The 72089-nt window shown below is 33.7% G+C and overlaps 1 protein-coding gene across 1 annotated transcript; it reads left to right on the top strand.

The window, feature by feature from the left end:
• The first annotated feature begins 37102 nt into the window (after nucleotides 1-37102).
• On the top strand, nucleotides 37103-50286 carry LOC129219771 (astacin-like metalloprotease toxin 5). The gene is made up of 6 exons (XM_054854069.1): nucleotides 37103-37261; nucleotides 45373-45443; nucleotides 46558-46633; nucleotides 47837-47951; nucleotides 48964-49142; nucleotides 50005-50286. The coding sequence occupies exons 1-6, from the start codon at nucleotides 37144-37146 to the stop codon at nucleotides 50223-50225; spliced, it is 780 nt and encodes a 259-aa protein (XP_054710044.1). The 5' UTR covers nucleotides 37103-37143; the 3' UTR covers nucleotides 50226-50286.
• Nucleotides 50287-72089: the final 21803 nt, after the last annotated feature.

Genomic DNA, 72089 nt, shown 5'->3' with positions numbered 1-72089 from the left:
TTCTAAGGAATACTGTTTTTGTAATGAAAATTTAGGCAAGGGAGGAAAAATAAAACCAGAGGTACCATATTTTTGCCCAAAATTAAGAGCAACAAAGGATTTTTTCAGTTTTATTTATTTATTTATTTTTTTGATAAAATGTGTTTATTTTAAGAGATACGTTTTATTCTCCGGTACCCCTTTTGAGAATGACTAAATAACTTAGTATTAAAAAAATATTAGCTGCATTCTCTGAAAGGTGCTACAACTTCACTATTCGTTTATTTATTTTTTATGCGTATCTTTTTCATGCATGTATGATTTTTAGAAATCAGCCTATAATGTTATGTATGTTATGCATAATTTGCAATCTCCACTAATTAAGAAAATATTGATCAGGTGATAGTAAGTTGATGCTGGTATACGGGAAAGTAGGCTCCTTTAATTCTGGACGGGCCTTAATGTTTTATAGCTTTTTTCCATTGCTGTACATTCCGCGCAGAAAACGGCAAAACTGTGTATAGTCAAAGCAGTTACAATTTATTTCATTTTCCCTGTAGGCTAAACTTCATTTTAAGCTATGAATAATTTTGCCACAGGATGTGTTGCGTACAATTTTATCTGATAAAAAATTTAAATCTTCATATTTTCCTTCCTTATAGCTAAATATGCCTCTGGAAATAGTGAGTGGTACTGTAAGCAACATGTTTCTATTATTCAGTAGTTTAATTTGTAAACAAGTTTTGGAAGAGTCAATATCAAATCTCAACAAATCTGTCAGCTGTTCAAATACGTACATATCTAGAGCCTATTACAGTGTTCTCATTGATTTTCCTGAGAGTAAAGATCATTGTGTCTTTATTTAAGTATGTAAGCGCTAAAAATGATTAAATTCCTGTAGCATTTATTACGAAAATTGGTGGTAATGACACTAACCACCATGTCGCCAATGCAGTAACAGCAAATCTGACCATCCATGACCATTGTCTGTATGATAGGATGTAAACTGAAGTCTGTGTTTTTAAGATATTTGAAATCATGTGACCATCCATGACCATTGTCTGTATGATAGGATGTAAACTGAAGTTTGTGTTTTTAAGATATTTGATATCAGCGTCATAAATTACCTTAGCAACACTACAAAAGTTTCAAATTGCAAAATCTTTGTTTACTAGTGCAATTCGTTATACGGGAATGGTAGTACAATAGAAATGTCAGAAAAACGCTTAAATAGGAACGAGATTATACATAAAATTACATCACTCAAAATGTGATGAAATTTTGAAAATTTTGTTAATACTGTAGATATTTTCGGTTACTTTTGGGGAATAGGCACTCAACTACTTGATTCAGTAATTAAAATTAGTTTTTTTTTTAAACTGAAAGAAAATTAGCTTAGAAAAATTCACATTTATTTGACTTGATACTCTAAAATGTACCGAAATTCTGCAAGATTCTTTTGTTTATATTTAATTTAAAATACTATCCGCAAAATAAGAATTTAATGTGACCAATATATTAGTTGTGTCCTATGATTCTGCCATAAAATATGTAGAATATTACATTAAAAAATTCGCATTAGATAACGATAACTTTATGATGGGTAATTTTGATTGCATTAAAGCAGTTCAAAATGCAATTTTGAAGCATGCAAAGTGCAGATAGATTTAGGATCGCATTTGGGAGGAATACGCGTACGTGATAAACTTACGATAAAAGTGTTTTATGGTAATGTTAAAAGGAAGATAATTCGCAGTTTTGGGTTTAACATGATTACTTGCGAGGCAAAAGTTAGATACTATACAAAACTTGCGACGTGAGTTAAATATTTGAAACAGGTTGTAGTTTCATTTTAGTGCTTGCGATAAACAGCAGATGTTTCTGATGGATATGCACTTAAAATATTTTTAAAAGCAAACTCACGAAGATTGGGCTTTTAGTATGTATCACAGTCTTATGAATACTATTACTAAAATGCGTAAATTTAGTGAGGTTCATCAGACTTGTTTATTCCACGCACAAAAATTGTTTCACCAGATCTTTTTTTTTATAGCTTTAGATCTTTTTTTTTGCACATCAATTGATGATGTAGGATCAAGGGACAAGGACGGGTACAAGGGACAGGCAACGTGGGCAATCTCCCTACCTTTAAGTAACCTTGCACTGGAAATTTTTCCGAATTGAAGTTTCGAAAAGCAAGCGCACGCCTTTTTTGATGACGATAAGGAAAAGAATAGAGTTCGAATCTCCCTCCTTTGAATTTTCGGAATTGAAGTTTCAAAACGACAATTCTAGACTACCGTTGATTATTTTAGGGGGAGGGTGTTTTGAAACATTCCAACGGAAATAATACGAAATTGAAGTTCTAAAACGCGGTTTTAGCTTACCTCTTTCAATGGAAAATGAGAGGAATAGGTTCAGAGTCCTCCTTGGCTATGTTTTAGTTTCCTTAGATGAAAATGTTATGTCATCCTCCCTCCCCCATAAAGCATGCTTAAATAAGATACACAGTAACAGGATATGTTAAAAATTAAGCACCCTCTCCATGAAACATTTCTAGACCCATTTCTACCCTTGTGAAGAAATCAATCTTTTTACACTTCTCGTTTAACACATTTGACTGCTCATCTTTAAGGACTGATTTTTTTAAAACTGTAGTTACGGCAAACCTAACCTAGCAGCATCGCAATACTGTGATTAGGGTTTGCGCAGCCTTCACAATGCTACCAGGTCAGATTTGCCCTTTATAGATGAATACGCGATATTGGACGGGTTAATGGAAGTCGGAACATTGTAGTATAAACTCAATTGTTCTTGTTTTCCATGTATAAAGTGGCGTCGCTAAGAGGCGTAGGGGGAGGGGTCTTACTCGGGTGTCACCAGGGCCGGATTTAGACTTAACGGGGCTCTAAGCTATTTCAGGTATGGGGCCCTTTTTGTAGTTTGAGCAACGTTTCTTTCTGTGGTTAAGAGGCAGTTTTTTTTTATTCCCCCCTTACTATGTTTGTCACTTTCCTCTGACACACACAGCAATAGTTTTATTTTTTTGATCGTGTTTTCCCTGATGTCCTTTTTGGATTGGCCTTAAGATTGGGAATGGTATCAAGAGAGCGACGCAGGACTCCCTTTTAAGTGGAGTACATAATATTCTCAACTGTAGAGGATCCGGGAGGTTTCTTCTCCGGTGGAAAGTTTGAAAAATTGATATAAAAATCTGCATTTTGAAGCAATATAAAATGTAGTTGAAACTGCAAAAATATCAGGACAGAAATAGGTAAACAAAGTAGTTATATACACTTTTGCAAATTAAAATACTGCACAGTAAAAAGTGTTTCACAAATGAGAAATTCTTGACAGCAGCCAGTTCACAGAGAGAAAGAGCGCGGGATGAGAAAAAACAATGCATTGTTACTTGTTCACATTGGCTTTCGGTACAATTAGTTTTTATCCCACCAACCCACCGACAAATACAACAATGAATTAAATATAAAATGATCAACTGTAAAAAATGCATTCAAATAAATGGTGTACGGATTTAGAAAATAGGTAAAAAGAGAGTAACATACTGCCCATTTGAACAATTCATAATTTATACAATTGATAAGAATTAAAGTTGGAGCCCAACTTTGCTTCGTATTTTGAAAGGCATATATGAAGTATTTTCAAGGACTCGAGAACAATTAAAATTATTTAAGTAACTTCATTTGTACTTTCCAGTCTCTGATATTTTAGTACATGATTATAAGTTTTTACACTCCTGTACTAAATTTGCAAGAAACAGCTATTTAAATTTAAAAAACTAGATTTTTCATGACAACAACTGCTCTTCAGTTGCAAGTGGGACAGAGACAAAAAAAAAAAAAAAAAAAAAAACGAAAAGGAAAAGAGGTAGTGTATTTTTTTAGTGCTAAATAGATTGACAATATGTAGAAGAAGTAAGATAAAAGCAAGCAGCATCAAAAAAAAATCCCAAAAAATACTGCAGCCGGAATTATAAAAATAGCAAGATATGAAACATGTGAGTCACAAAAATTTGTAATATGTTTCAGAAACGTTTGAACCATGGTTTTTATATTACTGATGCAGGATAAAGCAAAGGAGCTGAATATGATGTATATTGGCATTTCTTCTTCCTACCCCTCCCATTTATAGTTTGTAGTTGTAGTCACACTTTTCCAAATTTTCGAGGTTTTTCGGCACGAGAACAAGAAATTTATTTTTTCAAGTACTTTTCTTTCTTTTTTTTTTTTTGGACCGAATCATACTAATTTCCGGGAGTTGGGGGCCCCTAGCAAAGCGGGAGCCCTAAGCTAGCCTAGAAGGGGGGGGGGGAATAACTTCCAAGGGTTAATTACAAGTTTTTGAATAATATGAAACTAAAATAAATTTTTAAGAGAACAACATTGAAAATTTTCCGTGGGAAAACCCCCGAGCCATCTTTCTCACCCCACGTCATGGAGCGAATACTATACTCAGGATTAGGTTCATATTGTCAATACTTAGACCTAGTAGTGACTTCCTCTTAAAGCAAATAACTGAACCCCATTATCTTACCCTGTGTTTGAGATACGTGTGAAAAAATTAAAGGGATATCTATTTCATTCACTCTGTTACTTTTTTGACTACTCGACTGGCTGCACATTCACGTCTAAGGTAAGTTATATAAAAAGTGTTCACAGTGTTTATTTGTCTTTTGTACATAAGCCCTTTAAAATTTCGTCATAACACAAACGTAGTTTTGCAGTAAGTTACCGTCCTAAGCCAGGGCTAAAGCGGAAATACATAAAATACACCACCAGCTCAGTTATTCCAGCCGAGGACTGCAGTTTCGTGGTTTTTAGCACTCATTAGCCCGGAATAGGAAGTTACTGAACTGGGAGCGGAAGTAATCTTGCTTGGCTTCTTTAAGATGTTTCCGCTTCCAACTCAGTTACTTCCTATTCCAGGCATATGAGTGCTAAAAAGCACGAAACTGCAGTCCTTGGTTGGTATAACTGAGCTGGCAGTGTATTTTATGTATAAACGTAGTTTTTTCGGAAAATTGTATGAATTTCACGTTTTTATACTTCCGTAGAAAATGAAACCTTTTTTCCCCCTTGCGTTTGTGTGTGTGTGTGGGGGGGAGGGGTTACACCATAAATTACCGCCTCGTGTTTCACCCGTGCTAGGTATGCGTCTGATGTATGAATATATTTTATTGTGAATTTAAACTATTTAGCGTAGCAAACACATTAGTTGCCTCAACTCTATTAGCAATCAAGCTATAAAAATATATGAAAGATAAAAACGTGAAAAACTGCTCTTTAAATACTAACTAAACTGTAGGGGAAACATTAAGCCTATTTGAAACCATTTAACACTACGCAGAATTTTTCATGCAATAAAAACAACAAACAATGCATAATATGACCAAATAGTACTTGTTCGCATGAATACAGGCAATAAATATAAATTTTAGGTTTAAAAAACAAAGAAATAGCACTATAAGAAAATAAGAATTAAAATTAAGAATATAGTACCTTAATAAAATGAAGTGCATTTCTAAAGAAATGCCCGCATTGTCTTTCAGTAATTTGAATAGCAATTCAAAATTAACAGGTATCCCTCTTTGTATCTGAAATATTAAATAAACACAATCACACATATTTTCATAAGCATTAGGAGTCAATGTCATGGTTGGAATGATAAATCTTTTGTTAAAATGTATTTCATCACTGCAAATTTCAACCAAATAACAATAGTTGAATCTAAATGAGAAAGAACATATACGTATGTCATTCATCACTTCTCCCCACCGTAAAATAAGACATGGTTGGATTAAGTTCGATTTTTATAATGGCTGTATCCCGTAAACAGAAACTGTGGCGGTGAAGCGAATCCCCATGATTTACCCCATGTCTAATCACAATAAACTCGAATTTTTTCCATCCCTTCCTGTTTCACTGACACCAGTAATCCACAGAAAGACTGAGCGGTAATTGATTATCTTGATTATTTGCAGTTGCATATTCACTTGATTGAATTAAAGACGCATTTTGTGTTCTTTATATTGTAAAAAAAAGTATTGTTTGTCGCATTCGTAGTTTTTCAGTCAAAACTTCAATAGTCTTTAGTTGCACTTGTTTTCCCTTCTTTCTGGAATTTTGTGCAGATATGCAGCTGAAACAATACATAGGTGGCAAATCAAGTGGCTAAAGTACCTCGTTTAAATTCCATTATAGGTCCAACTCTAAACTTGTATGAGTACATTTGTGTACGCTTTCCCATATATACCCTTATCATTAGTACTGTGCAAAGAAAAGTACAAATATTTTTATCAAGCCATGTTAATCTGTTAAGAGATTTCATAACAAGTGTTACTTTATCAAAAGAACAAAATGTGAAACATACATTTTTTTTTTAAATCAAGTTCAGTCTATTTCTTCAATGGATTCTAAATGCTTCTATTTTGTATTAATCTTTAACAAAAGTCACCTGGAAGATAAATTATTCTACTAGATTAAAATAAAGGCTGTAGTTGCAGAAAAAGTGCTAAGAATTTATCAAATATCATAGGAATACAATCTTGCAGTAATTTAAATCCACATATTATATTTAAGCTAAGTTATACACGTTTATCTGATAAAAACAGCATTTTAAAGTAAAACTATTGTTTAACGATTAACTGTCTTATAGGTTAAGATAAAATAGTTTTAGAAGAAGGTTGTGCGTTGAACCTAACCTATACCACTTTACCTCATCTTACTTAAGATAAATCTAAAACAGCATACAAAAGAAATTCAGAGCCAAACTGTTAATGAGGAAGTGTTCTTAAAACATTTGGAAAGCTTTCAGTACAGCCGATCTAATGAAAATTCTAATAAAAAAGTGTCAAACAAGAATTCAAAGATGAGTTCAGAGTTTGAAAAGTTTCTTAAACAAGCAAAACGTCATTTTTTAATAAATAAAATATTAAATTCATTAAAATTTTGAATTTTAAACACATTTTAAAATCCAAAAACAACACTTTTACTAGTTCTACACGTTACTTCAAGAATAAAGCCTTTTATCCGATGTATAACTTTTTTAATTCACTTGACTCTTATGTTCCATTCTACGGAAAACGGTTATTTTGTCCCGTAAGTGACGCTTCCTACATTTCATTAAAATAACTATTTAAAAGAGTAATGAACAAAGTTTTGTTGTTTAAGAAATCGCCAACGTATGTGTGATTTCTTTAGCGAAAAATTTCGTCATTAGCCTTTTAATATCATTTCTTATTTATGAAATATAGTAACCGTCACTGCGAGACAAAATGACAGTTTTTAGAGCAATGGCATATACATAATTTTTCTCAACGGTTAAAATTATTATATCTTAACAAACGAGATGTGTTTCCTTTACGTTGGAACCTTAGTTTTTAAAACCTACAATTTCTTTCGTCATTGCTGTATTAACAAAGCAAAAGTATTAAATAATGCATACAGAAAACTACAAGAGGTTGACTTTGGATATCCTCCACGTAACACATGAAATTAATTAAATTTTAAGTCACTAAGTTATCTATTATAAATGATACTATGTCAGGAGTATCTTTATATCAAATGTAAAAATTAAAGTGTGCTTATAGTCCAGTCATATTAGACATTAAAATCGCAAATTGCGATGTAGTTTTGATTTTTGAATATGTTGTTGGGATCAGTTAGGGTAGTAAAAAGCTAAGTTTGCAGTTTTCAAAAAATTATGCTCGCTGCGTAGTTTGCGAAAACCAGCGAAATTTACGGATATTTTTTAGTTTTTCCCTTAAAACTCCTAAATTGTCCAATTTTTGATACTAAATATGCTCGTTTTAAAGCACATTAAATTTTGAACAATTTAAGCTCAAGTAGCGCTATGTACGACTAATAGTTTAGGAGATATCGTTATTCAAATATTGGCCACTTTTTGCAAAATTGGAAAAAATATGCTTTAATCACATTTCAGGTCAAATATCGGTATAAATTCCTACTCTTCAAGAAAAAACTGGATATGCTGTTACAGTAAGTTTAATTGGCTTTCATTTAAGCCGAAAACGAAGTCTGCGGATTTAATACTTTTTTACAATTGCCAAATGAACAAACAATCAGAAAAAGAAGAGACAAAACACTTCTCAAGCGAATATTAAAGATCCTATTCTAAAAAAAGGGGGCGAAGAATGATTTAAGACTCTAATGTGCGTTTATGTAAGTTATGTGGTAGGAAAACACACTGACTATGAAGGAAAAAAAATAGGATAATAGTTGATAGCCCTATGTAGGTAACGCGAACATTCCTTCCCCTACGTATCTATGCCTTTCACATTGATGAATTTTTGGCCGTCTTTCGTTTCGCAACAGGAAAGTTATCTACCAAGTTTGATTTTGAATAGATAATATTTTTGAACAAAAGATTTTCAGTGTAAACTTCCCATTAGAATAAGAGAGATATGGACAGAAGAAAAAAAAAAGATTTCAAAAGGGTGAAACTATTTACATGTTAGTTTTATCATTAAAACGTATCTTAAAAAGTAATTACACTTAATGTCTTGATTGTAATCTAACTTTGATGGGTACGATCGTACTCCGCAACCAAAAAAAAAAAAAAAAAAAAGAAAGATAAATCATTTATTTTTCATTTTATTACTTTTTTTTTCATATTTGTCAATTAGAATGGCAAAGATGTTGTGGGCAGTCTTTCAAATGGCAGATCGCACAAAGCTGAGCAGCTTTAAGATCAGTTTTGCAACAATAGCATACTCCCATATATCCTTTCATGCACTAAAATGAGAAAAATCTGAAAAGGGCGAGCGAGGCTGGATCGTTTAATGTAGTGATTGGTGACGAACCAATCTTAAACTTTATGTAGGTCTTCGACCAACTCCGCTCTGGGGTATCCTTCTCCTCTGCCAACCATTTGTTTACTTGTTGGTAGGGTGACATCCCCAGTAATTGGCAGGTTACCAGTGATTGGCACTTCCAACAAAAATGTCCTGAAATGAGATTCATATCCAATCTTTTAAAAGTAGAAGGCTATATATTAACTGAATGTACATTTACTTTAAAGATTATAATTTCAATTCATGTTGCTAAATGGTAGCAGTGAATAGGAAAGATAAAAAATTATGGCTTTTGCCAAATCAGTCATTTTTGTTGCAAAAGCTTCTTCTCTGGCTTAAGGGAAGCACACGCATCAATCCATTAAAATCTGATTTAAAATATATTTTAAACTTTCGTTGACAAAGGTTTTGTTTAGTTAAAAGGTGTTACTTTGAGTGGGTAGAAATATATTTTTGTCCCTTTTTGGATTTTTGAAATAACGATGGATGCCATTTGGTGGTGCTTCAGTTTTGCTAGTCTCCAGTAATTGGCACGTGCCTATAAACAGTAATGTGTTGCGCAATATGTCACTAGTTTGGTTTCTGATCCTTTTTCAGCAACTGTATTGTATGGGTTCTACTATTGATTTGAATCCTACAGAATATACTGTTAAAATTTAAAAAAAAAAAAAAATAATAAAAAACAAATATGTTTGGCTATCAGTACGATATTGCGACAGTAGAGAACCGGTTCATTTTTTATGGTCCCTTAGAATCATCAGGTATCACCTTACTTTATGTGTAATTACCCATCTCCTTACTTTATGTGTAATTACCTATTTTAAATTAACATTAATTATGCTTCTTATGGTGATAAAAGTGAAACATAAAGTGATTTTCCAGTTCTATTAACATGTGCCCATTACTGGATCACAAGGTGTCATACACTGGTGTATCAGGTGCCAATTACTGTGGATTTCGGTAATTTTTTATAAAAATATTTTTATGAAAATATCATTTCAAATATTTTTGATTTTAGTGAACTAAATAGATGCACAGATGTGCATTCTTTAATGCAAAAATATTTGCAAGTGAAAAGTTTTTTCTAAGTATTGAAACCCCCCCCCCCCAGAGGTAAGTTTAAGGACAAACTCCTTAAGTGCTAACTACTGGGGTCGTTAACCTACTTGCGATATGAATGGAATAGAGCTACTCGTTTTATTGAAGACTACCAAAGAAGGTTCACAGTTGCATTACATGCTGCTTTGAGGAACAGGTGGAACTCAATACTGTCGCAGAATATCGGGAGATGCCTCATTTACATACAGAGCAAACAGCTCCTTCTCTACAGCTTCGGCTAAAGCTTCGGGACTCACTTCAGGAAGGAAAGCTATGGTGGACTGGTCAACCTTATACCAGTTCGTTTAAAAAACACCGCTCAGATTTGCTTTTCTTAGCCAGACATTTAAAGATGTAGTATCACATCTACTAACTGCGTGAGGAAAAAGTACGAATCTAAGAGTTATTTCATTTTTCTTCGGTTGAAAAAAAACTATGAAGCTGAATAAAAATCAACTGGACCTTGGCACGTTTTTGGAAGACAATTTCTCCAGTTGTTTTTATTTTCAATGCCCTCAAGTCCAAACCCAGGGAGCAACTCATCATTGAGGTGTCACTTATTACACGATTTTGAAAAGCGTTTACTCAAGAGCACTCTGATGTGGAGAAGCCAAATATAATCATATTGCGCTAGCGCGCAGTCGTTCTGACGTATCCGAAGACAGTAAAAACGTTTTTGAGTCATTCCAGTTCTCCAATAAAGTTTAACATGAACATAATTCATTAAGCTTATCGAAAAAGCACACAGCTGAATTGTTTAATATGTTACAACTATGAATTAGTTCTTTCATGCTCTCTTTAGTTTCATTATAACCAGTTCATTCATTGCACAATTATGCTCACAAACTAGGCGAAAATTTATTCATTCGCAAAACCCTGAAGTTTCTTCCAGTGCACATAAAAATCCTTTGAATTCATTCAGTTCTTCTCATCTCTTGTAAATAAAGGCGAGCATTTTTTGCGTAGAAATCGAGACCTGCTAAGTGAAAAAGTGTAAGCAATTTGGTTAATGTTTCTAGGTTCATCCATATTTTCCATACTTTCTGCTTGAATGATTTTTCAATTAGTATAAACATTCGACAATATTGCGCTTAAAGTGTAAAGGGGGTACATTTTTCATTCTAGGTTTTCCGCTAAAGCTTTACGTTTGATATGATGAACCTGGACAGTTTCATTTGCTTTAGCAAAAATAATGAGTGAACTTTTATTTTCATTTATTTTTTCTTTCTCTGCTCGTCCGTCTTAGGATAGTTAAATCTCATTACCAATTCGTATGTTACCAAAATTATTCTCCCTTCACAATAAAACCCAGTAGGTAACTTTTCAGTTGAAAAATTAAATACGGCCGAAAATTCATCAATGTTAAAGACATAGATACGTAGGGTTGGAGTTGCTTGTGTTACTTGCCTAGGGCTGACAATTATTGACCTATTTTAGTTTTCTACCAGTGGTACCCGCACGGCTTTGCCCGTAATAGAAAAATTAAAAGGTCTTTTGGTTCGCCTGTATACGTATTTACAAATAATGTGAGGGGAATTTTCTCGCCAATTGGCTTGTACCCATGTTACGGTTTCACGTTATGATAATTTGTATCTCGCCAATTGGCTTGTGCCCATGTTACGGTTCCACGTTATGATAATTTTGTAATTTACTCGTCCATCTTATGATAATTTTGTTCTCAGAGATCCTGACCGACAGAGACTTTCAGTTTCATTATTAGTATAGAATAGAAAAGATAACCGCCGTGTTTTGCAGCAAACATACTCATATAAATACGCATTAGAGTCTTATTATATCATTCTTTGCCCCCTTTTTTTAGAATAGGATCTTCCATATTGTCTAGAAAAGAGTTTTGTCTCATTTCTTCAAAAATCTAATTTTCCGATTATTTGTTTGTTTTGTAATTATAAGAGAACTATTGAATCTACATACTTCATTTTTGGCTTAAATGAAAGCTAATTAAATGCACTGTAAACGTATATCCAGTATTATTTAATTAGAGTGCGAATTCATATCCATATTTGGTGTGGAAAGTGATCAAAGCATAATTTACTTATTTTTCGTCAAAAACAACCAATTTTTGAAGTACGATATCTCATAAACTATTGGTTGTACAGAACGCCACTTACGCATAAATTATTGCATTACACGCAAAATTTAATGTGCTTTAAAACGGGAATTCATATTTAGTATCAAAAGTTGGATAGTTTAGGAATTAGAAAAAAAAAAAAATAAAATAAAATAAAATAAAAACCCGAAAATTTAGCAGTTTTTCGTAAATTACGTGAGCACAGGTTTTTGAAAACTGCAAACTTAGATTTACACTACCCTAACTGACCCAAACAACATATTAAAAAATCAGAACTACATCTTGTTTTGCGATTTTAGCCCTTTTTTACTTCTTTTTTACAAAAAAAGAAGCATTAAGGTATCGCACTAGTAGTGGCCACAGTTAAGCATATTTTATGTCTTTTTTAAACTGTGGGTCTACAATATTAATTCCATTTTTTTAGCTCAGTGAACGTATTATAGCCCAATTATTCCTGAATCGTCCCATTTTTTAAAAATGCCGGAATTTTACTTTTTTCAATTTTTTATCAATTTTTTCCCAAACTTCAAATTTGATTCAATAGTGGCCACTCCAAAATCTGAGATTTTCAGTAGTGGCCACATGCATGAGTCAGTAGTGGCCATGTGACGTCCTTTCCTTAGAATTCACATTACTCACTTTAAATTCAAATAATTGATGGATAAAATTGATTCAATATGATATTTACATTAAGTACCAATATATTAATCACATTTTTATTGTACATTTCTTTCTTCAAAGTACATACGTACTTAGGATAAAATAAGAAGCTTTTACTAGAAAATTTGTATTTGTATTTTTTGTACGCTAATGTAAAAAATAAAGTAAAAGAAAATGAATGTACTTATATAAGTATTCTACATATGAACTGTGGTAAGTATGACCTGAATAATTATTATCACTAAGAAATCATCTTCTTTATCTTTATCTTTCTTTACTAATAATAAAGCTGAAAGTCTGTCCGGAGGATATCTGTGACGCGCATAGCGCCTAGACCGTTCTGCCGATTTTCTTGGAATTTGGCACAAAGTTAGTTTGTAGCCTGGGAGTGTGCACCTCGAAGCGATTTTTCAAAAATTCGATGTGGTTCTTTTTCTATTCCAATTTTAAGAACAAAAATATCATAAGATGGACGAGTAAATTACGAAATTATTGTAACGTGGAACCGTAACATGGGCACAAGCCAATTGGCGAGATACGAAATTATCATAACGTGTAACCGTAACATGGGTACAAGCCAATTGGCGAGAAAATTCACCATACATTATTTGTAAATACAGGCGAACCAAAAGACCTTTTAATTTTTCTGTTTTGGGCAAAGCCGTGCGGGTACCACTGGTTACTAATAAAAAAGCTGAAAGTCTGTCTGTCTGTATATCTGGAGCTCTGTCTATCTAAATGTCTGTGATGCGCATAGCGCCTAGACCGTTCGACCGATTTTCATGAAATTTAGCACAAAGTTAGTTGTAGCATGAGGGTGTGCACCTCGAAGCGATTTTTCGAAAATTCGATTTTGTTCGTTTTCTATTCCAATTTTAAGAACATTCTCCTGAGCAAAATTATAAGATGGAAGAGTGAATTACCAAGTTATCATAACGTGGAACCGTAACATGGGCAAGCCAGTTGGCGAGAAAGTCTTCATACATTATTTGTAAATACATAGGCGAACCAAAAGAACTTTTATTTTTTCTACTACGGGCAAAGCCGTGCGGGTACCACTATTTCATAAGAATATAGTAAGTACACAATTCAATGTAATTCTAGGACAATTTGTTTCCCACAACTTACCAAGGTATATCAATGGATATAGGAAATTGGTAGCATAAGTTTTCAATACTACTAAAGGCTAGGGTGTCCATGCACCTAGAAAGTCATGGATTTCGCCTATGATCAAAAATGGTCATGGAAAATCATGATTTTCGGCAAAAAGTGCTCAAAAATCATGGAAATCGACAATTGGTCATGGATTTTGAGTTCAAGAACATGCATATTTATCGAATTCTACACATTAGCTTAAACTTACGCATCTTGGCCATTTTTTACGCTATTACGTGTTAATCACAATTTTTCACACATTTCTAATTCCGATTGCATCCGCATGTTTAATACTCGCTCATTTTTCTTTTCCTTGTGATTTTACCTTTTGGACATTTATAATTATGTATTTAGCATTATTTTTAACACTCTTTATATATCTTATTGCGTAGTTGAGGATTTTTAGACTTCTAATTTTGCCGATCGCATTCGATGCAAAAATTTTAAATCATCCGTGTTGATTCAAGAGATTCATAAAAATTATCATTAATTCTCAGATATGTCTTAATTTAATGAAGATTTTAGAAAATAAAATTGGTCTGTAGAATTAATTACGGACGTTTTGTACATCGATAAAATACAGAAATCAGGGAATTTTCGAAGGTAAAATTTTTAAAAAGTCCGTAAATGTTACATATTTTACAAATTCGGAAATTTTACAATATTTGTAATCTATCATAAAACTTTGGCGGTAAATATCTGGTATTGTCTGGTAAATTATTTTTTAAGCACTTTAATATTTTATTTTTTTCTGATTATTTATGCTATTTATCGTAAACATAATTTTAGTAACTACTAAATTATTGCTAGTTACAGATAATTTAGAAAACTACTAGTAGTACACCATGCTCCTATTTTTTATTCGGTTAGCTTTGAAGTTTTTTCCGGTAAACTGGTAATTTCCCCTTTCCTAAAAATTTGAATTTTGGACGTCCCTGACTATTGGCAGTCATAAATAAATGTGAATCAATAGATTATAAATTGCAAAACACATACTTACAGGCATGATTTAGACTACCAAAGAGAAAAAATTGTTCCATAAACAAGCGTTATAACTGGGAATTTTAAATATCATGGCTTTTTCTAATTTTACTGTGTGTGATTTACTTCTAATAAGTGTTTTACCTTAAAAAATCTGTATTTTTAAGAAATGATTGCTTAAATCTAAGAAATTTAAAAATATCTGCTTTGTTTAGAAAAGGGATAACTTCGATCAAGCATTATGCCCTTCCCCCTTCATTTTTTACCTGCTCAGCAAGCAGGTTACAATCTTTCTCTCTCAGTTCTAGTAGAATGTTTCTCCTCCTTTTGTACTAGCGTGCCAAATTCCTGTTTTTTTTTTAACCTACAAGTTATTTAAAAATCCCCCCCCCCCGTGATATGCGTCCCTAGGCCAGGGCGTATGGGCCTTGGGAATGGACTGTTGAGTAATCCGGGCCTGTCCGTGTCCATGGAAGAGGTAAACGCACTAGCAGCGGACACAGGGAAGCATATTTTTGTGGCTTTTTTGAACTGTAGGCCTACACTGTCAATCACCATATTTGAAACTCAATGAGCATATTATAGCCCTTCTATTCCTTAATCGTCCCATTTTTAAAAAATGCCAGAATGTCAATTTGTTCATTTTTTTTCAAACCTCAAATTTGATAAATCAGTGGCCATTATATAATGTACATGAGTCAGTAGTGGCCATATTGCTGTTTAGTAGTGGCCACCAGGTGGCCACTACTAGATCACACAATAATATTATGTCAGAAATGAGGCAGGTTTTTATGTAAAGAGATTACTACCTATTAAAAGGAAAATTGAGTTGATTAATGAAAAACCTTCCTGATTCAATAGTGGCCATTCGGTGGCCACTTTTGAATTTTCCAACTTTTTTGGTACCAGTAGTGGCCAGGTAAACTGTCAGCCAAAAATGCAAATATTTCGAGTTGAAAACGTTCCAAACATGATCTTTCACATTTCATAACATGGTTACAGTTCCAAAAATATTATTTTTGAGCATTGTTCTATTCATAATACAACACAATGTCTATATACCTCGTTACGGAGAAGCGTTAGAAGAATGCTGAAAAAACATCGACAATCCAGGTGACTGTATTAAGTAGTTGATAACAATTTTCCATGATGCCCTACCTACTCCTCCTTGAACTGCCCACTACACTATAGCCTGAGGTCTACCTCCTGCAAGTTTGAATCCACTGGGACCCCTAGAATCCTTATTTTTAAACCTTAAAATAAACCTTAAAGTGGCCACTACCGAAGCAGTGGCCACTACTGGTGCATTTACCTTATATTCGCGAAAAAATTTTCTTTCAAAAATCGATCTTAATTTCCATTTTATTCACCCCAGAATGAATGACGAGGTTTTTTTTTCGACTCGACTACACGTGGATAAGTGCCTAAGAACGTATAGACAAGCGAAAAATCCATTTTGATGATTCCCGAGTTAGTTACAACGAGTTTTCTCGTGACGTCTGTATGTACGTATGTATATATAAGCGTATGTGCGGTTGTGCGTATGAGCGGATGTGCGTATGAGCGGATGTGCGTATGAGCGGATGTGCGTATGTATGTCGCATAGATCAAGAACGGTATGTCCTAGAAAGTTGGAATATGGTACGTAGACTCCTAGTGGGGTCTAGTTGTGCACCTACCCTTTTGGTTGCATTCGGGTGTTTCTAAAGGGGTCTTTTGGACATTTTTGCGGACTCTTGGCGATATATCGCCAGTCTTTTGTTTGCTAGCTTGGCGGCAAATTTGGCGATTTCTTTTATATTTTATTTTTTTTTAAATCTGATTTCAATTTGGCCAACGTTGGTGATATTTTGAGAGTAAACTATTGAATCACATTAAAATTGCCAGTAATGGGGAAATGACATTAAATTGGAGTAAAAGAAAGTCACGTGATGCAACATCAGCTCGTTTTTTGTATAATATGACTGGACTATTACTCCTGTTTAGTTAAAATGTTAAGATCTATAACAAAATGTTGATGAAATTACCTACTCGAATTGTTCTGATCGTAACGGTGGAGTGGCCCTAATCATGAAGTTAATTAACTATAAAACATATTATTAAAACGTGCATATGCACAACGCCATTTCAGTAGTCACTATTACACCCGTTTAAGAAATTCGTGCTCCCGAAATGAAACAAATTGTCTATATCAGTGCAAGGCATTCAGCTCCGATCTTACTGAAGAATTCCCGGAGAAGGGCAATAAATGTGTATATGGATTTATCAAATCGCTGTAGCAACCTAGCAATACTCTGAAAGAATTCCGAAAATCATTTAAATTGATGCAATAAAAATATCAGTTTTATTTCGTATTGGAAAACATATTTCTGATTGCTGCATTTTGATTTATATTGCCACAAATCTTCCCATCTGTCAGACAACGTTCAAAGGATTTTAAAGATATTGAATTATTAGAATATTTGTGAGAAAACTCTTTCTTTTGAGAATTGATTTTTCTCGTTTTTGAATGCGCTCACGCATTCAAAATTATAGTGGTTAAGACAGAACCGTTATGGAATGTATGAAATATGTTTCAGAAGTGTTTGTGGTGAAACTAGAATATATTTCGAGTCTTTCTGGTGGTTTGAAAAAAATTCTCCCCCAAATTGCATCATTACGTTTCCTTTTGAAGCATCAGCACAATGTGAGAAACACTTAATTTTTTATCCCTTGAGCATAAATTCATTTCACTGAAAATATCGCTCATTTAAGTTACAAAAACACTTTTTTGTCAAGTATTTGCAGTTAAACATCTTGCGAGACATCTTAAATCAACACTATTTTAAGTGACTTTCACTAATGAGTGAGTTAAAGGAGAAGAAAATCAAGAACTATTAATCAAAATAAAACAGTAAAATTTTAACTTCATCTATTTTTTATTGTGCATATTTAGCCTGCAAGAATATTTGCTTAGATTTGTATCAGAAACTTAAAATCAATGGTACTGAAAAAAAAATTAAATAAAAATAAGATAAATAAAAATAAACATAAAAAACTTGATGCTCTCTAAATCAACAGTGGAAATAAAAAGAGAAGCATCTGAATCTTAAAGGGTACTTAATTGATTCAGCACATGAAATAGTACGAGGGTCGATCCAAAAATAAGGTTCCCATCAATTTTACAAAGATAAAGCACTATTCCCATTGAAATTTACATCGCTGGAAAGAAATAACATTCTCTATTTTTAAACATAATCGCCATCTTTTTCTGCTCATTATTGTCGACGGTGCCTTAACTTCTGTATCGAGTGTGACAGAGCTCCACCGCCAGGATGGGGCATGACTTTTAACAAACCACTCCGTTCTTGATTGCAGTTTGGAGCTCGAGTCTAGTGATTACCACTAGTTTCTTAAGTTCAAGGAACACTTTGATAGTCAACGTTTCCGGAGCGACGACGATGTCAAAAAGGGTGGTGAAAAGCTCCCTCAACGGGCTGGCAGTGGAATTTTGTAACACTGGAAACAAAAATTAAGGCAACGTCGACAATAATGCACAGAAAAGATGGCAATTATGTATAAAAATAGAGAAAGGTTTTCTCTTTCCAGCAATGTTAATTTCAATGAGAATAGACAGTGCTGTATAATTGTAAAAATGATGGAAATCTTACTTTTGGATCAACCCTCGTACATGCTTTGCTAATGTGACACAGAATGTCATTTGATCTGGATTACAAAATAACACTGCTGTCTGTAATAGAGCTAAAAATGTTCGTAGATGTTTTGAAGAGCATCAGAAAAAGTTTTGGGTAAAGTCTGACCGAATATGACTAAACTTCCTAAAATGGGTGGTCTTGTAGTGTTATACATGCATTCTACATCTATGGAGAATGTCGGAATTAGTTGAGTAAGGGTCGAGGATTTGTACTGTGCACAGAAACAGGGATCTGAGCTGTAATTGTGGAGGTTGTAGGTGTTAGCTTGTTATGCAGTTCCGAAAACTACAAACATTTTTATTAAGCCATTTTAATGATAATAATACAATAATCGGTTACACGGTTTATATACGTTAGTAATTATAACTGTATAAGTCATAATTTCAACTGCATTTACATCAAGAACGTGTTTTTTCAGTAGGTATTTTTTTTTATTATTAGATTTTTTCAGATCTTTTTCGATCATTTAGCCTTTAAAAATCAATCAGTCAATTGGATGTAGGTAGATGATAGCCGTTGGCTCAAAATTCTAAAATATACGTATATTTTTGCAGGTGCATAGAAGGAAGCCGAAACAACCATAAATTATTGAGTGCCATTAAAAAAGTATTTTTCTACCATTTTTGGACAATTTAACATTCATGTAAATTTTGTTCAGATAGAATTTAGTTATGATACTGAGCCTAAGTTGTAAATTGTATGAAACTTTTGCTTGTAGAAAGAGAGTTTACCTTTTTTGTGTTAAGCGGAAACAGGGTGAACTTAAGAAAGAAAACAATTAAATTAAATTTTCCACCAATCCTTCAAAGATAATTTCATATGAATATTATCACTGTACTTTGTGTCTATTACATCTAGATACCATCCATATGTGGTGCTTAGTATCAAAAACTACTCAATTCATTCTTTATATTTTTTGCAGCAGACAAAAAAAAAAAAAAAAAAAAAAAAAAAAAACTCTTTTGAAGCAACAAGACTTGACTTGGTTTTGATACTGAACGCCTGATAATGCAGATCGACCAATGAATGATCCGCTCGGTTTTTTTAAACAATTTTAAACATCTAAACACTTTGTTTAAATGCATCGGCAGTAGTAACTCCTTTCTATATATTTCCAAAAAGAAAATGACTGGAAAATGCTGTGTGTCTCTACTGGTTGAGGAGTGCTCATTCTTCGGGTACAGGCCCTTTTTTCCATTTCATCAACCCAAGAAAATTAATTCAGAACCATAAACATTCTCACATTTTTTTTAAAAATAATTACATGTACAGCTAAACTGTTTTTACTATCCGTGCCAATAGCTAGTTTTTAAGAATGCAATGAGCTTTTGAAAATGTAATTGCCTTTAAATGTTCATTCACTGGTACGTCTACCCTATAAACCTTCGAAAGATTTATCTAGTTTTGGATTTGGAATTCAAAACCACCAAGGAAAAAAAATTGGAATCTTAAATTTTGTGAATTTATTTCTTCGTTAATATTCTTTTTTTTTTTGGTTAATGATGTTTCAGCATTCAAAAGATCTGGAACTATAATGAGTCCCTAAAAGAATCTCTGCAATTAAACACAGAGAAAATACGTGAAGCAAAAGAGAAAACATAAAACAACCCGTTTGAAAGTATAAAAAATCGTGCGGTGTTTAATTTATATCTCCTTTCTACAGGAAGGAAATGCTTGTAACTTAAAATAAGTGTGTTTGAGAGAGATAATTTTTAACGATACAAATTTCCGGATGGGCATGGAATTTTATTGCATTTTGTTTGAAGCAAGTTATGATCAATGTGCACAAGTATGCAGGTTAACAGAAAAATAAAGGTCACGTTTTTTAAAGAACCAAACCCCTCTTTGAAGATCTGCGTGGAAATACGTTACGACGCTGATAAAAAGTATGAGAACTGATAATGGGTTTCCCTTCTAAGCTAATGTTAAAGTGTTATTGGTATCTGGAGAGAAGGAAACGTGAGGAAAATTTCGAAAAGTTTGTTTTATTTTCCTTTCTCATATCAAATGAAAGCCATAAATATGATTTTTGAGGTAATAAATAAAAATATTTCAGGGGAGAAATTTTTGGGGATGTCTTATCTAAGGAAATGCTTTTATTTCTTCGTAAGCAGAGTTTGATAACGTTTATTTTATGCTTTGCAGGAATTTTCTCCGCCAAGAAGATTCAATTATATGATATGATACGTAATAAAAAGGATATGATTTTATTTAAAAGATTATTTTGATAAAACTGCAGACAAAAAGCTTATTTTTATATGATTGGAAATATTTTCATGGAATAATAAGATATTCCAGAGTTTGTTTCTGTGTGGTTATATCAGTTTAAATTTTTATTATTAAAAACCAGACAAGATAAAACTGCAAAATATTTTAATATGGTTAGGAAGCAATACACGTAATGCAGTTTATACCAATATAGATTAGTGACTTCACATGTTCTTTAACCTAAAATAAAAGAAACAAGTTGATGATATTAATTTATTTTAAATGCATTTATTATCTTTGGTACAATGGCATTCTTTTAAGCTTCGAATAAAATATCTTATTCGGATCTTAACATTATTTTAAACCAACACAGACTTCTTACGGACGTTTGTTAATTTGGATGTTCATGCATAAATATAAAATATATTCCTTTAAGGAAAAAAAGTGTTGGTTTTTAATTAAATTGTACTTTTCATTTCATTCTTAATATTAATGCAACTTAAGGAATGAAACCGTATGAAATAACATATTTACGATAGTAAATAGTTTCATAAGCGTTACAACAGTTTTTTAGATATTATTTTAAAAAATACATTGTCCATTACTTTTTATGATATTCGACAGCATTGTTACTAGCGATATTAAAGAGACGTGCGTCATTTTTTAAAACCGAACATTGCATTTATTACCTTGATTTGAAGAAGAATTCCCTTAATAAAGTATTTCATTAGAAGAATAATATTTTGAAACATTCGTCAAAGTATCTGCTTACTCATTATAGATTACCAAATACCCTGAAAGTGGAAAAGAGAAATGAAAAATTGAGACATAATCTGCCGTGGGCAGGTAAAGAGCAGTAACAGCAAATTTTTCATTTTTCTTTTTTTCATTTTTTCATCTATTGTATGTTGGCTTTGATGTACAAGCTTGCTTATTGGTTTTTGCCGAAGAAAAAGGAGCGACAAAAACGTCTAATTACAATATTTCCCTATTGTTAGTATTGAATCCAACACATATTTCGTCAAACATCTCGAAAACTCATTTCTGCAGATCCTGCCGTTTATCTGCCCACGGCAGTAACGTGTTCCGTGATTTCAATTTTTGGCTGAAAGGACCCAGATTTACAAGGATTCTTGTGTTCTTTGAATCCATGTTGAATATAATGCAAAGACCATACTCTTCATACTCTTACTGAACCAACTCGAGTATGAATTTCACCTCATTTCGGTTAACCAGCGCACTTTTTACTTCCTTTTACAAAAAAGAAAGTATTATATTCGGGAAAAAATTTTCACTCAAAAATCGACTTTAATTTCCATTTTACTCACCCCCGAATGAATGTTGAGTTTTTTTTCATCTTGATCACACGTGGATAAGTGCCTAAGAATGTATAGATACGCGAAATATCTGTAATGATGATTCCCGAGTTAATTAAAATGCATTTTCTCGTGACGTCTGTATGTACGTATGTATGCATGTGCGTATGTGCGTATATATGTCGCATAACGCAAGAACGGTATGCCCTAGAAAGTTGCAATTTGGTACGTAGACTTCTAGTGGGGTCTAGCTGTGCACCTTCCCTTTTGGTTGCATTCGGGTGTTTCTAAAGGGGTATTTTGCCCCTTTTTTTGGGGGAGGGAATCATTGTTGATTTCGATGTAAACTCAAGTGGTGTTATAATTTGGCGGACACTTGGCAATATATCGCCAGTATTTTGGTCGCCAAGTTTTGTTGCAAATTTGGCGACAAATTGTGCGATTTTTTTTTAGAAATCTATTCTCAATTTGGCCACTGTTGGTGATACTTAGAGAGTAAATTATTGAATCACATTGAAAATGCCAATAATGGGGAAATGACATTCAATTGGAGTGAAAGGATGTTATGTGATACACACATCAGCTCGTTTCATTACACATTGGACAACTCAATTATTGCATTGCGCAATTATTGTCTACTGTATTTTTCATTTTAAGCACATTAATGGAAATTCGTCATTGCCAACAACAATGTTCTTTCTAAAATAAAGAAAATAAATATTTTAACTGTCAACACATTAACACTTTCAAAACCAAGAACAGTTGAATATCGTTCCTGTCATTTATAAATAATTTTGCCGGTTATATTGATTTAATTAGCTCTTTGCCAAAATTTATTTTCTAAATTGATGAATGGAGAATATGGTAACAAACATTTTCACATAAAAGAAATGATTTGATCATCGGACGAAAGCTGGTACGTAGTTTTCATTAATTGTATTTCTTTTAATACAGAAGACAAAATGTGACAAATGTTGAAGGAGTGCAGTCCAGCCCGCTTATTAGAATATCGGTTAAAAGAATATCCCGCTTAATGTAATAGTACATTTGCAATGTACCAGACCAATGCAATGTGCTATTTTGATCTCAGTTGTTGGAATATCCCGCTTATTAGAATATTTTTTCGTGGCAAAATGTTCGTTTCATTAAGCGGGTTCGACTGTACATCAATATCGTTAACAAGGGAGCCTTGTTAACCAGCCTTGTTGCTCTGCCCTTCAAGAACTCTCTTCAGGTGTTCTTGGAAATGATTCAGGTGTTCTGTGTGATCAGCCTCTATAAAAACATAGCAAATATATATGGAATATCTATGAATAAATCAACAGAATTGCTAAGTTATCCAGCAGCTAAACAATACTAATAAATCACCGCAATCAGAACGATAAACACGTATTCAGTTTCAAACACGATAAAACGCTATGACAAAAGCACATCATTTAGGCTTTTATTATGAAGCAAGAAGTCCTCTTACTCATATGTGACCGACTTAAAAATCGGCGAAGCTTCCATTTATATTATAGATGGAACAAATGCACGTAAATATTCTCGTAAATGCCGGCTGGTGGCGTGGTGGTTAAGCATTGGTTTCCTAGGAGCGAATCGCCGACCTTCGGCGTCACTTATCGCCCAGAGGAAAAGTTGATTCTTCTGCGCATGCACGCCCGAGCGAAATGGACGTCGCCAGTGGCCACGTCAGAATCATTTGACTTTGATTTAAGCGTCACGCCGAGCAGCGACGTCGAAGCTCGGTGATTTCGCTTCTAGGAAACCAGGGCTTTAGGCGCTGGTTTCTACGTCTGGGGACCCAGGTACTAACCTGGGTGGCCAGTCTGTGGATTTTCGAGATGCAGAAAATCTTCAGCGCCTATGTCGTATGATTATGCGACATGTAAAAAATCCCTTGGGTATTCGTTTGACTTAGAATATCCCTCGGCTAAGTTAAATTCCTAGTGCGATTTCGCATCAAATGCGAGCCCAGGTGCCTCCATCTGGTGGAATCTGGGCGTCGAAAACACTACTGTGTCATGCATCAGCGCCTTAATGATGACACACGAAAGACTGATGCATTGTCGGGGAGGCACTAGATCTGGTTGTGGCCCAGACGCCTCTTGCGGTGGGTCACTTATACAGCTTCATTGGAAAAAAAATCTTGTAAATTCTGGAGCTCTAACCAGGTTTGAAATGTCTCTGAACTTGACGAATTTTGATTTGTTGCAAAATTTGTTGCCAAATAGCAGAACAACTCAGCGACGCTTTTTTAATTGCTCATCAAACGTGTAGACTCTCATGTGTATTGCCAACACAGCGCAAACAGCATACAAGTAAAGTTTCAAATTTAAGGTTATTTTGAAGGAACATCCTCATATATAGATCGCGAATTCACTGATCGAGTAATGCTCTGACGTCCTCAACAATGAATTTCGCGCCATAGTATGATAATTTGATAATATTTTTTTGGTACTGTTTGACCATGGAGGGAAATGCTTTATTTTGGCAAGGCTGAACTGGATCCGGTAACTTAACTGTTTTACTGGTAAGACTGTCGTTTTAGGAGAATGAAGAAACTAGAAAGTGGTCAACAATGAACGCTACCTACTGGAGTTTAGTGTTAATCCGCTGGAGTTAGGGTGAAAATTTCAACTATCAAAATACAGTCGAGCTCGTTCAATCAAATAGCTAATTTGCCACGCAAAAATCTCTACATAGTATAAAATGAAGTGTCCAAAAAGCCTCTGTTTGTTTGAACTCGCAAAACTCGAGAACTACACGACCGATTTCGCTGAAATTTTCACAATTTGTTCTTTTAAGTCCTGAGAAGGTTTGCAGACCAGTTCGAAAAAAAATTCGATGAATAGTTCTTCTTTTATTCCAATTTAGGCCCAATTTTCACATAAATTCCCGAATATGGGGGTTAAAAATTAGTCGCGATTAGGCTTAGCTGAAATTTAGGCACTACTTTCTTCATTAAATTTATCAATAAAATGTGAATGAATTGTCCTACAGTTTTCGTTTTGACACCATTGAAAAGAGCTACCTTTTTCACTCCAGATCTAACTCGACCTATGGTCGGAAGTTTAATTCTCTATCTCCATTAGAAAAAAAAGTTACAAGCGAATTAAATGTAGTTCAAAAATCTGTTCTCTATTCAAGTTTTTAACCATTTCATTTTGCGTTTCCACGGTAACGCTTTTTGAATCCATTGTTTCTATCTTTCTCATTTTCAATTCTGAAACTTATTTTATTTTTTGTTTCCATAGTTACGCTTTTTAAATCCATCTTTCTCATTTTATTAGCCTACTTTCCCAGTAAAAGACAGAAAAAGAAGAAGAAAGCATGAAAGAAGGCGTAATACATCTTAAAAATATCGCAAAAAACAAAAAAAAAAGTCAAAAATAAATAAAATAATTGAATAAATATTGAAAAATTAAAAATTGGAAAGTAGGGTATTGAGATGGGGAAAAATGTCTGTCGGTCTGTCTGTCTGTCTGTCTGTCGGTCTGTCTGTCGGTCTGTCTGTCTGTCCCCCCTAATAACTTTTGAATGAATAGTCCGATTCGAACAAACTTTTTTTTGTTCGAAAGATCTCGGCAAGGACATCTCATTCCCATACTTCACTTTTTGATTTGAACTATTTTTTGTTCAATTTTGAACAGTTCAAAAAAACTTAACATTAGCGCCTACGGGGAAATTCAAGGCAATTCCGAAGTGTGAGGTGAATTTGCTTCAAACAAACTTTGTAGGAAAAAGCGTTTGATGAAAAACTTGTATATAAAATATCTTTTTGATTTGAACAATTTTCTGTTCAATTTTGAACAGTTCAAATCCCTTAACATTAGCGCCTATGGGGAAACTGAAAGTCAGTGTAGATTCCGTACTTGAAGGCGGATTTACTTCAAACAAATTTTGTTGGAAATAGCTCTTGACGCCAAACTCCAGACTTCGACTCCAAGAATTTAGGGGCACTTGACCCCGACTCCGACTCCTGTGCCCGACAATTAATCGGACTCCGACTCCTCCGACTTCGTAGCTTTTGAAAAAATTTATACACGGAGGACAAATGACTGACTCCGATTCTTAGATATTCGACTCCGACTCCTTTACCCCAAAATGAGATTGACTCCGACTCCGACTCCGCAGCTATGGTTTTGACTGTGAAATAATTATTGTGGATCTGACTTGTTTTTATTTTTACGCTAAAGTTTTAATTTAGGTATTCAGTTTTCGGTGAATAAACTCGAAGTCATTTTTGTTTCTACATAAAGATATGCGCAGACGATTTTTTTTTTTTTTTTGACAATAAAAAATTATTTCTTTAAGTTGACATTTTATTGTTTTTATTTATTTTGGTAAGCGCATTAATTCATTTAAAAATTGTTTTTGGCAAAAGGGGGAAAATTAACGATTTTTTTTTTTTTTGATATGATGAATTTATTTTAATGAGCTTATTAATTTTAATTATTATTTTTTCGTTTTGAAAGCTGTTAAAGATTTTTTTAATGTCAAAAAGTGTATTAGCTGCTTTGTTTAAAAGTTGCTGCTTTTTTTTATTTTTTTACGCATCTAATTTTTTTTAGATAAGTGAGGAATATTTTATTCCTAGAAATCAACTTAAATTATTTTAAAAATATATTTGAAAAAAATTTGCGATTTTAGCTATTTTTGAGAACATTGATCAGGTAATAGAAAGTAGTATGGGTATACGGGAAAGTAGGCTCGTCTAGTTCTAGACAGAACTTCTTGTTTTAATTTCTTAAAAGTATTTTAATATCTGTCGTCATTGTTTGGAGTTGAAATTTTGCATGATGATTTTTTTTTTCTTTTATTTATGTCTGATTGTTGAATATACGTCACTTGACACAATTTTTGTTTTTAAAATAGACCGGGCAAAGTCGGCCAACGCAGCTAGTATTCTAATAAGTGGGATATTCCATTATCCGGGATCAAAACAACGAATAACTATGGTTGGTACATCGGAAGCTTATCACATTAGGCGGGATATTCCTTTACCCGATATTCTAATAGGGGAAGGTTTCCATTTATGCACCCCATAACACTTTTGACCTTTTTTAGGAAGTAGTTCAGACTCAAACTTTTATATTGACGATAGAAATAATTACTCAGTATATTTCTATTTTAATAAAACTATTCGCTTTTATGTTAACTGCATTCAATAAAAAATAAAAATTAAAAATAAATATTTTAGCATGTGGTTCATTCATGGGAACCAGTTGCTATGGATGGACAATTGAGTTTCCATCGATGGACCACATTCTCAAATAAGAAAATCAAACCGCAAAATATAAATTGTTGAAACACGAGATAAACAAACACTACAAATAATAGTAAGTTATTCAAAAAGAGAAAATTGATTTTTAAAATTACTTTTCTATCGCAGAAGAAATGTAAAAACCCCTCAGGACTCACACAACACAGCTTTTGTCACCACACGTCGTTCACCACTTGATATTTTCTATCATGTGACTTAAACTCTTCTTAGATGAAACTTCATGGGGCCTCTTTTAAACAAAATCGAGTCCTGTTTCATCCATGTTCAAAAATTTTGATCCACAAAGATTTTACTTGACGACAAGGATTATGCTTTAGCACGTTACATGCTCTCAGTTATTCACTGGCTGTATTTTACTTATTTTCTATTATATTACGATTCTACATTGGACAGTTTTGAGACAAAAGAAGACATTAAACTGATTTCGTGTTTGAGAAAACTCTGGTGGGGAAAATGTCTTCGAGGTCCAGTCATGGAACCGGTTCATTGAGAGCAACCTTCCCCTAAGCGGACTTTATAGCTAGCAGGCAGGTATCTAAAAAAACGCCGAGTTTTGCTAGATTATAGCAAATCTCTTCATAAAACAAACATAAGAACCATAAACAAAATTTGTGACAAGGTAAGGCACAAATCAGCATTTTATGTTCGATGTTAAGAACATTTATACTGAACCAAAAAATGGAGATTTGCCAAAACGAAGCAAAAACATCGCATGGCATAGACAGAAGTTGGTTGGTAAACTAAAAGAACTTCAAAATGTATTATGGTAAAAAACAATATCAAATGCAGACCAAAACAAAGAGCAGTCAAGAACTACCATCAAGCAACAAAAAAAGCCGCAGTAGCCTGAACATGGGCGCCAGAAAGTAAAAATAATGAGAACAATCTATTTTGACTAAGTGAAAAATTGAATGTTTAGAGGACCTAGGTGGAAAGGGCAAAATGTGTGAACAAGCTGAGGCTGGATCTGCACTGGATACAAAGAAGATAAGCATATATTTGTCAATACAAAATCTTATCATGTATTTTCAGCAGAAAATACTCTTTAATTTAAGATTGTAGTTCACTCTATTCTGCTTTTCTACACTTTTAAGAAAGTACGTACCCTTCCTTCTACCCTTCGTTCCTTCTACCCTTCCTTATGTAATCAAACGCACAGTTGGATGCAGTGTTAAATATTTATCTACCTATGTTTTTAAAAAAATGAGACGTAAATAAAGCGTTATCAATTATTTAGATCGGAAGTTGTAATGAGCGTAGCTAGCTTGAATTCAGTTTATTCTATTTTTTGTTCTTCCTATTATGCAAATATGAAGAATGAAATCACGAAACATTAATCGTAACTTTTTCAAAGAAAATAAATGAAGCATTTGTGAATGTCAGATGGTATTTATATTAGTATCATTTTTATTTAAAGTTGTTGAAACATATGGAACGGAAAGTTAAATGATTTCGTTAATTAACAACATCAAAGTAATTATGTCCAGTAATAATTAATTTTAAACATCTGTAATGGATGCAACTGCTCGTAAAAACTACAATGAACCACTTTGGCCACATTTCAAATTGTAAAATATACTTTAAATTTACCATTTAGCTACATTTTTTTAAAACTGTAGCAGTTCAAAACATTGGTAGACTCATACGTATTCATCGGATGTTAATCGCACTTGCATGTTGTAATTTGTTACAGTTCATTTTTTTTTAAAAACATTTATACATGGTATTGATTATTTAAAGAATAATGTTGTTGTTTCTTTCAGTCAAAAGTACTACTTTTAGTCACTAAAATAGATAGAATAAGGAAAAAAAAAAACAGGGATCAAGAAGAAATTTTTATTTTTCCAACAGTTATTTTTTTATTCATTATTTTTTTAAATGTCCGATCTCGGAAATAGGAAGTGGTCTTTATGACGTCACAAGTGAGAAGTTTTGGCTTGCTACTCCATTGCCGCGCTTAATGTTTACGCTTTGCCGTCAACCGTAGTGCCAGGACATGGTAATTTGCGCTGTGCGCTAATGGCATCAGTGAATAGCATTTCATCACTTGTGATGTCATGTGCAAAAGCGTAAAACACGAATTTCAATCCGTGCACCAAATAAAATAATTGTTAAAAAATATTAAATTTTGTCAAATTATTAAAAAAAATGGTTAATCCCATGTTTTCAAGCATGCTCTTACAGAAAAAAAATACTTTTAAAATTTCGGAAACAAACCAATTGGATAATTTAAAATATTTATTTGCAAGGAACTTGGCAATAAGGACGAATAATTTAATGCTAAAATTTTCGTATGGATTTTTTACCTTTTTTGTATGTATGTGTATAACTTTTTTCCTGATTTACTGCCTGCTAAAAACTTAAATACATATATAAAGATATATACAATGACCCGCAGATTGAGACCACCGCTTTAAGCATATATAGTAATACAGTATCGGCGTTTGGATTATCCGCGGCACAGATTATCCGCTAGATTGTACGGCATGGTCTATGATTTTAATTAAAAATTCGATTACATTTAGATCAAACTTTTATGTTTCATATCATCCAAAATATTTCAATCATTCATTATATTGATCAAAATATTATTTTGTTGGATAAGGTGTTCCAGCAGCTTTCAATTAGCAATCAAGAGTATCTTAAAAAGAGTAACTTCAGAAATATTATGTTCTGCGTTACTTTATTTTGTAGAATAAAATGTAAACGCTGATTTTACAAACTTGCAAGTAGAAAGTAACATTAGGCTTTTAATAGTTGAATTTCGAAGCTAATTGTGCTAAAAGTGGTGCAAAATGAGCCAGCAGGGTTCAATGTTTACCTTTGATGACAAGCATACTTACATCATAAATTACTGAAAACCTGAGCATATACAATCACATTCAGGCACTGAGATAAAATAAAATATCCACTCTCTCAAAAGATTTGTGAAACACCATACATGAAATTACTGTGACTTAAAAATAAAATAATACTTTTTAGCAGTTTTTATGGTTTTTTACCGTTGATCACAGCCGTATTTAATGGGTAGGTTTTTAGGGTTCAAACCCCTTCCGAAATTTTTCAAAGTCATTCCTAAGATTACTTTTCATCATACTTTTTTTCTGATTTTTTTTTCGCTATTTTATTTATGTCTTATTCAGCTTCATATGAAAAAGTACATTATTATTATTAAAGAACTGTACAAACTTAATACCTTATGCGCAGTATTTATTTTTATAGCTGTTATTGCGAGTATCACTTCTCAGAAAATAATACAGCGTTTTCTTTCAGATCTTGATCGCCTGTCACGAACAAACAAACAAACAAAAAACAAAAACAGAAAAAAAACTTATATTTAAGGGTCAAACTTTATATTTAACATACTTTTTGCTTCTTATTTTAGAAGGATTACTTCGAATGCGCGTATATGAGTACACGCATCTATTCTTTTGAGTTATTAAAAGGACATCAACTATTTAACAGGGGTGAAGTTATACAGCGTGCACATCAGATTTTGGCCTTTTATGTGTACGTTATATGTTTTTGTCATATTTTACTGAAACGTCTTTCTTTTTAATGCCTCTCTCTCCCTAGCCGCCTTCCCCTCCCTCCTTAAATAACCTAGAGAAACAAAAATAAATGCAGTATAGGAATGAAATTGAATTTTATTGATTATTCAGATTTCCCAAACTATGCGTTTGTAAAACCCTCTCCGAAACAAAAACATAGTTACTGCCCTGCATCAAAACGATTAAGGTTTAGTCTAAATAATCTGTTATTCAGATTTTCACTGATAGATTACGAAATAATTGCACCAAACTAAATGCAATTACAAAGAATTACAAAAAAAAAAAAAAAAAAAAAACGCCTGCAACCGATGCGAAATTTTAGTACAAAAGTCAATATAAACGATATATATATATATTTTTAGTACCATATAAAGACGCAAAGAGCCATAAAAGTGTAGGATATTCTACGAAACCTTACAAAAGATGTTGGTTGGCTGTAGTTTGTCGTAAAACACAGGTGTGTTTAACCCATAAAAGCTCAAGAAAAGATTTCAATCTTGTAACATTCACTTACGTAGAATTTTGGGTCTGGAGAAGCAGCAGAAGCGACAGTAGCCATTTAAACTCTTGGATATCATTCGAAACAACTGACAAAGGGGTTGTAAGAGCGGAAACAGGATTGAGAGCAAGTTACGAAACATGTCACTCATATATTATTTCACTTACATTGGTCTGTAAAGAGTATTCGTTTTTATAAGTTGAGTTTGGCAGAAAAAAAAATCATCCGCTTTTAATAAATCCAACATTTGTAAGGGTTTCTCTAATACCCGATATCCAGATTCAAATTTTTATACAAACTGTACAAATTAATAAAGTATTATTTATGAGCAAAATTTTACAAATAATGTAACGCAAAGATATAAAGCATATAAAGCAACAATGGACGCATAATCCAACGCTAAAATATAAATCGTGAATGCAGAACAATATATGGCATTGTTTTGGAACTTTTACTCACACATTCAATGTAATTTTAGGTAATTCGCAACTCCAAACAACTATAGGGGGAGCTACAGTCACTGTCTAATGGCGGATGAAAAAGGTAAAACAAACGCATGCCGTAACTTATAACTTGCTCTGACGCTCAGTGAAGACAGAAATTTTTCATCGTGTTTGTGGGAAGCTTTCTTTTCTATTCTTCTGAAATTGCATTATACCACAAACTGTCTGAAGCCTGTAATTTACCCCATTGAAAACACGTGAAATGGAATGTTTTACCTTTTTCGGTAATATTGGTTATCACCGCAAGGCAGCGTATTCGAACTCTGGAGTTGCGAATGGTACACAGAATGAAAATCATTTTCGATCTTTCTAATTTCGGTAAGTTTTGAATGAGATAAAATTCTGCATATATAATAATATTTATATATCATGCATATCAAGTAATAGTAAGTTTTCAACTAAATATGTTCTTAGTGGGAAACGAATGTACTATTGGACATAAATCTATAATTTGCAGAGCGAAAGGAACGCACAGTTATTTCATTTTGATTAACCAAATGTATATTATGTAACAAAGCGGTACTCTAAATACATAATTTTTCACAGCAGCGACTTCAATGAAAATATGCGACATTACTGACATGCATAGATATCAAAAAATATCTATGTAAAACGGATTTCAAGCTTTAAGAGTGGCACATCTTAAAGTTTATCTTTTCGATAATACTTCGAGCACCTGTTCAGTTCTTCAAGTTCTGTTATTGCAGACGTTTTATCAGAATTGACACTTTGTGTTTATCGAAGACGGTTACGTAATATTAACTCTTTTATTTCCTCTGTTGTTTACGTTATATAATGTGCTAGGTAATCCAGTAGTAAAAATCTGCAAATGTAATTCTTTAACAAATGAAATTACTTATTAAAATAACCAATGACTTAAATATCTTTAACCAAGGTTTTAAGTTTTCGATTAAATAATAGTCCTACCCAAGTTAAATAGGAATAAGATCAAGTTTTTGTAGTTGTTGACTTTTGAGGTTTTTTTTTTTTTTTTTTTTTTGAGTTACTTGCTAAAAAAATACTTAAATGTTATAACGTAGCCCAAGGTTGTGGGATTCTCTTCTGCTGTTCTGCTGTGTATGGTCGTGAAATTGATGTACAGTACACCTGTAGTAGCGAAGTATTTAAGAATTTTTATTAAAAAATCGAGCTATAAGTGTCAAAATACAAATACAAGTACAAATACAAAAGTGACGACCAGCAACAGGCTCTGGGCCCAGCTAGACTGGTCTTAGTCAATTTACAATCCCCAGTGAAGATCAATGGCCCTCTTAAAACTACCCTTGCTCATTACCACCTCTTCCGGTAAGCTGTTCCAAGGTTCCACTATCCTGCTAAAATAATAATTTTTCCCTAATATGCATGTTAGCCTGAAATTTAAATAGCTTAAAACAATGGACCCTTGTCCTATTTTCAGTGCTAAACTTCAGCCCCGTAACATCTTTCATTTTTGTGAATTTAAACAATTGAACCATGTCCCCTCGGTCTCTTCTTTGCTCAAGACTGTACATTTTTAGCCTTCTAAGCCTGTAATCATAGTCTAAATGAGAAAGTCCATTTATTAGCCTTGTAGCCTACCTTTGAATCCTTTCCAATACATTAATATCTTTCTTAAGATAAGGAGACCAAAACTTAACCGCATACTCCAAATGAGGCCTTAATAAACTTCTATATAAGGGCAGAAGAACTTCTTAAGATTTGTTTGAAATAGATCTATTGATAAACTCAAGCATCTTATTGGCTTTGTTACTAGCTATGCTGCACTGTTGGTTGAACTTTAAATCCTGACATATTAAGACGCCCAGATCAGTAACTTTTTCTGCCTGACTAATGACTGAACCTTGTAAATAATAACTTGTACACTTATTTCCATGCCCTAAATGTAGCCCTTGACATTTCCCAACATTAACAGCCGTACCCCATTTATCAGCCCACTCCGTAATATGATTTAGATCCTCTTGTAGCTGATTTGCTTGTTCTTCATTTTCTACACTCCCCATAACTTTGACATCATCAGCAAAACAATTGATGCTCCCAGAAATATTTTTATGAATAAATAAAATGAAAATTATGAAAAAACAGTCGCTTTCATTTGTGTAAAAATATATGAAAAGGTGGGTGAAAGTTTTTCCATAGGGGTGAGGTAAAACGCCTATATCATCTTGTAAAATTAAGATACTATTTCATTTATTCTTTTTAGAGATAATATTTTAAGTTCAATTTTGAAAATTTAATGTTTAGTTCAATGTATTTAAATCATCTTTTCTATGCATATTGTAGATATAATGGTAATTTAGCTGCTACAAACATTTATTCTAAAATTATTATTAACTGACAACAACCACTAGTTTTAGCACTTACATGTCGAGAAACATTTGTGCATCAAATCTGTATAGAAAGGGGAGAATAAACTTTATAATACTACTTATTACGAGTTATTTTATGAGTTTGCATAATTCAGGGGTTTGGCTGGGGTTCACAAAATATTTGCATACTAATATTTGATGTCTCAATTTTAACTTTATCAGACGCCTAGTTTTGCATATTTTGCAATAAAAAATGTTTATTTGTAACCTTAAAAATAATAAAGTCACTGAAAACTGTTCTTTGTATTTTTTCCATGTCGTTTAGGAGGAGAAAATGATTTTACTTTTCTTTATGGTTTAAAAGTCACAAATATCATTTGAAAATCCAAGGGGCATAGGAGTTAATAACAGAATCGAAGCATACAATATGGAAATAGAATTTAATGAACCAAAACATAAGAAGAGGCAGAAAATCTTTAAACAATTGTTCAAATTTAGTAGGGTTCATAAAGCTGAGCCAGTTAAAGCATCAACTAACTCAATTTATTGGCCATGTGATAAAAAATTATAACTTTCATATAATGTAATATACTGGTGGAGTATTGCTAAGGACGGATGGCAATAGCAGCTTTAGCAACCACAAAAATGGAAGGCAACGAAATATGGAAATTAGCATAAGTTTGGGACACAGTAAAACGTTGTGAGCATTCAAATTTTAGATTCACGACGTTGTTAGTCACGTGATGGCGCTGATAAGCGATAAAGATGATTTGGCACGTGTTGACCATTGTTGTTCAAAAGCAAAGTTTGACGGGAAAGAATCAATTGACAAACTTACATTTTTCGGTATTTCTTCCCGACATCTCTTAAATGATTTTATGGGTGGCCGTTTGGTTGGCAACATCGAAGAAGGGCAGAAAAACTTTGATGTTGCCTGGGAGTTCGACGTCAGCTACAGGGTAGTTTCTAGAGTTGGGAAATCATGTGAAACAAATTTAATTCGTAGCAGATGTCACGAGGGAATTCGTGTACGCAATACGACGTCAGCTGAAGATTTGTACTTAGTGTAGGAACGAAAAAGAACAAGCGCAACACAGCTACTGAGGTAGCAAAGCAGTTTCCTGCTGCTACTAGCAAGCAAATATCCCGAATAACTGTACCAAGACGTTTGAATGCAGTAAGATTATACGCCTTTCAGCTTGTTTTGTGCATCCCATTGTCTACAAGTCAGTGTTTTGCTCGTTTGTAATGATGTCTTCAGCATTGCATTAAGAGAGAAGTCGACTGGGTTTGTGTACTATTCTCAGATAAAAGCAGGTTCAGTCTGTCGTCTAATTGTGGAAGACAACAAACCTGGCATGAGAGTGGTACAGCATACAAGCCGGCAAACATAAAATAAAAGGACTAGTATCCTACAAGTTGTGTCATGGTATGGGTAAAATCATGATTAATGGCCACACGTCGCTCGTGTGCTTCCAAACAAGACTATGTCGGCTAGCTTATTAGCCGATAGCTAGCTAGTCGGCATTAATGTTGTTCTACTGCCTCATGTTCACTTGTTCTGTGGTACTGTGGCAATAAATTCGTTTTCATGGATGGCAATAGAACATGTCATTAACAGTCGCCGTCCAGGAGTGTCTAGGTCACTCAAAATATTCAACCCATCGGTTAGCCAGCACGTTCTATAGATCTGAATCATGCTGAAAATTTTTGGATGCTTTGGGGAGCAGTCTTGCTGGTCGACAACGCCCTCCAATAAGCAAGGACACCCTTATCTGAAACTGAAAAAAGAATGGGATGAATTATACCAGCACACACACACACAGCTGCTGGATAACAATGTGTAAAACGTCATATGACGTGTGGAAGCTTGCATCGCTCTCCATGGTAGCCATGTCCCATACTGACATCTAACGCCGGAACGCCTGGGGGAAAATAATTAATGGGTAATGACATGGTAATTACATTTATTCACTTTTACGTAATCAGCCCAAAATGACCGTTTCGTCCTTTAAGCACTTCTCAACGCCTTCTGGATTTCAGAGCACGATAAATTATCGTCATTACAATGTTCTAGAGTTCTGGAATTAGTTTATTTCACTTGGTATCGAATTACACTTACTTATTTACGTGCTATGTAGCCCATTCAAATCCGTCCTTAGCAATTGTCCACCAGTGTATAACAATGCAAATTAAATCAATGGCTCTGATTTCTGTTCACTCTGTATGAATCCAATGAATATGTAATATGTACCAAAAGTTTCATTAAGATAAATTTTAATAGTTTGGTTTTAGAACATAGAAAAAAAAAATTGATTTACCTTCACTTTTCCCCATCTGACCCGTAAGTTTTTTAGTGAATTAATAAGGTTTCAATTTTCTAGAATCATTTATGATGTAATAATTTTGTACTATCTTCAATCTATAAAATGTACTGATTTTAATATAGTTAGTCTGCAACTCGTGAGTTCGAAAATTATACCCATTGTTAGTTAAAAAGCAATGGATGTGTATTTTTTGGAGATGAAAATTAAACAAAAGAATCGCAAACAGCAAATTACTTTTTCGTTATATCAGAGTTTCAAAGAAGCAGAATAACCAGTTAATGCTAAAAACGCTCGCAATAAGCGAGATCGTGTTAAAAAGGACAAGTTGCAATTTTCCTGTTTACATTAAAATAAAAGTTTAGTATAATTAGATAAAAGCGAGAGAAAAGACAAGGCAAAAGAAACAACATGTGGCAACTTAATCAGAAATTAAACAAACCTTCATTGTTTTTCTAAAGATAAGCAAAGAGTTCAACATCAAAAGATTATCCAGAAAAGACAACACCAACTCAAACTTGACTCGTTATTGTTAACAGCATATGGTGAGTTTTCCCGAAAGGATTATGTTTTTGAAGATGATCTGAGATAAGATGCAGACTTTTTAAGCTCGTCAGATGAGTCTAGCTACAATTCGCAGACACAGAGAGTCCTAAAGGATGTACGCTTTTGCTCTTCTTTTTTTGGTTGCCGGAGCTATCGCAGCTCCGCCTTTGCCAACAGGTCCGAACGGTGTCTTGATTAACAAGGATGCACCATTAAGTGATGCTGAAAGAGGTATGACTCGATTAACGTTCATGTAAATAATGTTCTGTGAGCTGTTTTATATCTTGTGTATGAAATCTCAATCCTGTTAAGGAGCAAAATTAGGAGGAAAAAAAGCTTTTCTTTTGACAAATTTTCCAATAAGAGAAACAAGTATTCTGCCGTGTGCAGGTAAACGGCTCTATCTGTAGAAATGAATTTTTAAGAAATTTGAAGAAATGGAAATCTTGGAATTAGGCGTTTTTTTCCTCGCGCCTTTTTTAATTTTAGCGCAAACCAAATAAGCAAGCTTTCACAATTAAGCTAAGGTACAATAGATGACAAAAAAAAAAAAAAAAAAAAAAAAAATGCAGTTAGTGCCCTTTACCTGCTCACGGCACTATTACTGTCTGTCGTTCAAGAGAAAAGCTCCCGATACAATATCAAAATTGTGCCTGCAAAAAATTTAGTGAAGTTGATACAAAATGTGCAAAAATGGTGCATTTAGTTTTCCATTCTTTTAAACGCTCCTTAGAAAGCTAGGATTCACCTCGTGGCCATAGTGGCAGACTGGCACAGATTTTTTTTTCTCGCGAACGACACACAGTAGTTTTATAAGAACAAAGTAATATAAGAAAATTATAGTTATAGTTATTTCAAAATCTTAGTACCCTTTACTTACTTAGTACTTTACTTAGTATAGTGATTAAAATGGGGGAATTATAGTGAGATACGGGTCCTCGCTGCGTGCCGGTCACAAAACTTCACTTTAAAGTCATGAACAAGTCGTAGTAACTTATGAATGTCAGTCCGTGGTAATATTGCCAAAAAGGTAAAAACCGGGCGTATTCCCGAAAGAAAACCGGAATTTTTGGGAAAGAAATTTCGAAAATTCTTGGTATTTTCAAGAAAAACACTTTGTTTACATTTTAACCTTTTTCCTACAAGATTTCAAAATTTAAATGCTTTTTGCTGATGTAAATGTTATTGTAAATTATACCAAATGGACTATTCAGCTGCATTTATCTGACTTTTTTTCTTTTATTTGTTTGTAAATTAAATATTCAACTGATTGATTGATTTGAATGTTTTATACTTTTAACAACGCTACTATCTGTAATTAAACATTTACATAATTTATTTGTGCATTTAGCACTATTTAATAATAACACTCAGTTAAGTCATATCCTTCATAATTCTGCGAAATTAAATTTCCTGGTTCATTCCCGAAGCTTAAAAACAGGGTTTTTTTTTGCACCTCTAGTCCGCGGCGATATCACTCGGTGTCATTTCACTGACGTCTTCCTAATGTTAGAAAATAACCGGATTACATACCGATATTTGCAGCGATGTCACAGTATGAAACATCTCACAACCATGTCACAACGTGACTCATGACGTCACTTTGTGACTCTGATCATTGTGACTCGGAGAGATGTCTTTGTAACTTAATCGTTTTGATTGTGCTGCCAAGGTATGAAAGTGCATCCATTCTTCAGGCATGATGGTGCGTTGGGACAAAACTAAATCAATAGGAAGTAAAACATTTCTCTTTGTGGGAAAGGAAAAAGTAGGGGAAATCAGCTTTACTAAAGCAGAATTTGCAAAAATATTGCATGTAACTTTTAAGAAATATATTTAGTTATTAACATTTTTTTTTCGTATACACTGGTCCTTTGGTTGGAAAAAAAAATTACATCCAATAAGGTTTGACATTTATAATAACCTCTAGTTTCTCAATGCATAACTAGATCATTATTTACTTATTTTTATTTTTAAGCATTCGGATCATTATTAGAATTGTTCAGATTTTAAGGATGTTATTCTATTTTAAATATTGCGAAATAAATTGCATCGTTTATAAGGAACTATTTATTTTTTTAAAGAAAAAGTACCCTTCATAAATAAGAAAGCATCTTGGTTATTCTCTCCCTATAATGTACACTTAAATATTCATAGAAAGTCAATATTCTTCATATTTTATATTTTACTACGAAATACTTAATACATCTATTTTTTACGGAAGTTTAAAGAAATAAAACGAATTTTCATTTTGCGAAAGTGAGACGAATTTCAATTAGTATTAAAAATGGATAAAGAATACGCACCCTTTATAAAACACAATTAGAAAAAAAAAAACAAGTTTCATACTAAAGTGAATAATTTGAAATTTTGAAGAATTATTGCTGGAAAATTTCATGGCAAAGTCGGCAGACATGTGAAATATGAACTGAAATTCTACTTGAATCATCACAAAAACTTTTCAGTACAACTTTGATAAAAATTTATTTAATCTAAAATCATAAAACACTAAACACTATCTCAACTTGAAGAAACTTAAAAAAAAAAAAAAAAAAAAAAACCATGCCATGCAGGCATTTTATTACAAATCGTTATTACGTGCACCTAACCGAGAGTAGCACTGGAAAAGATCGAAGGGAAGAAATAATCGCTTCAACGAGCAGAAGGAACATTACCAAGAATACAAGAATATTACTTTATTTACACTAGTATTTTACATTTAGTATTGGATTCCGTAATACACATATATTTAATTTAAAACATACATACATATACATGGTGATTATAATTAAAGTTCCACTTTTAAAACGCTGTAAAAATAAAACCACTGGTCAGAATGACGTCAAACTTCAACGGAATATTATCGAAGAAGGGGGGAACTTGATGGCAGAAGAAAATAAATAGTTAAAATTTTTAGCAACAGATGGCGCTGTAAGCATCATAATTTAATAGTGGTAGACTACAAACGACAAATAAATGATAAAATATTACCTAAGGTGTAAACTATACGTAAAAACACCGTACTACTTAGAGTGCACGAGGGTACAGGTGTGATACTGTTAGTTAAGTAAGCCCATCCAACAGGGCAAGGTCATATCACATCGGATCGGAAAAATCGGTTTTTAATTGTCATGAGGCCAAAAACCACATGAAAAGCATCAGTAAAAATTAAATCGGTCTTTATTTTCGTGAGACTGGCGCAAAAGATGTTCAGTATGATGTACCCCGTTTTCTGTTAGAAGTTAAAATCGAAAAACAGCATGTTCTACGACTGATTGAAGTGTTTCCGGGTCACGTTTAGAATGCATGCCTTCAGCTCAGCAAAGTTTGCAATCGGAGCACTGAAAACAACAGCTTTCAGATAGCCCCATATCCAGAAGTCACACGGGTTAAGATCAGGTGATCGGGACGGCCAGGTTTTTCATTGAGACAGTCATAGTGAACTTCTCAGATGTGAAATGAGGGGAAAAAACGTGTATTTGGCGTTTTTGTAACCACTTCAATGAGTCGTGCGCAGGTGTTTTAATTTACATATTCTGACACTTGCAGCGCCATCTATTGCTAAAAATTCCAACTAGTTTTTTTTTCTGCCATACGTTTTCCCCCTTCTTCGATAACATTCCGTTAAAATTTAAGGTCATTTTGACCTGTGGTTTTATTTTTACAGCGTTTTGAAAGTGGAACTTTAATTATAATCACCCTGTATATTATATTATGCTGGTAATATACTTAAATTATGTATTTTTAAATTTATTTTGGATTGCTTTGTGCTCTAAATGCATTATGTTTTAAGAGTAAAATTGCTAAATACAAAAAAAAAAAAAAAAAAAAAAACTATTCGGGTACCTTCAAAGAAATATTGCAACTGAACTTAAGTTAATTTGGAAGCAAGGAAAAGACATTAAACATATTAGTTAGTCTTTATAATTTAATTTCCGATTGAAAAATGATGAAGACAAAATATGAATTAAAACATGTTATTACCTTATGTGGATCTTCAAAGATTATTTCCAAACTAATAAATTAGAAGGAAGCTTTAAAAAGAAAAGCATAAAAATGTGACATCATACAACTTTTCCGGCCTTACTGCTACCACTAATCTAACTACTAATTTGCATTTCATATCAAAAACCTTAAAAGCAATCGTAAATATGAAATAAAACCTCGTAATATTTATTCGCACATATCAGAAGCATTCAAAAATGAATGAATTAACTGAAAGCTTTGTAAGAAACTTATCAAAAACTAATATGAATCACTCTTAGTCTATATTAACTTAATTTCCATTTGAAAAATCGGAAAGAACGTAGCAAATAGGAAATATGAAATAAAATCTCGTGTTTGCACTTTTCTATCAAACTGTGCAGACGCATTGTGCTAGTCAATATTTGCCGAAAAGACAGAACGTCGTAGCTAAGAGATTATATTTGCTCAAACTTCACAGCAGAAGAAAAATTTAATGACGAATTTTATAAACAAGACAAATTACTTTTCCTGATTTTATTCAAGCTATCTCTAATACCGAAAAAAGATTATTTTAAGCACAAGACATTTGAAGGGTTTATATTTAATGTGTTCATGCCATTATATTTCCAAAGTAATATTTTATGTGAATAAAATATCATCACGAAGAATTGCGTGAAAGTACTGATCATTTAAGCTTTCAATTGTAGGAAAAATAAATTAGAAATTGTATTTGCAGAAAAGGTTTTTCTCAAATAATCAATTTATTTGGGGATTTTTCTAGTGTATGCGGTACAGGTTATGAGCTTATTACCTATCTTCGAATGGAAATAGTCAAACGTAGACAAACAGTGGTTGAAACTTTCCAACTTCAAAACGTTTGAATGGTAGAGCACGTTTTTTCAATGTTCGATAGCTCTTCAATAGTACTGTAAAATATTTTTCGAAACGATGGGAGAAGAGATCTCTATGGTGATTGAAACCTCCGTTCAGTCAGAGGAAGGGAATCTAAGAATAATACTAATAACAGAAATAGGTGCCTTACAGAAAACCTAACTTAGCGTAAAAATAAGACATATTCGTAGCCAAATATAATGAAGTAGTCGTATGACTTGCCTATGGCCAATATTCTGAGTACATGGCGACAAAATGTCCATTGTTTCCACGTATTGTTTCATGCTTTCTTGGAAACAGGAAATGCACAGCAGTAAAACAATATATCGTCGCCTTAGAGCAACACTAAGACATCTAATCACAGGAATAACCCAAAGTTGTCCTACTGTTACTCATAGGCGACGATATATATATATTTCGGCTTTGCCGATATCGGCAAAACAAAACTATTATTGACTAAAATGAGGTGACCGATCCGTAGTTTCAACTATCGAAACGCTTAATTGGAATGACATCGTAAAATGACATTTGGGGAAATACGGATGAGAAAGACTTCCCGGTATGGTGATTTTGGCAACATTAGGAAACTGGTGCAAAGTAAAGGTAACAAGGCGAGTTAACAATAGTCTTAGCACCATGCTCAGGTAAAACGTTTTATTTAAACATTCCGTCGAGTAAAAAGGTGAGACCACAAGAAACTATTAAACGTTCCAGTAAAATTCAAAATAATTCGTCGAATAAATTAATAATAATAATAATAAAAGCACTAAACATTCCGTTTAAATGTAAAATAATCCTCCAACTCCGTTGTTAATCGCCAAGTGATTACGTTAGAAACACCCTGCCGGAAACTCATCAAGCTTTTGACACTCTTAAATAAGGGAATACAGCAGCTAGCAGATGTTCTGAGTGGTTTGGCTAGTTTATAATTTATATAATAATTTTCCTGACCCAGGCATCTGCATGTGCATGAAACTTATATTTTTGCATTATGTTTTAGTTATTCCCTTTACCAGAAAACCATTCGTTTCCTTCAGTTTCTAGCACACCTTACTATCTTTGTTAAAATATTTCATTTTGTCATTTTTTCCACGAATCTTATGCTTTAAAAAATCTCTATAATATTTAATATTAACTCACTAAATGAATTTTTAAAAAAATGTATGAACATTTTCAAAACTTTCGAAAATTGCCAAGAAATTCATACTAGTTTGTCAGTAGTATTTATCTTTTCTGTGAATAGTTCTTGACCATCCGAATAGAATTCGTATATTCCTTACGGACAGTTTAATTTTTGTGTTACTGATGCACACGGAATTATTATACATTTCTTACTGATAGTTTACCTTTTTGTGCTACTGATGCACAGGAAGTTATTACACATTCCTAATTGAAAATTTAATTATTTTATAAATTATTATTCATTTTATAATTTTCTTCTTTTTACTTTCTTCTATATCTAATATATAGAAGAAAGTATTGGATTCGTGCAAATTTTCGAATTTCGAATTTTGACGGATTCGAACGTTTTGAGGTGTGCTGAGTCCATTTCGACTATTTTTGGAAAATGTCTGTCTGTCTGTGTGTGTGTATGTATGTGTGTGTGTATGTATGTGTGTGTATGTATGTGTGTGTGTATGTATGTGTGTGTGTATGTGTGTGTGTGTCACGTCTGTGTGTGACCAGTTTTTTGTGGCCTCTCTACAGCAAAAACTACTGCATGAAATTGAACGAAATTTGGTACACATATGTGCCCCTATGTGAACTTGTGCCCATTGGTTTTTGGCGCGAATTCCTCCAAGGGGGGTGGAGCAATGGGACGTTTTTTGAGTTACGCGTGATTGCTATTCCTCAGGAAGTAACAGGCGGAATCAAACAAAATTTGGTCCATATGTTGCCAGTAACAGGAACAGGTGCTGATTCAATTTCGGTGTCAATAACTCAAACGGGGGTTGAGCTATATAACGTTTTTTGTCGTCAATTGTGACTGCTGTATCTCAAGAAAAAATGAACGGAATGAAGGAAAAATTTATCTGCAAGTAGCTCTTAGTGGGTATAAAAGCTGATTTTATTTTGGTGTCAACAGCTAAAAAGCGGGTAGCGCAATCGCCCGTTCTTTTTTTCCATTGTGAGTGCCCTATCTCAAGAAGTAATGCTACGTTCTGGTTGAAATTTGGAATATATGTGAATCCATATGTAAACAGGCTTTGGTTCAATTTTGACACCAATCGCTCCAAGGTATTTTTTTTTTTTTTTTTTTTGCGAATAAAAATAGCTTTATTAATGCAACAATAAGAAAGATAAATCTTAATAGATTATCGTCTGCGTATTTCTCGTGATTTTAATTGTATGGAAATGATCGGAAATATTATCTGAATGATTTAAAATTTTTAACTGTTGCCATCTTATGTTTGTTAACAAATAAAATATTTGTAATTAATTCAAGCAAGGCTTTTAAAATAACTTTCAATTTTCGCTCTTTGCTTTGCTTTTGCAATAATTCAGACATTGAGATGTTCGTCAAGTTTTTGCATGAGTAATTTTGTTTTTGTTGGGAATATTGCTTCCTCGTCAAGCATGGGGAGGGATCAGAAAAAAAAAAAAAGAAAAATATAGAAGAAAGTTTCGTGATGGCCACAACATACTAGTTTTTATCGTATTATTTCCACCTATCTTATCTTTTCTATCGCTTGAGTTAAAAAGGTAAATAAATAAAAAAATAAAACATTCATTTAGGGATTTTATTCATACCTATTGCAAAATGTACGCTATCGCAAGCAGACGCCATCTAATGCGTTTTATAATGCAAGAGTGAAGAGCGCATCAGACAAAAAATTACTTTATTAAAAAATAGTTTTTACTAGTAAAAGCTTTAATTATTTTTTCTGTATATGAAAAAAACGCTCACCTGCTCCTTTATTTTCTGGAAGTTATTGCGGCAGCATTATTGCTAAAATTATCTGAAGATTTAGATGAAAATCAAAATGTTTTAATATTAATTGAAAATATTGTTTCACAAAAAAAAAAAAATTATTATGTGTCTGTTTTACATCTAAAAAAGGTAAAATACAGAAAAAGTACAAAAATGTACGATTTTGTCAAAAAACTCATTATACGTGTTTTTATTTCTTATTTGAGTCTACTCAACACATATAGCAATTGCTTTCTCTAATGTATAGAATAGTTTTTGCCCTCTTCATATTAGAAGGATCAGATCAACAAATTGTTGAAAATGGCACTGAATCTTCACCAAAAGTACAATAAAATATCGAAAATCTATTGAAGCCTTTTAATTTATAAACGTAGTTTTCTTAATTCAGACGAGAAACTGTTCTTACAATGCTTCCGAGGGAAACAAAACTGTGAGTTGATAATTGAAGATGTTTTGTTCCAAAGAATTTTTTAAAATGGCTGAATTCAGCGCATAGTTTTAGCTATGAGGTGGTGAAGCAAAAGCGTGCTTTATTGTTATTTTTCTTTTACAGCTCAAGCTGATCGAGCTCTCCACAGCCCGGATCTTTTTGAAGGTGACATCTTGGGTCTTGACCCGCAAGTGGTAAGAATGGAGTAAAAGAAAAAATGATTTATTGTTCAAAAATGTTGTTGGATATTTTTGGGCAACAGCAATTTGGTTGCCTTACATCTGTGACTTGTTTTTGACTAACCTGTCACCCCTGAGTCCGAAAATGATCTCAGTTTTGTTCTATCACGTCAAGTTTTTAGCTAACATGGCTCATAGTGTTCCATTAATGAAATATAGTACATTTTGAAGAATTAAAAAAAAATGATTAAAAATAGAACAAAATCACCGATTTTTTTAAAATAAGCATCGATTACATTGCACACACAATGAAAAAAAAAAACCTTTTTATGTTACTGTTGCCCACGGAAGTGTTATAGGGATGCCTCAATTGCCAAATCGATTAACTTCACTTTAAAAAAATCCTCATTTCTGCTTTAATAATGCTTTATTTCTGCTTTATTCTGCTTTATTTCTGCTTAATGCTTAGCATGTGAATTTATATTAAAGTTTTGCTTCAGTACATTTCTGACCATGTGATGGCAGAAAATGTAACACGAGGGCCTATTTACTCCTATGGATAATACGATCTTCTTCATAACTTTTCTCTACTTTTTGTTTTATGGAGTCAACAGATTTGGCAAAAAGTGAGGCATCCGTATATTCCTTACGGATAGTTTACTTTTTGTGTTACTGATGCACACGGAATTATTATACATTTCTTATTGATAGTTTACATTTTTGTGCTTCTGATGCACAGGGAGTTATTATACATTCCTAATTGAAAATTTAATTTTTTGCCTTGAAAATGAAGTCAATTAAAAATGTTCACAAGTAATTACAATAAAATTACTAAGAAAACCCATTTTATTTCAATTTAAAACGGTTCGTGCCCGCCAATAGGAGAGTACAAATGCTTCCTGTGATGCTCGTTCTGGCACGGAAAGTGATTATGGTCAGATAAGAAGTAGAGAAAAATCCTGACGTAGAAGAAGAAAACTGAGTACATTTTTGAATTCAGTATGCGTATTTTACTCTAAAACAGTTCAAAAACTGAAGTCAACAGAAATAATGTTACGAACTCTCTTCCCTATAATGCAATCTGCTAGTTCGAAAGTTTATATTAAAATACTTGATGCTTTATTTGTAGGACAGAAATGCAATCAGCAATGAAAATATGAGGTGGACCGGCAAGACTATCCCTTACGTCATTGACAACTCTCTTGGTGAGTAATATCTACCCATATTAACGGTTATTTCTGACAGAAAAATGAAATATCGCTTATTTGTTAAGGAAAGGGAAGAAATGAGTTGAACATCGCTTTATTATGTTAGACCCACCCAGTTGAATTGTATTCAACAGAAGAAAAAATCCTTGAAGCCTTTGAGGCATGGAGTCTTTTTCTGAAGTTGTCAGTTTTTGGTTTTCTTTTCCAGGCAACTGCCACATTGGCGTCAACAATTATTTAAAAGTAAAAATAAATTAAAAAAAAAAAAAAAAAAAAAAAAAAAAACGGTGACCTCAGACGAGAAACCACCATGTGTCAATGGGTTAATTTTTTTGGAAGCAGACTCATCACTACTACGACTGCTTCTAATTATAAAAAGTAGTACTCCAGTCTTAAGTTTAATACTTTATCCATTCACAAGCTGGTCAGTGGTAAGTTTTTCTACTTGCTCTAAAAGTGAAACAAGCACGAGCAAGATTTAAGAAAAAGGAAAGAGTAATCAACTCACGCGTTTTTAAAATTACATTGAACGATACAGGCAAGGAGTAAAGAGCGCTGCGTGTGTTTTTTTCTCAAATGAAGATATAAGCACCATCTTACTCATATCCTATTCAGTTACATAAAACACAAAGCTTTTCATAACAAATTTCCATTTTAAGAACCCACAAATGAAAATCCAGTAGTTCAAATCATTCTAGAAGGAAAACTCTTATCTCACATCCAGGCTCTTGCTTTTGCGACTTAGCGCCCTTCAACGAGATAAAGATTTATAAACTAAAAAAAATAGTATGCAATCATAAGATTTCAGATCTCTAAGTAAAAAATATGTTTTTTTCCTCTTCATTTACAAGAAGGATCCCAAAACATACACTCACATATTTTAAAGTTCATCATCTGTCGTTAAACAAAGGTGTGAAAATGTCAATTTAGAAGTTTTTTTTGGATTTTCTCCATAATTTAGCTTTATTTCGCTTAGAATCACGTGAGCTCTCATCTAAGACGGAAATACTAATGGCTAAGTTTGTTCTTCTAGTTTTAAAAGGTCTTCATGAACATCGTAAAAAAAAAGGAAATGTTAATTCATTCACAGCTCCAGTGTGATATGCAAAAGCCTCTACACGCCTCTAAAGAAATTACTGATTCGTTGAAATTCTAATGTAAAATGCCTACAGTGTGTAATATTTTTATGTCCTATTTCAGGAAATTATGCCAATCTGATCAAACAAGGTATGCAACAGTACCACGATCATACATGTGTACGTTTCGTTCCAAGAAGCAATCAAAGAAACTACGTCCGAATCTTCTATGGACAAGGGTGAGTAATTATCATTAAACAATTAGTTTTCGTGAATTTATCAATTTGTATATAAGCATCTAAATAAATCGATCGTAATATCTTGGTTTTTTTTTATTCGAAGCAGTTGCAAGTAGCTTCTTTAATTACATCATTCCTATGACTCTCTAATGCATAGATTTCCTCTTATGATTGTCTCACGATAGGTTTACTATTACATTGTTTCCCATATTAAGACTTTTTTTTACAAATGCCATCGGTTTAACTTTTGGCAAAGAAAATCATATTTTCTTGAGTTTATGGTCAAGAAGATAAATCAAGATTTTATCAGTTATTAGTGAAATTTAATTAAAAACCCTTATTATGTTTCAGATGTCTTTTTATTTTAACCTATGATTCTTTTAACTATAATTTTGATCAGTAGAAATGAAATTGCCGAGGAGAAAAAAAAAAAAAACGCTATTCTTTCTTTTATTATCCTGTATTTCAAGAAATAAGTGGAATAGAGATTTGGTATGCAACATTACAATCCAGGCGATTTGAATAATCAACGAATGTACTATCAGATCAACGAATGTACTGTCCATAATTTAATAGTTACTGATACAAATGCAAACGAATCGGAAAACTACTCAACATTCATTTAGGGCGAGTAAAATGGAAAACCAGGCAATTTTTTTTTTTTTTTTGTGTGACTACAATACTTTTACTTTATAAATGCCCCTGTCCATTGGAAACACAAGACACTCTAGAACCGGTATTTTTAAAGATAAGATTCATTGCTTTCGATTTCTATGTTGTCTTAAAGAATGTGGTTTAAAGAAAAAAAAAACTAAGTGCAGAGGAATCTTTTAAATCATTCGTGACCACTTTACAGGAACTTACTTTTACAATTCTTCATCTCCTCTACAAGTATAATATCGGACTTTTCGATACTAACAGTATCTATACTTCTATCAGCTATATCGGGACACTTCTAGACATGCGCATGGTTCTTGTGCTGAATTTTTTTTTTTTTTTTTTTTTTTTATAGATGCTACTCCATGGTGGGAATGCAGAACTATGGCGAACAGGCTCTGTCTCTTGGAAACGGATGCCTGCACGTCGGCACCGTCATTCACGAACTTGGCCACGCTCTGGGATTCTGGCACGAGCAGAACAGATCGGACAGAGATAACTACCTTATCATCTACTGGAATAACATTCAAAACGGTAATTTGTAGCTTTGTGCCGTTTTAAAAGACTTTGGAAATATATTTTCTGGCGCATAACCTTACCTATCAGAAATTCTTGGAGAACAAGCATAAAATGTCGAGGGCAAAAAAGTGGGCAAAAAGTGTCGAGGGGAAGAGTATGGAGTTTGGGAGCATTTTGGGAGCAAGTTTACAGCATTGTGTTCTCGAATATGATTAAAAACCTGGAAGAGAGAAGGAAACCCCTTTATCATCAATTTAAATTAAATCAATTATTTTGGCATAGTCATTTTATTTCCAAATCATGAAGCATGGGTTACTACTGGCAGTTTCTAACAGACGGTGATACAGTAACATAGTAGCACTTTTTTAACTGTTTTAATGTCAAAATTCTCCTGTTCATTCACTCTGTTAAAACTGCCGGTTGCATATATGGCAGCTTTTAGGCTGCAACGTTGTAGCACCAGCAGCACCCCCTTAAGGGTGCCATGGTAGCCTTAAGGATGCTGAAGGGAGCCAAATGGCACCCTGCACCCTTAGAGGTAACGTATGGTGTCACACGGAGCCAAATGGCACCTTTAAGGTTGTGCTGCTAGTGCTACAACGTTTCACCCGAAAAAATGCGATATGCAAACCGCAGTTTTAACACTGTTTGATATAGTTTTGTACATTTTTATACATTTAAAACATTTATCCTTTAAACGACGTAAAAGAACGTAGTATGGTGTCCACACAATGGTTTTTGCAAACGTTTACATAGGGGAGTATTTTTTATATGTTGGCAATGTAATAAAGCTTTAGGGGGGCGGCATTTGGGATGGGAACAAAAGGAACTGCCTAAACATTTAGCCTAAAATAAAATATTATTCTTGTAATTGCAGGCATGGGTACTCAATTCTACCTGATGAAGCCACACGAAAATATTCTATACAACAACTTTGATTACCACTCTATCATGATTTACGGAAACTACGCGTTCTCCTACGACGGACGATCTGCAACCATGGTAGCCAAGAACAACCAGAGGCTCTACGAACCGTATGATAAGAATGGCATGACATGGAGTGATGTCCACAGAGTCAACAAGATGTACAACTGCTAGATAGAGCATTTTTGCTCGTCCAAGACATAAACCTTTAAATAAAAAGCCTTTCGTGCACGCAGATGATATGCATTTTTTACTACTCTGTCTGGCGTTTTTTTTTTTTTTTTGAGCAATCACGATTGCTTATTGTTCTCACTTGACTGTTTTTGGCGTGCTATCATTTTCTTTTCCCACCGCCACCCTCCGCACCATCAGACGTCGATCGGCTCTTCACGATGCTGCTTCTATAGCGAAACCCGTCTCCAGGATGCATCCATGTCCTACGCACACGCGCATACATACACAACTACACACACAAGCGTGCACATACACCTACACACATACACAAACACATACACACACAAATATATACACACATGCATACATACAGACACCTACACATACACACACAAAAACATACACACACACATACACACAACGACCCACACATTCATGCCTGGACACAGACACAAACACATATGCCTACACACACTTACACATACCCCCCCACACACACTCACATTCATACACACAACTACCCACACACTTATGCCAGAACACAGACACAAACACACATGCCTACACACAAATACACATACTCCCTACACAGAAACCCCTACACACAAACACACATATCCCCCACACACAAACACACACGCCTACATACACACTCGTGATTGCGAAAAACATAATTTGAATTCAAAATGTCAAAATTCGAATTAATTTTTCTTTTTTTTCTTTTTTTTTTTTTTAAGGGTGAACAGTGGGCTAGTGGAACAAAGATCCAGTGGAACAAGGAGATACTACATGCTGAACAATATAGTTTTATTAATTGTTTCGAAAATTCATTTTGGTAGCAGTTATAATTTTACTTTTATCAACAAAAATCAACCTCTTAAGGCATGAGCTGTAATTGAAAGATGCATTTGTATTTTTGAAAAGTCAAAGTAAACTCAAATGATAATTTTAATTCGACTTTTAAAGCTCGAAAAGCATTGTTCTCTGGAGTCATAGTTTTAGGTAGAAGATCTATCATTAAATCATAAATTAAGATAGTCGATTGTGAAGTACGGCGGTGGAAAACATATGGTTCTGTACTAAGTCATTTAAAAATAGTTAGACTGTGGGGTCCAATTAGACTTTGAGTATGGAACAAAAAGAAGGAAATAAAATTATTTTACGACATTTATAGTCGTTTCAAATATTTTAATGACTTCAAGCAATGCTTTTGGAATAGACCCTTTAAAAAGAGTAACAATTGTCCATCGACCATCTTTAAAAATAATCCATATAAACCTATCGGGCAAGCAATGCCATCCATCATTTAATCCCTGCAAATTTTACCATCAGGAGCATTTCGAATCCCTTTTTTTTTGTTTGAACAAGCGAGATTATCGCATACTTCACCATGTTTTATTAGTCCTGTACACTCCTCCATTAGATAAATGAATATATACATGTTTGAGTAAAATGGCCATTTTGCGAAATTTTGGAAAATCCACATCTCTACGCGTAGCACACAACACACAAACACTATCGCTATATATTCACTTGGTAATAACTTGTAGAAAAATAGTTAATGGTATTTCAAAAAAATATAAACATTTATGTGCGTAACCTTATTTGTTTACCGCACCAAAAACTTTTACAATGTAAAAGATTTCGATGGCAAATTCATTACAAACTAAGATAAATTGAGAAAAATGTTTAGAAGTATGCAGGAAAAATTTATTTTCATTTCAATTAATGTCTTATTCCATTAAATAAATTTCGTTAAAGCTCTTCCAGAAATTTTAATTCCGTCTTCGAAAGAGAAACAGCGCAATAATTTTTTTTTGACCACTGCTCAGGAAGAGGTTGGTTCGGTTAATTAATAACGAAATTATTAACGCAACGCATCTTCGTCTTATTGAATTGCTTTATTGCAATGAAAGAAATATTAGCAATTAAACGTGACGTATATTTCGCATTAAGACAGCTCTAAACCGAAAGCTTCGGAAAAGTTCTTAGCAGATGGCCGATTTAAGTGTTTGAGTGGATGGACGCCATTTTAAGGAACATAAGTATCCCTAATTCAAATTTAATGGAAAGGATTCTGTCGCCATATTTGATGTCACGTGGGCGGTTTAGTTTTCCCTTCGCTAACATTCGTTTATGCGATTCTAATGGAATTTCTCTCCTTTTGGAGGAATGACTGCAAAAGAGCACTTTGGAGTTGCGTTCAAATGGAGTAACATTACGGACAGTTATTTTCATTTCCATCATCCAATCTCGTTTGTGGAGATTCAATTAATGTTATTTTCCTGGGAAAAATGAGAGAGAGGGAAAAGAAAAAAAAAAAAAGGCTACCGACATGTTAGTTCCATCCATTAAAAGGACATTATTTCTTTTTCAAAAGCTCTGGAACATCAGAGGGTTTTGCTCCGTTTCAGTGTCGTCAGTGGAATAAAAGTTTAAAAATAGCAATTTGATAAACAAAGCGTTCAACTGTAATGGGTAATTAGTGTCGAAATGGGGTTTATGAAATGGTTAATAACTTTTGTTTCACTGGCTATAATCCTTTAAATTACTAAGAACCCACCGTTTATAAATTATTTAAAGTACTCTTGTTTCTGAAATTCAGGATATTTCCTAATTAAGTTACCGCTGGTTTATTTCAAATTTTATGATTAATTTTGTTTTCAAAGAATAAATTTGTTTTGGGAGCAATTTAATATATTCGCCGTTGTATCAGAGTAAACATTTTTCACGAAATGATTCTAAATGTTTGATCTATACAGTCGAGTCCCCTTACGCGATTGATGCGTTCCAAGACACCTCGCGTAAGTCGGAATTTCGCGTTGTGGAAGAAGGTATGTTTAGTAAATTTTTATAAGCATACCCAATTGTTTCAGACGTTTATAAACACCTTTCATATTGTTTCAAACCATTTATTAACTATATATTGCAGTATCTTTTACAAAGAACCGACTTTTTCTGTATTTTAGAAAAAGCGTTATTATATTGACAAAACATTCTGCAATTTAGCACAAAATCAATGATTAATGGGGGAGATAAACTTAAAATAAAGCAGTATGGTACTTACAGTATGTACACTACAGCATTATTATAGCACTCAAAAGTATAGATATAGTAAATATATCTATAATTTAAAAAATGAAGAAGGTTTATGCAGCGCGATCAGAATGTTATCAGAATGTATTTTATCAACGTTCATACGTAAAATGAAAAAAAAAAAAAAAAGTTAAGAATCGGAGCGGTTATTGTATAAACTAAAGCAAAGCGTTGTTTAGACTATTACTATGGGTGAACTTCCGCTTTCAGTGATGCTAAAGGGATGAAAGTCCATTCACAAAACCAATATTTAGTGTCAACGAAGCCCATTCTAACTCTCCGCCGCTCTTTTCCGAAAAATTTCATGTTACAGGCGAGTAATTTGTGTCAGCACTAAAAAATTCATTACTCATGAAAAACTCGCGTTATAGCCATTTCGCGTAAGTCGGATCGCGTTGTAGCGGGATCCGAATGTATTGTTATTTCTCAGAAATATTTGTGGGAAAATGGTTTAGTTATAAGGAGTAAAAAACATTATTATTGTAGGAACTACTAGATTTATCTGACAAAAAAAAAAAAAAAGGTCGTTACAATTCCGTCTTATCCTTCCTCTTTGCAACTTTTGTTACTCTTTCCCCTCACAGCGAGGGGGAAAAAAATGGTGTGGACTCCACACTACTTTTACGTCTACTAAACAATCGATGTGTTTTAATTAAATAAAACTGCATGGAACGTATATAAAGAACAAAACTATATATAAATATAATAGTGCCTTTAGGTGAGCAAGACGACACTTCAAATAACACTAAACTCTAAAAAAATGTATATATATATATATATGTGGGATGCCGAGCTACTGGTAATAACTATGAAAATGCTTGTATTCACTTATAGAAGCACTCATTGATGACATAATTTTAGCTACTAAACATTTAATGATAACTAAACTACACATAACTAATATTTACAAAAATGATTACAATGCAGAAGTGCAGCCGTCTTGCTGCTCGTCTTTATACCACGTCTTACGTCTTTCGTCTCCTCAAAGTTATTCACTAATCAAAAAGTTTTACCGCCCTTGGCGCTGTTCGTTTTGTCGCCGGACTCTACGTCGTCATCTCTTGGCGAGTTTTACATACAAGAAAGCTAAAATGTATGAAGGGCTATGCAAGTGTACCAGGGTGTACCGGAGTCGGCACCACAAGTTCGGCCGTCCTGCACTCGACTGGACCTCCAGGCGAACCTGAAAATATAGTAAGCAAAAAAAAACAAAAACAAAACAACAATTAAACTAAAATTAAATTGGTTGCAAAAGTTTTTCGTCTTCAAAAGTTCAGTCTTTGATTTTGCTCGTCTTAAAATTTTCCGTCTTCACAAAAATGTTCGTCTGCAAATGAAAACTGTCCGTCTTTAAAAATTGTTCGTCTTTAAAAATATTTCGTCTTTAAAAATATTTCTTCGTCTTCGTCTTTAAAAAAAAAATCGTCTTCGTCTTTAAAAAATGTCGTCTTCGTCTTTAAAAAAAAAAAAAATCTTCGTCGTCGTGCGTTTCGTCTTTTATCATTTGCTTCGTCTTTCTTTCGTCATTTGTGTTTTCTCTCATCTTTTTCGTCTTCTTTTGGTATTCACTCCGGTACACCCTGGTACACTTGCATAGCCCTTCATACATTTTAGCTTTCTTGTATGTAAAACTCGCCAAGAGATGACGACGTAGAGTCCGGCGACAAAACGAACAGCGCCAAGGGCGGTAAAACTTTTTGATTAGTGAATAACTTTGAGGAGACGAAAGACGTAAGACGTGGTATAAAGACGAGCAGCAAGACGGCTGCACTTCTGCATTGTAATCATTTTTGTAAATAATAGTTATGTGTAGTTTAGTTATCATTAAATGTTTAGTAGCTAAAATTATGTCATCAATGAGTGCTTCTATAAGTGAATACAAGCATTTTCATAGTTATTACCAGTAGCTCGGCATCCCACACACATATATATATATATATATATATATATAATACTTCTGACGTAATCTTTCCTGATTCATATGTAAAATGACACCCTGAATCCAAATATAAAAACCCTTTCCCTCCTTCCCGCCCCGCTTTTTTGAACTAGCCCCCCCCCCTAAACTTTTTTTAGTTTTCGACAGTTTCGTAGCTATTATTTTTATTTGAAACTAGTGGCACCCGCACGGCTTTGCCCGTAGTAGAAAAATTAAAAGTTCTTTTGGTTCGCCTGTATATTTACAAATAATGTATGATGAATTTCTCGCCAATTGGTGTTACGGTTCCACGTTATGATAACTTGGTAATTTGCTCATCCATCTTATGATAATTTTGCTCGGGAAAATGTTCTTAAAATTTGAATAGAAAAAGAACAAAATAGAATTTACGAAAAATCGCACCGAGGTGCCCATCCCCATGCTACAAACTAATTCTTTGCCAAATTTCATGACAATCGGCCCAACGGTCTAGGCGCTATGTGCATCACAGAGATTCTGACGAACAGAGATCCAGACAAAGAGACTTTATTATTACTAAAGAAGAAAGCGAGGATTATAATTTGGCCATTAACACTCTTCTGAGGGGCAAGACAGGTACAAAGTTAAAAAGCATGAACATTTGTAGCAAGTTTCGAGACACATGGTGGTCTTTTCTCCGAGTATGTATTTTAATCTGATTCTTTTTAAGAGAGGATTTAAAATTTTGTGAGCCAAACGGGATTGCGAAGTCATCTTCAGGAATTGGGGAGCGCAACGATCAGGGGGCAGACCCCCTTGTTTAATAATTAAATAATAATTGAACTTTCGCATCTCATTGTATCCACTCTTCTCATGTACGTGCGGACGTACCAGAAAAAATACTCAACGTTCATTTTGAGGTGAGTAAAATCGCTAATTTTTGGCCGAAATTTGAGGGATTTTCTTTTTGTGATTACAGTACATTCTTCACTATGTTGAAGCAAATAAAAAAGGTTGTCGTAAATGCACGCATAATTATGATCATTTTCATTTTGTTTTTTGAAATGAAAAATTTAACTTAAACTCCCTCTGGTATTATTATTCGTAAATTCATATTTTCCTCCGTTGCATTATGCTCAATTACGATTCAGTTCATGAACATCATTATCAGTAACTTCAAATGTTTTACTCAAAAATAAACTACCAAAGTTGTTTAAATTTACATTTCAAATCAAGGTTTATGCTTGTTGACTCAGGATGAATTTTAATTACTGAAATAATATTTCCTAAAGCTAGCTTCCTTGCCAATTCAGAAATGTTACTTATTTTAAAACTAAAAATTAACATAACAGAGATTTGACTAAAAAATAAATATATACTCACAAAAGGAACAAAATTTATGAAATCAAAGAAGTTTTTATGTAAGGAAACTATTTTTCGTTTTCAAATTTCAGAAGTGATTCATAAATGTTTTGTGTAGCATTTACTTTATAAAAAAGATATGAAACAATATGGTCACATATTGCTTACATTTAACCGATGTTAAAACAAAGGAAGGCTCTGTGTGGAAAGTAGACATCTGAACTATCCCCCTCTCGTTGAATTACTGTGTCTGAGGGATTTAACTACAATTCAGTTCACCTTTTCGTAAAAATAAGCGCAATCCCCGAAAAGAAATTTCCAGAAATCGGCAACTGTATGCAATAATAGTGACGATTTTATGTGCAATGTCCTCATTTTTATCTCAAAATGAAGCATTAATCACCAATTATACCAACCGACTTTAATTTTCTTCTAATTTAAACGTATATTTTTTGAGCGCCGGGCTCGTAACTGGAAAGTTCCGGGTTTGATGTAGCCGGTCGAAGATCCTCGTTGTTCACTGGTGGTGACTGGCACACGTTAAATATGTCGTGGTCATGAAGTCCTCCACGTGAATCAATGCCTCTGGGGGTGCTGAACCAATAATTGTTCAGATTCTGTTTTTTTTTTTTTTTTTACATTTTTTCAAAGTTACCACTATGTTTTTTATTCATTCATAAATTTTTTCCGCACATCAGATGAGGGAGGCATTTTTTGTTTCTAGAAATCATCTTTAAGTATTAAATAAGTATAATTGACATACTTTTCAGACTTAGCTAAGTAAGAAAATATTGATCAGATGCTAGAATATCGAATCTTGAAAGTAGGCTCATTAGGTCTGGGAGAAACTTCTTAACTTAGAAAATCACGCCTTCTAAAAAGGGTGATGGAACCTGCTCAGTACAACTACCAGACATAAAATGCAAAATCGATCTCATCACTGTTGGCGAATCCTGCAGTATTTTCGACAAATATGCTACAGAACCTACTACGAGATACAATCAGATCATACAACATTCTAATCAAACGCCCATTTGTGCAAAGCTAATTGTAATTTCACCGAAGAACTATACGCAGCCGAATTAATTACATCAGGGTAAACAATGCTCCGGGGATATGAGGATTAATTAATTTATCTGCGGGAACTTGTGGAAACACATTTGTATTGTGTGTTCAGCTTGAACTGAAATTGAATATTCACTTGATTTGAATATAAATTAGTTGATTACGCCATTTTTTTTTTTCGGAAGGTGGCTGTTAACTCTCGGCGTGAATCTTTTTGGCGATAGTTGTGAACTTGAACGATTGTGTTTTACGCTTGCAATTTCATAGTATCGCTCAGTATGAAGCTGTATATGTTTTAATTCAAAGCCATAACTTAATGCGTTAATTACTTTAACAAAGTAATTAACAGTTCGTGGTGACGTTTTAAATACAGTGAAAATCGTTACAACGGACTTAAAGAGATGGCTAATTTTGTTCGTTGAAACGATATTTTTGCTGTTATGAAATTCAATCAATGTAATGGGAATATCAGAACTGAAAATTTATTTCGTTAAAATACATATTTCATTGTATTAATATTTGTTTTAACAGTGTTTTACTGTAACTTACAGTATTGGTATTTTTTCTCAAATCAAGTAGTGACGCCATTTTCTGGTTTTGACTAATGTATATAAAAACGAAATTTATTTGTCGCTTTTGTCAAGGTAAAGGATTGCTATGATATCGAGTTGTACACTGGTGGACAATTGCTAAGGACGGATGGTAATCGCAGAGTTAGCTACCAAAAATGGAAGGCAAGGAAATGTGGAAATTTACATACAAATACAAATACAAATACAAATGTGACGACCAGCAACAGGCTCTGGGCCCAGCTAGGCTGGTCCTAGTCAATTAATTAGTCCCCAATGAAGATCAATGGCCCTCTTAAAGCTATCCACTCCCTTGCTCATTACCGCCTCTTCCGGTAAGCTACTCCAAGTGCCCACGACCCTGCTAAAGTAGTAGTTTTTCCTGATTTCCAAGTTAGCCTGAGATTTAAATAGCTTAAAACAATGACCCCTTTGTCCTGCTTTCCCCGCAAAAATTTAATCCATTTACATCTTTCATTTTGATAAATTTAAATAACTGAATCATGTCCCCTCTGACTCTCCTTTGCTCCAGGCTATACATGTTAAGCCTATTAAGTCTGGTATCATAATCTAAATCTGAGAGTCCCCTTACTAATTTAGTTACCCTTCTTTGAACCCTTTCCAATACGAAAATATCTTTCTTCAGATAAGGCGACCAAAACTGAACAGCATACTCCAAATGAGGTCTTACTAAACTCCTATATAAAGGCAGAAGAACTTTCTTAGATTTGTTTGAAATAGATCTATTGATGAACCCAAGCATTTTGTTGGCTTTGTTACTAGCAATACTGCACTGTTGACTAAACTTGAAGTCCTGATTTATAAGGACACCCAGATCCATAACATTTTCTGCCTGATTTATGACTGAACCCTGTAAATGATATCTCATACGCTTATTTCCATGACCTAAGTGTAGCACTTGACATTTCCCTACATTAACTGCCATACCCCATTTATCTGCCCACTTAGTAATATGATCTAAATCCTCTTGCAGCTGTTTTACTTGTTCTTCATTTTCGACAATCCCCATAACTTTTACATCGTCAGCAAAACAATTCATGCTTCCAGAAATATTTTCATTGATGTCATTCATAAATATAATAAACAAAAGAGGCCCTAAAACTGATCCCTGAGGAACCCCACTTAAAACATCACTCCAATTAGAATGATTTCCTCTCACAACTACTCTTTGCTTCCTACCAGTAAGCCAATTTCTAACCCAAAGTAAAGTTTTTCCTCCTATTCCAATGTCAGCTAACTTGCTGAGAAGAGCAACATGCGGTACCTTGTCAAAAGCTTTTTGAAAGTCAATATAAACAACATCCACACATTTTTTGTCATCTAAAGCTGAGGTAACCTTGTCGTAGAAATGCAATAAATTAGTAGTACAGGATTTACCTTTCCTGAAACCATACTGCAAACTAGTCAACAGACTATTAGTCTCTAAGAACATCATGATCTTAATTTTGATCAAAGTTTCGAAAATCTTACAAATCACCGAAGTCAAACTTACAGGTCTATAATTCCCAGCAAGACCTTTAGACCCCTTCTTGAAGAGTGGCGTTATGTTAGCCAGCTTCCAGTCCTCTGGCACCGTCCCCGAGTTATAAGAAGCATTGAAAATATTCAAAATAACATCCACTAATTCCTCTGCACATTCAACTAAAATTTTTGGATAAATATTATCTGGTCCCGGAGCTTTAGTTGCTTTAATCTTTTTCAAATGAAATAAAACCTCCTCCCTGGAAAATACAAAATCCTCAAGCTGTATAATAGCTTGTGTCTTGTTAGTGTCAACTGTTGAGATACAGTTATCGTTAAACACACTGGAAAAAAAGTTATTCAGAACATTTGCAATATCCCTATCGTTTTGGATTAAATTTCCATACTCATCAACCAAAGGCCCAATTTCACTGTTTCGAGCTTTCCCAGAATTAGCGTAAGCAAAAAACCTCTTAGGGTTCCCATCAATGTCATCTGCCAGCCTTTGCTCCAATTCCCTTTTCTGAATCCGTACCAAATACTTAAAATTTCGCCTTGCCTTACCATACTGGAGCCTCTCCACACTCTGACCAGTTTCTTAAAACTTACGAAAAGTGGCTTGCTTATAATTAAGAGCTTCTTTAGTCTCCCTGGAGAACCACATGGGCCAAATTTTGGTACTAACACCTTTTCTCCTAAATGGAACATAGTCCCCAACGGTTTTAGCAAGTTTATCCTTAAATTCCGTCCACTGCTGATCTACGTCGCTATTTTCCAACCCTGACGAAAAAACCTCTTTCAAGCTCTGCCTAAGTGCAACAAAATCAGTGTTTCTGAAATTGGGCACAAACCTAAAATTATCATCTTTGCACACTTCAAATTTAACCCGGAACCTAATGCTGTTATGATCACTATCTCCAATATGCTCCCCTACACTCAACCCCTGAACAAAACTACCTATGTCACAAAAAACTAGATCCAAAATTGCCTCCTCTCGAGTTCCCTGAGTTACAACTTGATCTAAGAAACAGTCACCAATTACTTTTAAAAATTCCTCTTCTTTGCCATTACCAGGATAAAAATTATTCCAATCAATACCCGGAAAATTGAAATCCCCCATTATGGTAACGGATCCCTTACTGGACATGTCACTAATAATACGGTACATCTGCTCATCTTGTCCCTGGTTTGAATTAGGTGGCCTATAAATGTTTCCAAAGCGTAGCTTTTTACCCTTACTGCTCATCAACTCCAGCCAAACCATATCAATATCAGTAGGCTTATCATTTATGACCAATTCATTTCAAATAAAATTGTCTCAAACATAAAATAAAACCCCACCACCTCTTTTACCTACTCTATCCTGTCTGAACAAATTATACCCAGCAATATGTAATAACTCTGCATCAGATTCGGTAGCCCATGTCTCTGTAATTCCAATAACATCCAACTTCTCATCCATAACTATGCTTTTCAATTCATCCATCTTGTTCCTAATACTGCGAGCATTGGTATAGAAAACTTTAAGCATGCCAAAGTTGCTTTTATTTAACACCCTGAAATTTCCTAAATTACAATTGTTAACATTACTACTCTTGTTCGTCACTTTATTTCCATTTCTAGCAATACCCAAAAAAATTTCATTATCTCGATACCTGATGCTTGAACCATGCCCCCCATTCCAACTTAGTTTTTTGACTCCGAAGCCCTTAAAATTAATCCACTAACCATTTTGACCCCTGTAGAGCTCAGATGCAGGCCATCCCTAGCAATCCAATCCCGTTTACAATGACTCCATGCATCAATGAACCTGATACTGCGCTTTTCGCAAATTGACTTCAGTAGCAAGTTCATACACCTCGCACGTTGATTTAGCCAGCTCCTATGCACTCCATACCTGGGAAGCAAACCAACCACTTGGACATTCGTCGAAAAGCTGGTTGCTTTATCCAACAGGGATTCCCATTCCCTAGAAAACTCCTCATTTTTACTGTGGCCTACATCATTTGTTCCCACCCACAAAGTAACCATGTCCTCCTTATTCAATACTCCCTTCTTTTCAGCAACCATATTAACGTCTTTTACCCGAGCCCCTGGTAAACAACACCTAGCCACCTTACGCTTTACTCTCCCAACTGTGTTACCCACCTCCCTTACCATAGAGTCCCCCAAAATTACACCCTTAGTTTCCCAATCTAACTCCTCATTTGAAACTTCCCCCTGAATCTCTGGAACATTTATACCCTCTACAACTGGCCTACACCCTATTGCTAACTGGGCTTCCAAAACTAGCATCTTAAGTCTTAAGTCTGAGAGTTCAGCACATTTAGTGCAAATATAATCCTCCTCAAAAACAGACTCATTTTCCCCCTTATACAGGCAGAACATATGACATAAATCACAAGAGATCCACCTGTCCCCCTTCCCACTCTTTACCTCTTTCATAATGCATATAACACTCATTTCTACTCAGTGAATATGTTCCAAAAGGCAAAACAGAAAGATAAAAATGCAAAAAAACAGAATAAATACTAAAAACAGCAGTAAATGAACAGAGTTGCTACACCCAATAAAGCACACAAGATCAAAAACCAGGAGATCACCACATGTTAGGCTTAGCTCCAAAAAATGCAAAAACACTTCAAGAATACAATAACAGCTAAAATAAGCCCCCAAAACACAATAAAACTAAATTACATGATAAAGTGAAGTAAAAAAACCTAAAACTAGACAGTAATAATGAAAAATTATAGTAAGAAAACACTTATCAAATTAGCAGCAATAACACTCCCTGCATCACAGGCGCCCTCTAAGATCACAGCGCCGTTCGGGACAAAGTAAGACACAGTGTTATGAGTATGCAAATTTTAGACTCAGGACGTTGCTGGTCACATGATATCGCTGATAAACGATATAAAGGATTGGGCACGTGATGAACATTGTTGTTTAAAAGTAAAGTTCGAGGGAAAGAATCAATTGACGAGTTTGCATTTTTCGGTATGTCTTCCTGACATCATTTATATGATTTTATCGGTGGCCGTGTGGTTGGCAACATCGAAGAAGGGCAGAAAAATTTAGATGTTGCCAGGGAGTTCGATGTTAGCCACAGGGTAGTTTCTAGAGTTTGGAAATCATTTCAAACAAATGGAATGTGTAGCAAATGTCACGAGGGAGGTTGTTTACTCAATAAAACGTCAACAGAAGATTAGTTCTTAGTGCTAGCAACGAAAAGGAACCAGCGTATCACAGCTCTGACCAGGAAACATCACGATCAAGGAAATTCAAAAAAATTCCAAATTGGTGGCATTCGAAAGAGCATTGGAAAACATGTTTATGGCACTGAAACTACGTGCCCTCGTGACCACGTTATCGAAATATGATGTCTTAAAAATTGCCGAAATTTTTAGTAAAGTCGCCAAATTTAGCGAGTTTTGTTCTGAAATGGAAGGTACGGCGCGAATTCAACATCTGCATCTGACAAGACATTTCACTTCCATATTTGGTCACCACCAAAGCGCGTGAGAAATATCGCATTGATTCTTTACTCGGGGTGACTACCATGGCGCGGGGTGTCGTGGCACAGACTGCGGCATTGAAATTTTTAGGGGCTTGTGTTCCGGGATATTAACGTGCAACTGTATAGGGGAAAACGCCGCAGCCCGAAATATTTGTTTTATTTTATTGTAAAAACAATGGAATATTTTGTTATTCTTAAGACTGTTAAAAAACTGATGTTTAAAACTTTTATGCTTCTGCGGGTGAAATATTTCCACTGAAAGAGTTTTTTCGATGATGAAACTGTTTTGAAAAAAATATGATAACCGTAGAGAAACGGTAAACACACTTTAAAGTCTTTTTTTTTTTTTTTTGAAAAGTCGTAAATCTGAAGTATTCAACAGTATCTAAATACGACGAAAACGACATTTTTAAAGATTTCAAACCATGTTCTCAAATTTAAAAAAAACGATTTCTGTCAGTTATTTCCAGTGTGTTTTTCGTTATGTGTATCGTTTTCAAGTTATGTGTAAACCCTCTAACAAGTCAAATAAAAAAAAAATTGTATTAATTTTTATTTTGCTCCTATTTGAATTCCCTTTTAACGTGAAACATAATTGGTAAATGTGACTTCAATATTTTTAAAAATGACTAAATAACATGCAATATGATGTGCATTTACGTTATAGCGACTTTCAGTTGCAGTGACAGACTTTTTCGAACTACAGGGGTTGTTTTAATGAACGTCGACTATAAAATTTTTGATAAGAATCTGTTATGAAGTAATTTCCGACATCGTTAGTTTTGCTGTGCAAATTTTTGACATTTACTATCCGTTGTTTTCTTTTTTTTAATTATTTATTTTTTTCGATTTTAAATTAAACATTTTCGCTAGCAGTGGTCAGACAATAAAACTTCATGAATGATAATAACTTTTGAAAAAATAAATAAGAGCTGGGATACTACAATCCATGATCATGTTCTTTCAACATCAAAAACTATCCATTTTATTTTCAATATATAAGCTTTTATAAGCATGTTTTTTTTACTTATTCATATTAATTCTCGTACATAATTATTAATTACTTACAACACATTTCATTACAAGAGTACAAACTTAAATTAGTTAAGTAAAACACACTTGAAATGCACTTAAATTCTGAAATGCATTATTATCACGATTACAAAGTTAAATCCTACGTTCAATTTCGTTATAAAGTTGTAGCTCCTCTGGATAAAGCTCTCTAGTTTCCATTTCACAGGCTTCATAGTTACTTTTTAATTTTACCTACACAAGTAAAGGGTTAATTCGAAACATCGTTTACGCGCTTTGCAGATGACCAGAAATGGAAATGAGAGTCTTGCTAGACGCAGGCGATGAAATCACGTGGTATTTTCCATTTCTTGCCAAGTCTTTAAATTTGGCGAATTTTCGTAAGATTTCGACAGACTTTGACCCCCCATATCTCAAAAACAAAAGGACGAGGGCACACAATATTTGGGTCAAATTTTTTTCTAAAGATACTCTTTCGAATGCGACCATTTTTAACTTTTTTCATGATTACTGAACTCGTGATGTTTCCTGGTGAGGTAGCAAAGTAATTTCCTGTCGCTACTAGGAAGCAAATATCCCAAAAAAACGGTAGCCAGACGTTTGAATGCAGTAATACTATACGCGCTTCAGCTTGTTTTGTACGTCCCATTGTCTACAAGTCAGTGTTTTGCTCTTTTGTAATGATATCTTCAGCATCGCATTTGGAGAGAAGTCGACTGGGCTTGTGTACTATTCTTAGATGAAAGCAGGTTCAGTCTGTCGCTTAATTGTAGACAACTAACATGGCATGAGAGTGGTACAGCATACAAGCCAGCAAACATAAAGGAAAAGGCCTAGTATCTTACAAGTTGTGTCATGGTATAGGTAGGATTATGATCAATGACCGTACGTCGTTTGTGTGCGCCCAAACAAGACTATGACAGCTAGAGATACCTTAATGTTGTTCTACTGCCTCGCTTTCACGTGTTCGGTGGTGCTGCGGGCGATAAATTCGTTTTCATAGATGGCAACGTAACATATCACTAACAATCGCCGTCCAAGAGTGTCTAGCTCACTCAAAATATTCAACCTATCAGATGGTCAGCTTTTTCTATACATCTGAATTATATTGACAATATTTGGGATGCTTTGGGGAGCAGTCTTGCTGGTCGCCAACGACCTCCTATAAGCAAGGACACCCTTATCCGTGACAGAAGAATGGGATAAAATACCCTAACAGCTGCTGGATAATGTTGTGTATAGCATCACATGACGTGTGGAAGCTTGCATCGCTCTCCATGGTAGCCATATCCCATATTGACATTGAACGCCGAAACGCCTGGAGGTTTTAATTACATTTATTCACTTTCACATATTTAGCCCAAAATGACCGCTTAGTCCTTTGAACACATTTCAACGCTTTCTGGATTTCAGAGCACGATAAATTATCGTCATCGCAATGTTTTGGAGTTCTGGCATTAGTTAATTTCACTTGGCATCGAATTAAACTTATTTTTTTACGCGTTACGTTAGCCAATTGGAATCCGTTCTTCGGAATTGTCCACCAGTGTATTAAGTGTCTATTTTCAAGTTTTTTGCCTTTGCCGTCATACTCCAGTGACTTGTAACGCTACCTAGAGGCAGTAGAGAAAACATGGCACTCTTGGGAATAATTTGTAAGCAGCAGTCAATTCAAACAGAGTGATACTACCTTTGATCAAACTCATCAATGTAAATTAAAATTTAATCAACTAGAGGTTAGTCCAATTTTATTACAGAAAACCCATGCAGTCTCTGAGCATATCTAATTTAAATCGTCAATCTAACAGCAAGAAATGGTAACGTTTGACTTGGTAGGCTATCAAATGGCTATCATTAATTACAAAATATTGAAAAATAATTAAACGTTAATAATATGAGCATTAAACTAAAAATTTTACAATATAAAATTAAAACACATATTTATGAACAGGTTTTCGTTTAAAAAATTTTTATTAATGTAAGTAATATACTATTTATAAGTATTTTTACCTTTTAAAATGTTGAGTACTTTTTGAGTTTGTTTGCTTTGTGTGTAAACTGATTGGTTCTTTTCATTATATAGAGTAAGTCCGGCGATCTTGCCCCGTCTGATAAATCACCCCAGTAACTGTATTTCAAGATTGAAACAACAGAGTGCGTCTGTGTCAACTTTTTCAAGGGGATTTGTGTATAAAGAAGCTAAGCTACACGCATATACTTGAGCCATTTTCAATGATTTTTCAAAGGTCATTACAGCTTCAGAGCAAAGTGAAAGGTAAGAGTGACATTTTTTAACGCTTGATCTAACTACCAAACGGCACGACCTTGAGGTCACGGATTTAGACAAAATCCTAGATATAGGTCAATTCCCACTAGGTATGAGCCCAGGTAAAGCGGTTTGACTGCATAGGCCCTAGTTCGGCTGCAACGGGCATTCAAAGTTGATAGTTGGTACCCAGATTTGCATTGGAGTTTCCTTCAGAATTACCATTTCTGCTCATGTTCTGCTATTGTACTGCAGTATGAGCCATTTGCATGCACTTACCTTTGAATTATTTGCGTTGAATACTAATTTTTAATAAGTGTTTCTCAAATTTAAATTGGACACTACTTTTAATTTCAATAACTTGAATGCCAAAATCACATAGTAACAGGATGTTTATAGTTTGTAAATGAAACTAATTATTTTCGTTTTATATTAATTCCATGCTAGTAAAAAGTGTTTATCATTTGCTAATGAAAACATTTACTTTAACTGGATATTTATCGTCTGTTATCAAAGATATTCCATAATAGGCAAAAAGTAGGAGAAGAGAAAAAATTCTAATTCATTGCACGGGTGGCACATAAAAAACATAAATACAAGATTATTTTGACTTTTCAAGTAACTTAAATAATGCCTATAAAAAAATAGGTGCTCTCTCTTCCACTTGTTGCTCTAACAAAAGATGCCAAATGTATTGGGACATAGAATATAGTGTCAAAGTCTGAAATTCCAAAGGTAATGCTATTTCATTTCTGGGCCAAACTAACAACTTTAAAGCCTCGTGGCAGACAAACTAAATCCTATGCAGTCAAACTCCTGTGTACCTGGGCTTATATCTAGTGGGAATGAACTTATATCTTGAATTTTGTCCAAATCCGTGACCCTCAAGGTCGTGCCGTTTGGTCGTAAGATTTTACTTTTAAGAACTTTTGTTTAATTAACTAGCGTTCAAATATTATGTTCAATTATCGGTGTATAAAGTAAAAGAGTATCATAAAGAAGGTTGTTGCTATTAATTACAGCCATATTGGCTTGCTGTTTGAACAAGAGGTGGTGGGGCAATTAATCTTTGCCAAAAAGGTAATATGCCCCACCTGAATGAAGTTTATTTGCCCCACTGATGACTTGGCAGGGTAATATGCCCCACATTTAATATGTTTTACTTTGGCTGAAGCATTATTTATTATGACAAAAAACTAATATAGCTATGTATTATTTAGGTACGTGACTGCATTTGGGGGGGGGGGGTTGTATGTACAAAGAAAAGAAAAAATTGTTCCTAGCATACTTGTTTTTAGTTGAACTGGGACAGTTTGTCAAAAGTTTAGAAAATGTTATAAAAACTGAAGAATAGAAACAAGCCTTTGCAAAAATTTGATTAATATAGCGCTAATTCAACGTTCTTTATAAAAATTTACTGTTTGACTATTACAGAAAAACACCACACTCTGAGAAATGCATCGCTCCTTTTCATGGATTCCTTAATATTTAGACAACTTGCGTATATTTACGATTCATTCTTAGCTGAGTCAGAAACCAAACACGATTTTTTTTTCAATTTGCCGGAACGTTTACGCAATTTTACAACAACATCAATCTGAGCATTATTCTCAAAGTCATTTCGTCAAATAAGGTGAAATTTTAGTGACATTTGAAGATTATTTTCTGATTGTAATTGCATAACATTAAAATATATTTGTATTTTATCTGTGTAATGAAATTATCTTATTTAACTACCAAAAACGTTGCTTCAAATTACTGTATTTTCCAACCATTGAGTCGCGATCGCAGGTGGGGTCGTAACTTTATTCTTACCTTTCAGATGTACAATACCGTAATGCCTCAAAGTTACGCGTTGATGGTACCAAATTAGGAGATTGTAATTCGAATTCGCGTAAGTCGAGGGGTGTTATTTTAATTTCCATTATTATTGTTTACATAAAGATTAAATGGCAGCAAATCGATTAAATAAAGAATAGAGGATTGAGGTAAATATTTGGCGTTATTGCGAGTTAAATAAATGTGCATTTAAGGAAATCATGAATTATTTCTTAGCTACGAGATAAAAAAATAAGAAGCATAAGTGCTTATTATGCAAAATATTTTAACCTATATTTACAGTTTAGAATTAAATTGATTTTGATTTTTCATTTATTGCCCACATTATAATTTGTATGTATTTCAACTAATTTAGTGAATTAATACACTTTCTTACTAATAGCAGCAAGTTTTGCAATGCTGGTCAAGTGGGACATTTTACCTGGTGTAGTGGGGCGAATTGTCTGACGGTCAAGGTAATATGCCCCAAAGCTGCAGTTTTGTTTTTTTGCAATAAAAACTTTTATTCGTAATTTTTGGCCAAGATAAATTTTACACAGCATCTGGACCTACATTAAGAGTGGCGGAGGTATTATCTTTTAATTTTCGTTAACCTTTTTTTTTTTTTTTTTAAGTTTCTGCTTAGGTGGGGCAAGATCGCCGGACTTACTCTACACATATGTTATTTATCTGGATATTACTTTGTATGCTTTTAAAAGCTCATTTTGAATTCAATATTATTTTGTTTGTATTAATGTATATATTGTGGCTCAGTAGCAGTTGAAAAATTATTTTTTTTTTATAATAGACGTATACAATGAAAACCAATATTATTGCATTTGAGGGGATTTACTAAATGTGATTTTGCTATGCTTTCAAAAGCTTATTGTATGCTAAATGCGCTTTAATAACGAACTCGAAAAAAAAATTCAATGAATAATAACAATAATTCATTTAAACGCAGACCCTTTACTTCTAATGCTTTTAAAGCTTTGGAAGTAGAACGTACATGCCTGAAAGCTGAAACATCCATAAGTGCGTCGCATTCGGATACAGTTCTAAAAGTTCCCTTCGCTGTAGGTTTAAATGAATGAACGAGGATATAAATGAATGAATGAGGATATAATTCAGAAGTTGACATATAGCAACTTTAATAGTTTACACCCAAGGTCAGTTATTGGTTCTAAAATGTTTTAAAGGTTATAATAGAATATTTCGCTCAGTCAATAGCTAAAGACAACTTAATAAAGCATACAATTCACCAAACTTTTAAAACTCACTTTGCATATTGAGTTGTGCTTATATGTGCAGTACTATGCAGGGTAGAATCATATCCTCCACACGATGATTCTGTGTCTCAATAAGAACAACAAAGTCCTAGTAAGACCAATAATGGCTTTATTGAACTACAGTCTACTTTTCTGGGGTTGTAAAATCACGGTAAAAATGGCGGTAGACGGCGGCAGTTTTCTCTTTAAATTCGTCAACTACACAAATTAAGCATTTTAGACAGTTAACAACATTTTTTATCTTAGTAAACTACCACAAACCATGAATGCTACGATATTTACTGTAAAAAGAAGATCAGACAATTTTGACAATATTCTTATCTTTTAACAGTTGCTACACTTTTGTCTGCTGATAACAAATGGCTTGTTGACAACTTTTTATCATCAGTTAGGCATTCTGATGACGCTAAAGTACGAGCTAGCCAAATTTTGCAATTCTACATAGAAAAATTAGGTGTTGGTGAAATTGATCCTCATGGCCTTTATTGGCGCACTCATCTTTTTCCTCAAAATATTACTTACGATGACAAAACAATTATAGTTGGTTTTTATGCATTTTAAAACATGTTTATTGACGGGATGAATTTTTTGTTACAATGAACCTTCTTTCGCCTTTAACTAAGAAGTACTACAGCACGAGTGTATTGCTAAGAAAAAACGCAGCCAACTAAGTAACATTATTTTAACTCCCGATAAATACAATAAAAATCTTAATAATTCAAACGGTAAAAGTCCTTTAGTTATCTGAAGAGTGATTTTTTTTTGGTACTTTCTTTAATTAGTGATTAACAAGATAAAAATATTGATTGTTTTGCGACTTTTATCGTATTAAAGGAAGCTTAATATTTTTGGAAGCGCTTATTACTTTACATTGATTTTATTAATCTCTTCTGACTAATTACTTACGCCTGCAAAAAAAAAATAACGTTATTTTCGTTCGTAACTAATCACGAACAAAATTTTAAATTAAGTTTGCTTAATGATTCTTTTTTAATTAACTGTAGCTTCAGCAAAACTCTTGATAATTTGCTACGTTTTATGAAAGAAAGACGCAGTGAGCTTATTAATTTTTCTTTAAGAATAACACTAAACGTTTTTCGCATTATTAAGCATGTTTAATCTTAAAGCCGATTTAAATATGCAATATGTTTCTCTTATGAATTGTTTAAATTTTTCTATTTTGCTTTCGGAACGAAAAAAAAAACTTTTTAAGTAACAATATTATCAAAAAATGTAATATTTATTCTAAGTAATGATGATAAATATAATGTTTTTTAAAAACATTAAAATCATATTTTCTCTTAAAATTGCTAACAGAGATTCTTGTCGACTTTTCATGATTTTCCTGAATAAAGACAAAAAATTCTAATTTTAGGAAAAAATTGAAATTGTGTTCTAATTGGTACCTGATAAAAATATGGCCACTCTTAACACAATTTGTTGTTGTTGTTTTTTCAAAAAAGAGAATGTACGTAACAAATGAAGGTGTAATACTGCTGAAGAAAAGTCTTTTTTTTTTTTTTTAATTAAGAGACAGACTTCTTGGAATTTATATCATTTAAAATAGTGACCACCCTTTTTTTTTATGGCGGCACGACATATTAACATAATTCTTGTTGGCAAGAACACAGATGAAATTTTAAAATATTGAAAAAATTTCCAGATAATATGATGAAAAAAATTACTACCTAAGAATTGCTGTTATCAATGTTTGATGCGATGTTTGCATATGGTTGCAAGTGGTTTCAAGGGATATCCAATGTAAATCATTATTTTAGTCGACATTGACATTAAAGTCGATTTGTCACTGAGAAAAGCCTCTTTTTGGAAAGTCAAGGTGCAATCCACACACTGCACAACTAAATAGGGCTGCGGGAATCGGATGGAAAAAATTTTCCTTCCGGCACTCCGTTCGAATCAGATTCCGACTCCTTTTTTACCCTAATATCAGTCCGACTCTGGCTCCTGTACCCCAATATCAGTCCGACTCTGACTGGTAAAACAGAAATTTTGCCTGAAAATTGAGGGAAAAACATTTTGTGATACATTATTTTTTCACTTATTTAAAAGTTTGTAAAGAAATCAAAAATAAATAATGTAACTAAACGCATTAAAAAAAAAATAAAAATACAAAATTGAAAGTAGGATTTTTATATGAGGAAAATGTGTCTGTCGGTCTGTCTGTTCCTTCGAAAGAAACTTTGAGGGCTTAGTCCGACTCAAACTAACCTTTAATAGTTCGAAAGATCTCGGCGAAGGCACCTCTGCCCCATTTTTGATTTTCTTGACATGCACAGTTTTTTTTTTTTTTTTTTTTTTTAACAGTTGCGAATATTTCATTTAAAGCAAGTATAGATTCCGATTTTGAAGGTGAATTTACTGCAAACAGAATTCGTTAGAAACGAATTCTGTTTCATATCCTCGTTGGACGAAGGACATGTTCAAAGCAGAACGTTTAAAATGAACAGTTC

The sequence above is a fragment of the Uloborus diversus genome, chromosome 4 (assembly GCF_026930045.1).
Source record: "Uloborus diversus isolate 005 chromosome 4, Udiv.v.3.1, whole genome shotgun sequence".
Classification (NCBI taxonomy): domain Eukaryota; kingdom Metazoa; phylum Arthropoda; class Arachnida; order Araneae; family Uloboridae; genus Uloborus; species Uloborus diversus.
The sequence above is the reverse complement of the archived record's forward strand: the minus strand, read 5'-3'. Positions and strand labels throughout refer to the sequence as shown.

Excerpts from the sequence above, each read along its gene's own strand:
- LOC129219771 (XM_054854069.1), top strand. The coding sequence starts at position 37,144 with ATGTACGCTTTTGCTCTTCTTTTTTTGGTTGCCGGAGCTATCGCAGCT. Across the intron at positions 45,444-46,557 it reads TGGGTCTTGACCCGCAAGTG|GACAGAAATGCAATCAGCAA; the intron begins GTAAGAATGGAG and ends CTTTATTTGTAG. Across the intron at positions 46,634-47,836 it reads CGTCATTGACAACTCTCTTG|GAAATTATGCCAATCTGATC; the intron begins GTGAGTAATATC and ends GTCCTATTTCAG.